Source organism: Anas platyrhynchos, chromosome 13 (assembly GCF_047663525.1).
Source record: "Anas platyrhynchos isolate ZD024472 breed Pekin duck chromosome 13, IASCAAS_PekinDuck_T2T, whole genome shotgun sequence".
Classification (NCBI taxonomy): Eukaryota; Metazoa; Chordata; class Aves; order Anseriformes; family Anatidae; genus Anas; species Anas platyrhynchos.
This window is the reverse complement of record NC_092599.1, coordinates 17516035-17569874: the sequence shown is the minus strand read 5'-3', so window position 1 is coordinate 17569874 and position 53840 is coordinate 17516035. Positions and strand designations below refer to the sequence as shown.

General features: G+C 37.7%; 1 protein-coding gene and 2 long non-coding RNA genes across 6 annotated transcripts; 1 reads left to right on the top strand and 2 right to left on the bottom strand.

The window, feature by feature from the left end:
- Nucleotides 1–5446: 5446 nt before the first annotated feature.
- Nucleotides 5447–20051, bottom strand: LOC106015210 (uncharacterized). 4 transcript variants are annotated; one of them, XR_011812543.1, is made up of 5 exons: nucleotides 19919–20051; nucleotides 18628–18753; nucleotides 10056–10194; nucleotides 8500–8563; nucleotides 5447–7798 (listed from the first exon to the last, which is right to left on the bottom strand). It is a non-coding gene; the product is annotated as an uncharacterized lncRNA (long non-coding RNA). The 4 variants fall into 4 exon arrangements; XR_011812542.1 differs by lacking the exon at nucleotides 19919–20051 and adding an exon at nucleotides 19698–19876; XR_011812541.1 differs by lacking the exon at nucleotides 19919–20051 and having other exon boundaries at nucleotides 18628–19876.
- Nucleotides 14002–17563, bottom strand: LOC140003607 (uncharacterized). The gene is made up of 3 exons (XR_011812544.1): nucleotides 15758–17563; nucleotides 15384–15593; nucleotides 14002–14078 (listed from the first exon to the last, which is right to left on the bottom strand). It is a non-coding gene; the product is annotated as an uncharacterized lncRNA (long non-coding RNA).
- Nucleotides 20052–20055: 4 nt separating the features above from the next.
- TAMM41 (TAM41 mitochondrial translocator assembly and maintenance homolog) lies at nucleotides 20056–45145 on the top strand. Its single transcript, XM_027467765.3, has 8 exons — nucleotides 20056–20467; nucleotides 21577–21756; nucleotides 23985–24077; nucleotides 29296–29446; nucleotides 31464–31609; nucleotides 33849–34014; nucleotides 35925–35987; nucleotides 43857–45145. The coding sequence occupies exons 1-8, from the start codon at nucleotides 20195–20197 to the stop codon at nucleotides 43931–43933; spliced, it is 1149 nt and encodes a 382-aa protein (XP_027323566.2). The 5' UTR covers nucleotides 20056–20194; the 3' UTR covers nucleotides 43934–45145.
- Nucleotides 45146–53840: the final 8695 nt, after the last annotated feature.

Below are 53840 nucleotides of genomic sequence, written 5' to 3'. Positions count from 1 at the left end.
CAATGTCTTCCAACAGTTAAAACTCAATCTGAGTAATAGCAAGCAGCTACAAGAGAACAGATGCAACTAGGAAAAATCACTGCCACGTATGTAAGATTACATATGTACATATGTATTGATGCATCCAGAGAATTTACTGCTTCTATTCTGTGTTAGACCTAAAACAGACTTTCTGTTCCTTTCATCAGCACTTCACTTTCTGTATTAATTTAAGAACTGTTTGGGGAGCTTAAAATTTTAATTCATTTTTCTTCAAAAACTACAGTTACAAGTCTTTCATTTCAACCATTTTGCTCATCCTGTGCATTTCCTATTTTATTCGTACAATCTAAGCCACACCAGTAGGTACACAAGACCCAAAGCAAGCGAAAGATAAGGACACACACCTCAGGAGAGCACAAAGCTCTCTGGAACACATTACTAAGTTAAAGCAGAAAGCTCCTGAGTAATACAGTTGTTCAGGATGCAAAGAAATAGCTGGGCTACTTACACAAGTATTAACAATTAGTATTAACAAAAGGTAAATTTAAATATTCTCACACTCCTTTTATTTACTCAGGGAAGATGCAGTCATTGGAGAAAAGCTAAGTAAAATTTTCTAGAGTTCTTTAAAGAAATTGATTATCGCCTTTCTTAAAGAAAATTAACAAAGCCCTTATATTACAAAGTGATATGTAGAGAGTTTCTTTGAGGAATATTTTACTTTAAAATGTTTTTACTTACATACAGAAATCAACAGGATTTTTCAAACCTCTCATGCCTCACCTAGGTGCATTAAGAAAAAAATCAACACAAAGAAGTCTTCTAACAAAATAGCATAATAAATAAATAAAAAAGTAAAGGGTTGACAGACATTTTTCGTAAAGAAAGAATACTAATAATGAGGTCACCAAGCATGCTTTGTGGAACTAGTACTGTTCAGTGCTTGCAGAAATATTCTTGGATAGGATTGAAATCACTGCAAGTTTTTCAGTGTTTATAAGGTCTCAAGCAGACCTCAAGAATCTCCTTGTGTGGCTGGAGAATGAAATGGAAGACAATGTCAACAAGTGCAAAGCAATACATGCCCAGGAAAAAATGACTTTCCTGATCTAATTGCATCTTTAAAAATAGGTGTTACCTCTAAGGTAACACATGGAAGATATTCTGATAGTTCTCTAAGAATGCAAGGTCAACATGAAAAGGAAATACAAATGTATGGAAGTATTACAGAAAGAACAGGGAAGAAACTGTGAAGATGTTATAGCACAGCACATCATGAGGTCTTTGTGGAACTGCAGCTTTCCACTGTCTCACCACAAACTGGACTGGAAATGATAAAGGGAAGGGCAAAAAAGGGGAATACAGAAAACTTGTGTGGGTCATACTGAGAAGCCAGAGATTCTTCTGAAACAGAGCAGTTTTGAAAAGGGTGTTCTCATGTGTTTTTTTTTAACTGGAGGGCTTGGGGAGGGGTTTAATAATAATGAAATTAAAATCTATCTACCTTTCATCAAATTAAGTTTGGTTTGAAATTCTTTGTGTCAGTCCCTTTCTCTAGGGAGAAGGTTGAGATCCGCCACACTGCTTTTAGTTCTGGTACTATATTTTATTTAATGCTAGTTTAGGGATCTGTACACTCTGCTGTACCTAAGGTTTTTGTATTTACTTAAAGTTCATATAAAAAAAACACCACTTAGAATGGAGGCTGCAGACATTTAAACTGTAATCACAATTACAGTTATTAGATAGCAAAAGCATTACAATGGAAACACCAAGAGATCACTTCCACTCTGAGATGCTGTGACTATGATAAACTGAAGATATATATGGATATATATATATCCATATATATTCAAGATATATATGGATATATAAAGAAACTCTTTGGGGAGTATTTTGCTTTAAAATATTTTACTTACATACAGAAATCTTTAACAAAACTGGACAGTTAACTTTATTTCAATTAGAATGACCACCCAGGTGTCAAATGAGCCCCATGTGAGAAAAATTCTGGTTTTTGCTCCTCCAAAATGTCACCATTACTAGGGAATGTACGAGATCTGTCATTGTTTGCCCTGCCTTAGGATAAGAAGTAAACTGTGATGTTTTTCTGTCAAGATTTTCTCATGTAAAGATTCCTACCCCTACCAGATAGTTATGAAATAGATTCTGTTCTCTGAGGTCTTGTGCAGGGGAAGTGGGAGAAGGCTCCAACTCACAAACCATCACAAACTTCATCATCCCTCCTTCTGGAAAACAGTCAGATAAGTGGGTTTCTTCTCCTTTAATTAGAAGGTAAAGGGCAGAATTGAGAAACTGTGGCACATTTATCACTCCATATGCCACTGTAAAGGCATGCCAAAAAGACTCAGGCATTTTTCAAGATAAACATGTCATCTACGTGTTTAGATTAAGCTAAACAAATATTTTCATCTCATTTTAAATCAAAACACCTATGATATTAAAAAGGTGCTTTTCTCCCTGTCACTGTTCACTTCAGTCACTACATTTTAAACTAATTTTAGCCTGACTTGTTTTTTCTATCCAAAGACAATTGTGTCTTAGTATTCTCATCTTTCTTATTTTTTTTTTTAATTAATTGCCTGTATGACTCACCATTTTACTAATGTTTTTAATCAGGCTCTCCGGGCAGTCATTTTTTTAAGCTCTCAGTGTTTTCCAGTAACTGGTCTAATATAACAGACTAAAGATCCTTTTGAAAACCATTTTCACAAATTCCAAAAGGTGTCCGCTTAGACACAGGTGCTACCATTTTTATTTATTTATTTATTTATTTTTAAGCATAGGAAGGGGGAATTGAATAGTCTGTGTTTGTTTACTGAATAGCTCTGACTCATCCTGCCCAAGCTGTCTGTGCTGCCAGCGAGGTGGAGGCATCCTGGAGAAAGCAGGAGGAGGAGGAAAGGGGAAAAGCACGAGCGCAAGGGAAGGCAAACATGATCACTGCAGACTGCATTCCCGAGTATACACAACAGGGAGCTGAATTAAGATCTTAAATCCCCAGTGTTAAGTGCTGCTTTCTGTGTTCAAAGATCAGAACTGTGTGCTGACATTCTAATTGGGAAAGGAAATACACAAAGGAAAAAAAAAATGTAGCGCTTTGCAAGCAAAATACTCCTCCTGCATTTTCTCACAGCCCCGTCTCCAAGCACATTTCAAAACATGGCATACAGAGTCATAGCTGCTTATGCCACACTAGTTTGTTTTGCTTGAAATTTTGACATCATTTAATTTGATTATATCCAGCGGGTGAAAAGTTAATTGTTTGCTTGATTCTAGTGTCTTAAATAGTTAGAATCCAAATACATGATTTCTCTGTATGCCTACAAACTTTGCAGAAAGCACATCTACATCAGAACTTGGCAAAAATAAATTGTAATACTTCTTTCAGGAACACGGATGATTCCTTCAAATCAAAACCAACAGGGATTTGTCTTCTAAGGTTTAACAGTTGTGAACAATTCTGCAAAACTCATGCAAACATCTCAGCCCCACATGTAGTATTGGCTTGGTCTTCAGAGTCAGCTTTTGGAACTGTCCATGATGCGCCTTGTCAGATGAAGGTGAGAATATTGTCTCCAGTCCATTGCAAAAGGCTGCCATTTAGCTTTCCATCATATTCCTTAATGGAGTAGTTTGGGAAAAAAATATTCTAGAGTTACTTCTTGAGCCTGTAAACTGGAACTAAACTGTGCAAGTACTGCAGATGATTGATGGATAGAAGATTATTCAAATCACAGAACAGATGAGTGCTGAATATATACTATGAACAGAATCTTCCATATATTTCAGACAAATCATTACCTTGGTGAGGTCAGGCTAGTGACTCAGATTCCAAGTGAGAATCTTCCTAATTTCAGAAATAAATCATCAAGAAGTAGGGTTACAATTTACAAACCCAAGGTTTTTTGTTCGTTTGTTTTTTTAAGTGGAGTAACAGAAAAAAAGAAAAAAAAAAAAAAAAAAGAAAAAAAAAGTTATGCCTTATGAATTAGTGTTAGCACTTCCATTATAGAATTTTAATATTTAAAAGGATTTTTTAAATTTAACTGCTCTGATTTTAACTGCTGTGATAAGGATTTCTGGAAAATGTCATGCAGCCTTGTGATTCACTGTATTTATCCAGCACTTTCCAGAAGCACCCTATGGGAACATTTCAGATTTTTTCACTGTTACAGATTTGGAGAAGAGCTGTGACTTAACACACCACTTTGTCATTCCTGCGCTACTCATGGGCATTGTGGAGTAGGAAAGCCTACCTTTCTGACTCCAGTTTAATCTTTTGCCCAAATACCTTACCATTATGGCTAAGTGGTGACCTCTGCCTGCACTCAAGTTGGCAGAAGCTGTGAAATTGGGCTTTGCATCAGGCTAAGCCCAAGACAGCAAGCTTTTCTAAACTCAGGTGAGCAACAGCCCTGCCTTCTGCCAGTCCAGAGGGGGAAACACAGCTACTGGGGGAATATTTCTTAGGCTTTGTGTGGGAAGGTTGGGCCAGTGAGAGTTAGCTCAATGAAATATTTTCCTTAAAGCCTCTAATTACCATCTGGCCAGGCAATAGAGCTCCTCAATCATTCTAACATTTTAGGAATTGCCTTTTTTAAAAAGAATCCCTCTTGTAAAGCATGCTTGTTTTCCTTATTCTTGGTTAGAAAACATCAGTTTGTGGACTAAGGGCTTATGAAAAATGCTGCATTAATTCATCACAGAGTGGGTCAAATTATTTTTCGTCTAAAGGGCCCATACACTTTTGGTGAAAAGGAGTATATGTCCTCTGGTTCAGCATGCGAGTGTGCACCTTTCACTGTTCCTGCTCCAGGTGCTAGCAGCTGATAAGCACATCCTTAAAAGTCAGGTCCAGAAGAATAAAAAGGCTGGTAGCAAGTTCACATAACAAGCAGACTCAATGGAACCAGTTACAAGCATGTTTGGAAGCATTTTTTACATTTTTTTTTTTTTTTTTAAGTTTTGTCAGCTTTCTTGCTCCTCTTCATTACCCTGCTCCCTGAGGTGACTGGACTAGTTGCCCCCAGGCAGGATACCCGCAGGATGCAAAGAACTTCCCGGGAAGCAGCCATGGGAATGCTGGCTTAGCACTGCACATCGCCTCTTTTCACCACCCGTGGTATTACTACCTTCAACAGAGCTTTAGCAAGTTATCCACTTCACCACTTCACACAGCTGCATTTTCTTTCTTAGAATCTACAATATGGTTTCAAAATCCTTTTATCTTATCAGAGCTAATACATGATTGATCCATGAATATCAGAAGATCATTTTCAATCAGAATGAAATTTCTGTTGTGGCATCTTAGTGGAAAGAAACCCCTTCAGAAGTAACAATGAAACAGTAAAAACTGCTTTGTTATAAACCCTGCTATGTTAGCTGCACTAAATCCTTTATTCTTCCCCCCTTACACACACATCCTCTTCTCTCTAAAATATCTTTAGTTGTAGGAAAAGCAAGCAATACTGTAGGACTGCTGGAAATAAAAGTGATGTTCAGCTATCAAACAACAAAAGCTCTCCATATATTTTGATATGTTATCATTAATTATTTTCAAATCTAATGCCAGAATGAAGCAGCATGTTTTTAAAGTAGCCTCCAAATGTGACCAAGTGTAAAATCAAAGATTCAACACCATTAGACCCATTTACTTTTTCACAGAGCACTAGAAAGACACAGAGTTCTGTATTTTACTCCTTCTGATGAGTCACTGCTTATGACACAAAGATATTGTGCAGACTTAGTGTCTTCATGAAGATTAAGTAGTCTCATGAAATGCAATTAGAATGAATGCGTACTTGTCAATTTGTAATTACATTCAGAACAAACTTTACATTAACAGCAAAATTAGAATAGGGAATTCGTCTGCCATATTATATCTGTCCAGCTCATTTCCGCACAGCAGTGGGCAGAGATTCAGAAGAGAACACTCCTTTCTGATTTCAGCAGTAATCAATTTATGTCCTGAAGAAAAAAAAAAATGTAGTAGCACACAGCCAAGTATTAGGGCTGTCTCTGAAAACACAGGGATATTTGGGTCATATCTACTGAATCAGATGCTTCTCACTGGCACAATGTTAACGGTGTCCCTGAATAGCCCAGTAAGTAAGCAAAAGGAAGGGATAAAAAAAAAAAGTACAGGAAGGGATCTACTAAGAGCAAATGAAGCTCATGTTTACTGTTCATTGAATGAGCACTGAGGTTTGGGTACTAACCTACGGAATATGCTGGTCAGGCAAAGATAGACAAGCAGTCCAGCCAGCCCTCCACCACTACTTTTCTGATAAATTGATCTTAAATATCTAGACCAAGATTTATTTATTTATTTTGCTATTTAGTACTTCTATTTGTACCCCAGACAACTAACTCATAGCATTACTCCTACTTCATTTTCTTTGGAAAGTGTAGCAAAAAAGCATAACTTTTTATGGTCTTATTGATTGCCTCTTCCTCTGCTTCTTGACCCGGTTACATCCACCACTTGCGCATAAAGATACACTGATTTCTTTCAAATCTCCTTTAATGAAAAGCTGTTAGAAGAAACTGCTAGTTTGGCTGTTCTGCAGCATGCTGTGTGTTGCTACAGGACATAGCTACAGGGCTGCAAATGTTTAAAGCCATGTCTCTAGCACAGATCAGTCATACAGGCAAAAGCCAATACTTCTTCAGTTCTCCAAATCAGTTGATTCAATACTAAAAGAAGCATTCCAAATACTTGGCTTTGTCTTATATTGTCTTATATTGTGTGTTTTTAAACACACAGAAATAATGAGTGCTGGTTACTATGCCCAGCACACTGTGTTTTAAAATTAAACTGTTTAATTACAAGTTTTCTTCAGAAGTTCTACAACATGCTTTAATTCCTCAACACTGAAATACACGCGCATGCAGTCAAGTACAAGACATTTTGCACATAAAAAAAGTGCAGCTATTTCACATAGAAATATTCAATCTCTCTGCATAGGTAAGCAAGATGCACAGGGTAACAGAAAATTTGAGACAAGAATAAGAGGTACTATAACAAATAGGATTTTGTACTTCTGTTGTACTAATGCACTTTACCTCAACACTCATAAATGGTAAGGAGAGTAAAAATAAAGTCAATTTTAGCATTAACCTGTTATTCAGCTACTGCAGGCAGTCTTAAATTATGGCCCTTATAAAACCATATATTACAAGCAAAGATTTTAACTGTCAAGACCATGTCAAAAGCAGTCAGGAACATGTATCAGAAATTCTGAGTTTCTATATGGCAAGTTAAAGACTTAAGACTATTATACAACTACGCAAGAGCTCAACAAAAAAAAGCACATTTTTATCTAGTTATACTAATTTATACATTTCCTTGTCAAAGCTATAAATAAGTTATCTATACATTTATTTATAAACCACCCATCAGCATCTTGTTAAAATCAAGATTGTTACAGACATAAATGAAATGCCAGACTGAGCTGAAATTCTCTTCTAGAGCAAGCCAAAAAACTACTTGCTGCTGTGAAAGAGGAGGACCTTGATTTTCTTTTTGATCTCTGTTGCTTCTCTAACTCCCAAACACGTTCAACCGTTGCTTGCCTGAGGCCCATCTGGTGCTTGTCTGCTGATGGGAGCCTTGACAGCTGAATTCAGATCACAGCGTTTTCCAGGTGATTGAACTGCCTCAGCCTACCTTGCCTGCAGGCAATGGCCAGAGCCTTTTGTCCAGAAAGGGCGAAGGGAGGCTCGGGATCATGGCAAGGAATGAACAGGAATGAGCAAAGTGCGAGACCTTTCTCCTTCGGTACCAGAAGAACTGTCAATACAGTGCAAGTCCATGAAGTTACAACCCTGTTTAATATTGAAGTTCTACTTTTTCCACTTACAAACTGTTGAACCTCACATCATTTAAATATGGCCTGATATTTGCCTATAAGGCTTATATGCAAAAATACATCATATGTATCAAAATGGAGATTAAAAAATTCTAAAAGCCTTGTCTGTTCCCAGTTGTTGAAGAGTTAGCCACACATTATGTTTCCCATCTTACATGTTCTGTACTTCTGAAGTTCTTAATATAGACTTTTAACAGAAGCTAATGATTCTAGTAACTCTCAACTGTACTACATTAAAATTTGGAAACAGTATAAATGAAGAAAGATTTCATTTGTTTTAATCTGAAATGTCTGCATTTCTAATTTTCTTATTTGTATTTGAAGTTCTGACTTGGTGCTCTTTTCAAATAAGCCTTTTGACTTCATCAGGTTCATTCTCCATTGATGCTGTTCTACCATATCACACATGAGAAAGAACCAAGATTTTCCTTCCATGGCTTGTTTTACAACACTGGCAGACACAAAACTTTTTTTTCTGTTTGCCAGAAAAGTCTACTACTTACTACTCTAGTAAGCATGCTAGAGTTCATCTTTCAACAAAGACTAGTTTTCTCTCTCATTAAAAAAAAAAAAAAAAAAAAAAAAAAAGCATGAGTATAAACAGAAATCAAAAAACAACCACCTTGGTCTTCCTTTGGACTTCAAGGCTCAGTCTCCAGCAAATAAATGGAAAGGACAAGTCTGACCTATTGGAAGAAAAGCAGTCTTTTTCTAATTCTCTATAACAAGGTGCTGGCAGGAGGACGTATTTAGGTACATGGTGCACCCCGCAGCCTTGCTGAGTCAGACACACTGCCATAACCTCGGCTGCTTGGCAAACTCTGCAGCGAGGTGAGGCAGGTTCTGCGATTCCGGACTTTTGCCAAGAAAATCAAGCAAGGGCACCTAACAGGAGATGCATCCTCTTATCACTTATACATGAGCTGTCTGTCTTCACATCACTTTCAAAAAAAAACAACAAACAAAGAGGTAAGCTTTGGGGGGGGGGAAGAGAGAGAGAGAGGTCCTTGTTTTCAATTTGTTCTGTTTGATTTTAAGGATACAACAATCTGTACACCATGGAAACTCTTCTAGACTGTACATGTTGCTATAGGAACAGCTTATTTCACTTACACAGCTCTCTCAAACAGAGAAATTGAGTAAATGCACAAATCAACAACTGCAAAACTGATTACTCTTTTCAAGTTCATTTTTGAGCAGACCAAGTTTTAAGAGAAATGAATCAGCCAGACATTTGGCAGCAGTCTGAATACAAATTCAATGGGCATCTGAAATAATATCTTTAAATAAACCATGTAATACACTCACTGGCTATTGAAATCTCCTTGTTACTCAGTATACGACCATTTCTGAAGTGATTTCTCACTAGTAAAGAGCCTTACAGAACAAGGGTCTATTTTGCACTTACTGAAATATTGTGACTTTTTCTTCAATATACAATACATAAGCAGAAGAAACAGCCCGTTTTCCTGTCAGCCAAGATACAGTGAAACAAATGTATGTATTTAAGTCATGAAGGTGTCTTGCAGTGTAGGCACAGCACCACAGATCCCATCATTAACTCACACTGAACCCATAAAGCCACTTCAATACGGGTTACACATATCAATGGAGAATATATTCAGAGGCAGGGAAAGAAAATTTTAATGAAGTTATACAATTAGTTTCTGAATAAATAATAATAATTTAAAAAAAATAAGATTGAGAAAAACATCAGATTCTGAATTTGAACTTTGTTTTTAAAGGCTAGGACTTGTATAAATGTAGGCCAATCGAATGTTCATTTCTTACAGTTTTTTAATGCTCAGTATGTTTGATCACTAGAAATTTTCTGTTACTGTTCAAATATAATAAAAAACACTCATTATTCCATGGCCAGAAAATTACAGCAATTTGGAATTTGATGGAAGACTTCACAGTCCATGAGCAAATCACTTTCTGAAGTTTTGTGACACTAAATATTATAGACATTGTTTCATGAACAAGACCTACAAAATCAAGACTAAAGCCTGTTACTGAAATAAAAACAGCACCCACAAATAAGAAAGCTATGTTTCCGTAATATAACACAGGCCTTCCCTTCTGCATTAACAAACTGCTGAGTGGGGACAGGACCAAGAAAGCATGGGGCTGACAGACAGAGCAGTGATGCTTCTTCCTGGGGAAAGCCAGACTTACCTGTCCACATTCTCCATGGAATCTCTGGGTCACCTGTTGTGCACAAGACCTCCGGGCAACTGGAGCAGCTCAAGGTGAACATTGCCAAAATCTACAGTGCAAGATGTGGGAGCTGGAGGTCAGGCTGGATTTATCAGAGCTTGGAGAAAATGGAAAATAATAATAATAATAATAATAATAATAATAATAATAATAATAATAATAATAATAAGGGCTGTTTTATTCTGAAGGGGAAAACAGAAGCATGCAGTAAGTTGGAGAAATGAAGGGGGGTGGGTGAGGGTACACTGAAGGAAGTGGATGAAAAAGAAAGGGGGAAAAATGTAAAGTAAAGTGATGAAATAATTGCTGGCACACTTACAGTATGAAAAGTACCCCCAAGAAAGATATATACATGAACAATTTTGGACATTTGATTGAATTAAAGATGGACATTCCTCTGTGGGTAAATTTTAGATGGGAGCGGTGTTTATGTCTGTCTGAATCTCAAAGCAGTTTTTGCTACCTGCAGAATACACAAGACCTGAATTTTTGATGCCTGAATAGAAAGTGAATCTGTGACTGCATTTTAAATTATGGCTATGCTGCAGAAAGTCAGGATCTTCTCTGGCATTTTCGCTAGCTCACCTTCCCTTCAGGATAGCACAATTATTCTTTCTTACACTTTATTTTAATATTCTTCGTCCTTGAGCTGTATTAAGGATATGACTACATTGAGAAAGAGCCTTTGCTCACAGTATTACTGTAGCTAGCAGGAAAAAAAAAGATTTTTTTGCATAGCCAGAGGCCAGATAAACACCAACTCTTACACTCTGCTCCACAGCAGGCGTTACTACAGGCAAAACAAACTCACGGAACTGATGGCATGCATCCGCTCGGATCAGACCTCAGAAGAAGCTGTGCTGTAGGCCGGCAGAAAGTTTCATAACACAGTAAGAGTCTTCTGCTGAAGATGACTCCAATATATTTTCCTCTGTTTGTTCTGTGGAAAACATCTTTTGGTATTTTGTAGCTCTGTTTTTTCCCCCAGTGCTCTTTGTAAATGAAAAACAACGTTTGCTTCATGATTCATTTTTGTCTGAGATCTTTGCACATGTCACCATGTAAAAAAAAAGTGCTCGGTGCCAAGCTGTGGAGTATCCCACATTGCCACTGACTTTCGTTATTTGATTACTTAAACTACATATCTGGTTTTTAAACCTGAGAACTAGATGTCTGCAAGTCATAGAGGGCTTTAAAGTCCAACCCTAAGATATTCATAAATATTGTGCTATGCTATTAATGAAGGAAGTTTCTTTTCTTTTCTTTTTTAATTTTAAATATAGTTCCCAGGATGTCAATAGAAACACTTGACATTCATTCTAGCTCTGGAATGGAGCAGTCCTAAAGAAGCGAGATCTAAGCTAGCTTAATTGGCTTGAATTCTTCACAAATTTGGCTTAAAGTGGGTGAACTACTCAGTCAATACAGTATTTTGGGAGACTGTGCATTTTGTTCTGAAAACATGAATTTTGAGTGCTGGCATTTCAATTCTCTTGGAAGACAGCAGAAAGATAGATCTGAGAAGTGATCCTCCTACATGGCCAGAGACCAGCAGCAGAATGCACGAAGGAGCTGTGCTAACTGCTTCTGCACTTCTGCCAGGGAACATTTTACCTTGAAAAACTCACAAGATGCTTTGTTATCAGACAGCTAACTATTCAGATTGCCTTTAACAGTAAAAATGTACACATTTTATAGGGATGTCATTTCTGTGGAGAGATATATATACACACACACATACACACACACAAGCGCGCACTAAAACCTAAGATGGACAGATTTCACATAGCCAAGCTTGGTCCAAACACAGATGGACTTTAATCTTGTCCCCAAGCAATAATGATCCAGTATATATATCTATATGTACAGGATTCTACATTTAAATGCAGGATACCTCTAAAGAGATTAAAGCCATCTTTCACCTGATACAGGAATATTTTTCTCCTTTGTCATACATAAATAAGTCTGCCTGTAGGTAGTCACTTTTGACCTCTTAGCAGCATATTGAAATGGAAATCTTAGAGTACTTACCACGTAAAAAAACTAAAATATATAAATATATACAAATGAATATAGTGCTGCCCAAATCTTTAAAAAAATACTCTCCAATATTCAGGACTATCAGAGTAACACATCAAATTTGGGCTTTCATGACCTATATCATCACTTACACTGAAAAAAGGTTAACAGCAACTTACTGTAGGAAGATCGCAAAATAACATATCAAAGATTTCTGACCCATGTATGCAGAGAATAATTAGTTCACACAGCGTTAATGAAGCCCCATACAATCGATTTCTTTGGTAAAGAGTTAGCAGAGCTGTACAACCCTGCCTAAGCCTCGGTTTCCTCAACAAATACACGTCTAAATCCTGACATTATTACTGCACAGAGAGACCCTTTCTAGAGCTGCCTCCACAAACCTTTTTAGCTTTACAAAAGTCTAATATAGAAGTGAAATGCTTGATTTTTTCTACTTAGAAACATTTGTTATTCTCATTTACTATGAAGACATAAGATAAACAACTAGTCCAGGAATCATCTGAATTTTAACTGTGTTTTAAGACACTGCTAATTAGAACCTAAGAAAGGCACTAAAAATACCCAGACATGCAGCTGACATCTTCCTGATCCAACTTCAGAACCTTCTGTGCTAACTTAGAAGCAGTGACTAACACAAGTGCTTTCAGTGTATGCTTTGCCATGAACAGTCACGTACAAGAACTATTTTTTCCAAAATAAGATGGATAACGGAGTTAAAAAATTTTCTTCTCCTGAAAACAAATAATTGCTGAGGTCATTCAAGAATTCAGTGAACAGAACAAGTGTCCAGAAGTTAATATACCCAGAAATCAGTAATTTTTAGTAGCTGGGAAACAGCTATTCTGATCTGTATTCAATGTTTATCAATGCAAATGATTTTTATTTATTTAATCAAAAGCTTTCCTGTTTTTTTTTTTCTTTCTTTTTTCTTTCTTTTTTTTTTTTTTTTTCGTTTAGGCTTCTGGTAAAAGACTTTCCTTTGGCTTTGACAAAACAGAAAATGAAAAACAATCGTTCAAGAAGTAAATCTAAAAGGTACAGAAATTTTCAGGAACACTACTAAGTCAGAAAGAACAGAACTTTTTGGTCTGTGCATCATACAACACTTCAATATTGTTGTTATTTCAGGTTAAAGTGAAATACAACCTCAATATTTACAAGGTATTTCCTGGACACAAGATTCATATGCTACTAGTAAGTTACTCTTCTGATTTCTCTTGTTTTACATCTACCTACACTCTTAGGCAACAGCTAAAAATCTCCAACAAGAAGAAAATTTTGGAGGAATCTAAATATACTACAACTAAGCTAACCTTTCTCATTGCCGAAAACAAGTGAGTTTGGTAGAAGGGTATCATACTTTTTGTACATTTTTTATTAGTGAATAAAAGAAGGGAATGAGAAGAAAATACCAACTTGCTGAATAGTTTTCAGATACTCAGATAGTCAGTTAAAACAGAGATCCATTAGAAGTAGAGAATTAAATATTTTTTCCCAGTAACTTGTGAAGTGAAGCAAAGTACCTCTTCAGTAGGAAAAAGTGCCTAATAGTCTTTTGCTTCTAAATTATTATTTGTTAGCTAACAATAGTCATCATAATCAGAAGAAAAACAGAGTACAAACAAAGTATAACCCAATATTTTTAGGACATTAAACTAAGCCGAAGTAATCCACTCTATTCTTTTTTAAAAAAAATGTAAGTTTTTCTGTAATACTTACTTATACACAGGATTATTAAAAATGTTAGAAAGTGGTTTTATGTAGATCCAAATAGAGCTGAGTGATATGCATCCTGACCCTTCACACATAGTTTTCAATTTTTGATCTTTTGATGACAAGTAGAAATATAGTTCTCCTGCTAATCCTAAGCACCAGGGCAAGTAGGTCAGCATGTCCAAATGCAAACGGTTCTCAAATTCAAATGATCAAGCTCAAAAGCTAAGAAAAAAAAAAAAAAAAAAAAAAAAAAAGAATAACCTTTTATTTAGCATTTGAAATGAATCGCTCATCCACAATTCACTGCTTTTTTACTACATTTCATCATGCAGTTGTCAGCCCTTGGAGCACAGTACTATAGTAATACAAAATGAAGGTTTAAGAACTAAAAGTAAACTAAATTTCACCTTAGGGGCAACTGCATGGGCTTTAGGTCCTGTCCAACCCAAGCCATGCTATATAATCTATAATACAAGTGAGTGTTCTCAGAAACCATAAATTAAAATCTAGAGCCTCATTTGGATTAGAACCCAGAAAGGAAAAAGTGCTGTAATCAAGATTATGAAGGACAAAAGAATCTTCCTGATTAAGGCAAAGCTATTTGTAAAAAACGAAATAAGTTGCTTTAAAATGACATTTTGAAAATCATTAACTGTGTGGCAGTTATTGTCTAGGTCTACACCTTCACCCATTTTTATCCCATTTTGCACATCTGGCATTTTGCTTTCTTCCCTCATTGCTCAACTTGCCTGGCCAGGTAAAGGAAAGCAGCAGTAAACTCCTTGTTTAGTGACAGAATTGCAAAAAGGATTGTGGGAGATGAGCTCGTTGTGCTTTCACGCAGCCCACACAAGCATTAGCTTAAAATATCACTGTAATGTATTTTTCAGTGTCACTTGCTGTTTATTCAGCTTAATGATCCTTTCAACTTTTTCTAGTGCACAGAATTTCAATGCTGCTTTAGCAATAGATGATAATGAGAACGTGCAACTTGGACTGGCTACGGTTATTAGGCTAATAAATAATCTCCTGTATTGAAACTACAACGGCCTTACTTATGAACAGATCCAAAATATTAGTATAGTAGTAATAATAAGTTAGTTAAACACGCTTGAATTCAAATTGGTACAAAGTGTGTTAGAAGAACTTTACTGCACTATAGCAAACTACAAAATCTTACTCTCACAAACTGTTATGTAAGGAAATGCATCTATGCTAGTCAACTCTTGATCAACTCAAATTCAGAGAAATATTAAAGAACCATTGCAGAATACACAGTAGGCATTCAAAACTTCAACTTGTTACCCCCTCAGACTAATACACTTGCCATCTACACACGTCATAGGAAAAGCATGTCCTTAATAAGTGTTATGGTTAATTACACAACGTACTGTTTCACTTAGAATTACTGATGAAAGATTAAAAATGAGGATGTAGGGAGACATCCTATTACAGCCAATGTCCCTGGAAGCAATACCACTTTTATTTGTTACTGCTGTCACCTTCAGGAGGTGTTTCATCACTTACCTTACTACTTCTGTGAGTACAAGTCAGCATCTGGTATTGCTCTAGGTTATTGTCACTACAAATACAGTTAGAGTTCCATTATCTTTCTAGAGCCGGGGTTGTTAATAATTCAAGAGTTTTAAGATTGGTAGCAGTGAACACAGGATAATGTATGGCTCCTGTTTGTTCCATCTACTAGAGGCACGAGGGAACACCTTCACTTGCCGCTGTCTGATATCACCACAGAAGAGGAAAAAATATAAAAAGTGAAATGTGCTTGTTGACATTTTCCTTGTCATTGTTACCCAAATACAGCAAATAAAGTGCAACTTCCCTAAAAGCTCTCAGGTGGGACACTGGTTTAAAGCATTTGGCAAGGAAAGTGACAGTCCTACCGATCATTTTGGAATAACAGGGGCTCCCAGCTCCCCCAGGGTTTCAGCTGGCAACATGTGATGCGTGGGTTTATGTGGAGGTCAGTTCCTCACAGCTTAAATATTGCTGGAATTAACTAATGAATTGGCCTGGGGTAAAATAGCAATACAGCACCTGCAAGAAAACAGCAGTTTGTCTCTCAGTGTTTCAGTGCATCCCACAAGTGTTAGTGTTCACCTGGAAAATTGAGTTTTCCATACAATACCAGCCTGTCACAGAAATCCCTTCCTGCCTAGAACCAGGAGGCAGACAGAACCAAAGCCAGGGGGAGAGCCAGATTTTCAATACTAAACTGGTTTTGGTACTAACCACATTTTTATTTTTATTTATTTGTTTACTATAATCATTGTTAGGTAATAATCAACTTGTTTATTGCAATGGGTAACGATCTCAGCAAAAGAAGAGTAATTCTTATGGTGATAACGGAGCTGGTTTCAGCAACAGGTCTGGAAGAGGCACCTGGAAGTACCCAGCTGTTTCTCTGTTCTTGTCAGAAGGTAGCCCCTTGGATACTGAGTCATAATGTCACAAATAAGCTTGTGGGGGGTAAAGGGAAAGGTTTACTAACAAAATGGAACAAGCCATGAGAGTTCCCTAAACACTTCTAAGTGGCCTTGTACCTTAAGCTCTTCAAACCTAAGAAAAAAGATTTTGAACTCCCCCACTCTCTTGTTTAAAATTGATATTTTCAGTTAAAATCCCCAGGAGGTAAATTACCAGGAGGTAACTCAGGTGTGAGACAGAAAAAGAGGACATCTGGTGGCATTTGATGTCACCGTATACAAACAGCAAGCCAATTCACACCTACGTGCAGCTGCACCAGCAAGAGTTAATAAATATAATGCATGCTTTTAGACAAAATATGTAGTTTTAACTGAGGGGAAAAAAAAGTAATAGAGAAACAGATTTAAAACAAACAATATGATACTAGTTTCTGGTTCCAGATGCTGCCACTACTACAAAAAATTACTCTTTATACATTATAATGGTTACAGACACAAGTACTAACTGTCCCCATAGGAGGCTGCCATCTCCAGCAGACATGTGCTATGGAAAGGTAGGACAGATTTCCCATTACTATAAAGAACACAAAGTTGTCGGTTTCATTGGAGGGATATCCATGGAGACGAAACCAGAAGGGAAAAGAGAAAGAGATTTTTCTTAGGAAGCAGCACCACCACAGCTGAGGTACTTACACCACCTAAAATGCAGCACTGCTTACACTATGGAGACCAAATGCTGACCAGGTATCTCAGAAATCTGAGCCCAGTTCCAAACTATCAGATCAACTCGTGTATTGACAGACTGTATGTATTAAGAACTCTGTATTGAGTTCATGAGAACAGTTATTTCTGAACTAGAAATGAAGATTTTGGTATTAAGATAACTGTGAAGATTTGACACTGAAACCTTCTACAGCATGGAGCTTAGCATATGTGCTGAGCAGCACCTACCAACCACTTGGAATTCAGACACTGAACAGTCAATATCTGGGAGATTCCTTGACTCCGAGGAACTAGAGAACACCATGGCAGGGTAGAAACAGAAATTACACTTACAAATAAGCTTTCTAGTTATGTGGCAGGCTACATGCATTTTACTGCCTGTGGCAAAGAATGAGAAAAAAAGGCTGAAGTTTAGACTTCTGTCATGCTCTCTCATGAGAAATATGCTACAGTATTAGAATTTCCTTGTCTGAAAGAGAAAGAATAAAAGCAAAAGAAGACTGTGACATACAGAATATTGTACTTTTACTACACAGCTTTAATACATGGAATCAATCACAGACAAGATTTAAAGGGAGATTTTTTTTTTTTGGGGGGGGGGGGGGGAAAGTACTTGTATCTTTCAAAGTAGCACTGTCAATAAATGAAGAAATCTTACCGTCTCTCTTGCTTCCACCAGCACAAACATGTGTGGTAAAGCACATTGGTGACCTGGTTAAAACTAGACTGTTTTAAAAAAAAAAAAAAAAGTTGGCTTTAACCCACATCAATTCTCCAATCTGTTGCGATATGCAGCCACGCAAACACCTACACTGGTAAAAACGGATAGAAGAAAACTGCTCCCTGCAACAGCAGTGCTGGCTGACAGTGTAAATGAGACTTAAGACCTTCTGGTGTTTGCAGATTTTCTTACCAAAGTTAGCAAAGTAAAAGTTAAACTGAAGAACAGATTAGAGGCCAAGTTCAAAGTTGGTATAAGACATAAAATAACTTCATAAACTTCATATAGACTCTTTATAGGTTACAAGTCACAAACTATTAGTCTCAAAGCTACTTGTGCTAATGGAAACAAAATGAATTTAAAAGTCAGTAATGTACGTAAGAAACATATCTCAGATTTAATCTAAAATACATAAAAGCCAGTTAAGGAAATACACAGAAGAACACAGTGGTAGGAAAGCTATAAATCAAGATCTGAAGTTATATATAAAAATAAAAAAATAAATAAAAATCCACCTTGGGTGCCTCAAATAGAAGTTCTGAGCTGGTAAGATCTAGATTTGTGTAGAAAATTCTAGAATACTTTGACAACATCATTACCCACGTTTTCTTTAAAAACACAACCACTCAAACAAAAATATTCCAGAGGTATTTTTCGCTCCAGAGACTGCTTTGCTAACTTAGTTTTAAATACTAGTAAACACCATAATAATTGCCCTTTGGAATGCTATTAGTTTGTTCACTTGCAAACCAGTTTTTCATTTATTATTACTTATTAGAATAAGGTCATTCTGGGTCAATACTATCCATCCACCCACACCCTACATAAAATATATATTTCAAGATCTTCTACTTTTGTTTTGATTTCATAAAGTTATACTTACCCAAGGGAGATCTAGGAGACCTGTTGGATAGCAGCTTAGGGGAAAGGGACCTGGGGGTCCTGGGTGGACATCGGGATGACCACGAGGCAGCACTGTGCTCCTGTGACCAAGAAGGCCGATGGCATCCTGGGGTGTATCAGAAAGGATGTGGTTAGTAGGTCAACAGAGGTTCTCCTTCCCCTCTACTCTGCCCTGGTGAAACCACATCTAGAATATTGCATCCAGTTCTGGGTCCCTCAGTTCAAGAAGGACAGGGAACTGTTTGAGACAGTCTAGCACAGAGCCACGAGGATGATTAAGGGAGAGGAGCATCTCCCTTGTGAGGAGAGGCTGAGAGAGCTGGGCCTCCATAGCTTGGAGAAGAGGAGATTGAGGGGTGACCTCATTAATGTTTATAAATGGGTAAAGGGCAAGCATCAGGAGGACGCAGCCGGGTGCTTCTTGGTGACATCTAATGATACAAGGGACAATGGCTGCAGGCTGGAACATAGGAGGTTCCACTTAAACATAAGAAGCTTCTTCATGGTGAGGGTGACAGAACACTGGAACAGGCTGCCCAGAGGGGTTGTGGAGTCGTCTTCTCTGCAGACGTTCAAAACCCGCCTGGACGTGTTCCTGTGTGACCTGATCTAGGTGTTCCTGCTCCAGCAGGGGGATTGGACCAGATGATCTTTCAAGGTCCCTTCCAATCCGTAACATTGTGTGGTTCTGTGATAGTGTATTTTCTGTAATAATTACAGATGGTCTCATATATAACATTGCTTTTTAGCAGATGTATAATTCCAGTAATGTATAAAGATCGAATCACATGTTTAAAGCCTCAGACTGGATGTTTAATGCCCCCCTTTTCTCATAACAGCATACAGCCTAAATGGGATGATTTGAAAGCCATAAAAACATGAAAGATAACATGTGATCCTAAAGAAGACAGATGGAAGAAAGAATAAAATGTTGAGGAAACAAGATAGGCTTCCATCTCATAAACAATTTTTATGTATTTAATACTGAGCTACATTTATTATATAGGACTTGAAAATTAAAGCCGACATGCTCAGCAGAGTACTTCATACACAAGGAGAGTGTGAGACAGTCGTGAGCACAAATGTGATGATTAAACGTCGTGGGCTTTCTGTTTTCACAGCATGGGAGAAGTGTGAAGGAGCATAGAGCTGACAAGAATTCCTGAGGGAAGCCTCGAATCAGCGGGACACATGAAAAAATGGACAAGGGGAAAAGGAAAACAACCAAAGAACGGGCACAGAATTGCGATTACTGAACAAAACCAACCAACCATAAATAAATAAATAGATAGATAGATAAAAAATAACAGCAGTTGAAACAAAATGGGGGGGAAAAAACTACAAGCCCATCGTGTGGGGGCTGCGACACCCTGCCAGCGGCGGGGCAGGCACCCAGGGGCCGCTCGCTCCCTTCCCGCCCGCAGGCAGGGCCGGGGCGGCGCTGAGGGGGGCTCAGCCCCAAAGCACCGGAGGCCGCCGCGGGGACCCCTGGCACCTCGGTGGGTGCCGTCCCGGGGCTGCGGGGCACTACAGCGGGTTTGAGCGGGATGGCGGCGGCGCCAGGCGGCAGAGGGCGCTGTGTGACGGTGCCGCTGCCCCTTCCCGGCGCGGCCTCTCCTCCCTGCGCCGCCACTGCCGCCGCCTCAGCCGGCGGGCGGGGAAAGGCGACAGAGGTGGCCGCCATGGCGCTGCCGGTGCTGTCGAGCTCGGGGGTGAAATTCCGGCGGGTCCTGGCGCACTTCCCCCAGGAGCTCAGCCTGGCCTTCGCCTACGGCTCCGGCGTCTTTCGGCAGGCGGGGCCCTCGGCCGGGCACAGCGAGGTGAGCGCGGCTGCCCCCCCCCGCCTCCACGCCCCTCGTAACCTCCCCGGGGTGGCCGGGGGCTGCTGGGGCCGCTGCGGCTCGGGCACGGGGAGGGGCGGGGGAGCGGAGCCGGCCCGCAGCCACCGGGAGGGGCCGGGCAGGGGGCGCCGGGGGCCGCAGGGAGCCGTGGGCCTGTGGCTGACAGTCCTCGAGGGCAGTTAGGGGTTCAGCTGCCCTTTTGTCGCGTACCTGGGAACCCTGCTTCACAACACAGCTTTGCATTTTTTTAGCTTTTACGTTTTGGTTATAAGGAAGTGCCCGGGCTCGTTCGTGCTGTCCGCAGGATGCGGGTACCTGAGGCAAAGCGTGTTGTTACCCAGGGCTTCTGGGTGCCCACGTTTGGGGTCAAACCACCGGGGAACAGCTTGGGATCTCCCCGTGCCTGCATCTGACTTCTTAAAGCAGCTCATGGGCTGCGTTGTGCATTCACACTGGCCTGTTAGGCATGCTCCACAATTGGGGCTTTAAGTGTTGCTTACTTCCAGAGCAGGAAGTCTAAGGAATTTGAAGCACTATTACTCAAAATATTGGTTTACGGTAGGGATGAGTGGTGATTTTGCAGCTCCTCTGTGCAAAGGGATGTGTGGACAGTATTCTTTGGGAGAGCAGCACAGTGCTGAATGTTACAAGTTAATGTGTGTGGATCGCTTTGTTAATAAAAGCAAGTACAGTAGAAGTACAGTTTCTTGATTTCTGTGTGCCCTCATCTCCCAGTTTGTGGCCGTGTGTATTAGCAAAAGTTCTCTTCATTAGCAGTCCTAGCTGGGAAGTGGTGCTACTGAGACCTTGTCGTGTGTTCCCGGTGTTATGGAAGGCTGAAGGTTGGCGGTGTAACAGGGAGGGCAAGGAAAATTTTGGACCATCACTGGTGGAGTGACCTGAAAAACATACAGCTCCATTGTAACCTTCAAGTTGTGTCCAATGTTAAGCCTTGTGCGTTCGATCTTGTTTTTAATTAAGTGACCATTATTAGCTGGTAGCTAGCTTATTATGCAGGTATTGGATTAATGTGATTAACATTGTTTCCTTCCTGATATGAAAACCAGTACTTTTCTCTGTATCCACAGAACAATATGCTGGACTTTGTGTTTGCAGTTGATGATTCGGTGACCTGGCATATGATGAACTTATTAAAGAACAAGAGTCATTATTCCTTCCTAAAAGTTTTTGGGCCAAAACAGATAAGTAACATACAGAGCTATGGAGCAGGGATTTACTACAACACTTTAGTGCCATGTAATGGTAGGGTAAGTATGAGTTTTAATAAGTTAAATGTTTGTGCATGAAATATTGAAATGATTAGCTTAAAGCAGATTTCTGTGCAGGAAGCACATCTGATAGACTGCAATTGATGCTTAATTGGTGATATTTTCAATATTTAGGTCTCAAACTGTTTCACAAATATCATACTAATTAAAAAGCAGCTGTTCTAGCACTTTACAAACATGGGTAATGTTTGAAATTCACAACTAAAGCACTTCAGAACCTGAATTTACATTCCTTATCACTTCCAGTTTTGCCAGTGGCCATACAGTAGTATATCACTGCTTTGTGTTGGGGGGGGGAGATGACGACACAGCCTTCAATTCAGCAGTTGACCACATAGTAATAGCAAACTAGATCCTTTCTGTTTGTTTGACATAAAACAAACAAATAAACAAAAACCACAGGTGTTTAACATAGCAAGCTGTAATTGACATCTGTGTTGTTTAATGGCAAACATCTTTACCTGTGATGTTTGGGTACAGTTAATCATTCCAGGCAAGTAGTACTTGTCCAGCAAGGCCTACACCACAATTATGTGTAGACTGTATTTGGAAAGAGGAGTGCAGGAAGGAGGCAGGGGAAGGAAGTGTGTATTTCTGTTTATTGGTGCTGATTTAGACTAATTTTTGCCATGTGGTAACAAACTGGATGTAACAGAAGCAAGTTCTGTTAAGAAAATTGGAAGTTACATGAAGGACAGTTGTGGGAAAAATGCCGTTTGTACAAACTGAAGTTTCTCAGAGCACGAAATTGCAGTAACGTTGGCTACGTGTCAGAACTCTTCATATGATGCTGGAGAGCTAGTTTAAAAAAATTACTATATACTTGCAATTTTGTTTAGGTATCTGGATGAGGCAAGAATTTGGAGTTTAAACTTTGTTCTCTTTACATCAAAATTTATTTTAGGGATCAGTTACCTTTGTGATGCAATTTGGTTCTTTCTGGCTCTTTATACGCCTATCTAATAACTAGTTATATCACAGTCTGTGGTCCTTTGTTATCCAGAATTTCTGAACTTGGCTGCCTTGCTTTGGTGATAATCTTTGGAAACTCAGGATGTGCAAACTGGTAACTGTTAAGAGGTCATCTTACTTCTTCCATAACATCAACTAAAAAATCACAAATTGTTTTCTAGCATCAAAGAGTTTCTAAAAATAATAATAAAAGCTTCCTGATACTTCTTCCCTTCCCCCAGTTACAGTATCCATAAATGTCTTTATAATTTATTTCAAATTGCTGACAAATTCTTCATTATTTTTCATATCTTCATAGGAAATCCTTCAATTCTTCATATCTTCTTTTTTTTTTTTTTTCCATTATATCTCTTGAGAGATACTGTGGAGTATTCTAACTACTGCATAGTTTTGCTGGTGTAAAACTAAGTGTAACTTAAATCTTTTAAAGAACAGATTCATTTTAATGTTCAAATTTCTTCAGGTCAGTCTCTATCTAGACTAGGTTACTTTAGGATTTGAAGAACATTTTCCTTCAGGAATTGATCCGGGAATAGTTTTATTGGAACTTCCTTTCCAGAAAGGATTTTAGAGGGTCCTTTGTGTCTTCCATTACACTTTTTTTTTTTTTTTTTCCAGAACACTGCATGCAAGTGTGACTTTTTTTTTTTTTTTTTTTTACTGCCTGTGTTTTGGTAGATGCCCATGCATTGGTTTTCTTTAAAACTTACTTTACTTAAAAATTCTAGTTTGATTTTGGAACTCCTTTATCTTGTTTTAGGCTATCAGTGTTGCTATTTGACTTCTTTTTTTTCTAGTAAGTAGTTGCATTGCTCCTTCTTCTTGTATTGTGTTCTTGCTTTCTTCCAATTATCCTGTCTTTTTTTTTTTTTTTTTTTTTAACTAAAGAAATACAAAAAGCCCCAAACCAAGCTTACTATGGAGCTACGTCACTTAAGTGGCTCTTCTTTGTATGATGCAATTATCTAAGAGCAGTTCTCTAAGTGTTATCAAAGAGATGCTTTTATGGTAAAGGTATATTAGAGAATAATTTTCAAATACTTGGGAGCAAAAACTGATTAAGAAAGAAGATGTAGACAGTAAAATGTTTTTAATTTTATGTGTGCAATATTGTATTGGAGGTGTATGTTCCTTAGAATTAAAGGCAGTTACAGAAAATAGTAAATTTCCTGTAATGAAAACAGTGCAGCGATACGATTGTTCAAAAACATTTATTTTCCTTTTTTTTTCTCCAGATGATAAAATATGGTGTAATTAGCACTGATGCCCTGATTGATGATTTACTTCACTGGAAAACCCTCTATGTTGCTGGACGCCTACAAAAGCCGGTAACTATTAGTTATCTCTTGAAATGCAGGAAATTACAGGGATGCAAAATTACCAGTTGTAGTTCTAACTTCAACTGTTCGTGATCTATGAGTCAGTACTGAAGGGATTGTCTGCCCTGATTTAGGGGTCTAGTCCTACTAGATGGATAATCTCTCAGAAAGAGAGTGAAATATAGACCTTACTAATATTCTGTGTTACATGGAAAAAAATAAAGTTAGTTATATTAACAATAGTTTTCTGCCCGTAGTAAATCTTAAGGAACTGGATTATGCTAACTCAGAGTGCCTTAAAAATTTAAATATTACATTTAACATTAATTTACACTTAAATAAAAAATAACAGGAGTCACCAATATTTAATGCAGTTCATAGAATATCCTGATTTGGAAAGGGACCATGAGGATCATTGGGTCCGACTCCTGGCTCTGCACAGGACCACCCCAAAATTAGACCCTGTGTCTGAGAGCGTTGTCCAAACACTGCTTGAACTCTAGTAGGCTTGGGGCTGTGACTGCTGCCCTGCAGAGCCTATGCCAGTGCCTGACCACCCTCTGGGTGCAAAACCTTTCCCTGTCCCAGCTCCACGCTGTTCCCTGGGGCCCTGTCGCTGTCCCCAGAGAGCAGAGCTCAGCGCCTGCCCCTCTGCTCCCCTCGTGAGGGAGCTGCAGCCATGAGGCCCCCCCTCAGCCTGCTCTGCTCCTGTCATGAGAAGACTCCCTCTAGAGCCTTCACCATCTTTGCTGCCCTCCTTTGGACACCGAATAATACTTCCTTTTACTGCCGTTTCTTTTACTGTGGTGCCCCAAGAGTGATTGCCCAGCTCTCTTAATTTGTCAGGATCTCTCTGCAAGGTATCACTATCCTCAGTGTAGTCAGGAGCTCCTCCCAAGTTAGTGTCATCTGGAAACTTAAAGTTGATTTAAATAATAGAAGCCTTTAAAGGTGAAAGCTGCTTTGCTCTGCAGCTACTGTCTAGATCATTCTCTTGTTAAATATCTACAGTTAACTGAAACATGTAAAGAGCATTGTTGTCTTTGCCAAAGGTGTCTGATTCAGTGTGCTTTCAGCAGATGGCAGCAGTGCCAAGTTAAATTTTCTTGGGGGGGGGGGGGGGGGGAGGAATGGGAAATAGGAGGTGACACCACTCTCTGCAAGTCATAGAGCAGAAGTTAATTATGCTCTTAATGAATAACTTAGGATGCAACTTTAAATAGGTTGTCAGAGCGCAACTGACTTTTCCTCATCTCCAGTGACTTATTGTGGCATTGTGCAGATTAGAACAGCTGCTGTCTTTATATGGAATAAAACTAAACACATTGAACAGCTGTTACATTTATAAAGAATAAAATTAAACGCATTGAGGAAAATTAACTGAAGGAGTTTCACTTCAACTATGAATACTGATTGTTTATTTTCAGCGTAACTACACTTGCTGCTGCTTTGATTTATTTTGGGGTTTCTCAGTACATATAAAATGGGCTTTATGTCTTCTGATTAAATTCAGTAGGAGTACATACTCGCACAATAAGTATAATTTGGTATTTCTCTTGGTTGCTAACAAGAGACAGATATATCTTCATGCATATGTGTTTAATAGATAAAATAAGGAATTGGTACAAGTTATTTTCATAAAGCTCATAGGAATTTGCACTGGATAAAGGCTGTAGGATTTAAAATAGAAATTGACTGAAAGATTATGTGGTGGGTGTTTAAACTGTCTCTTCCTGTAGGGTCTGTAATATCACTATCTAGGATTTTACAATGTTACAGTGTGTTTGCAGACATTCCCCAAAATGTATTTAAATTTGTTTTTACAGGTTTCAAACATCTGCTCTTCCTGTTTTTGCATCTGATTTGATTGTTTTGATAAACATGCTGTAAGTGATAGTGGTAGAAAGATTTTCTTCCTCCTTAAAAATGTACAATAAGCCTCTTTTGGAGAGATCGGGTTGGGTTTGTTTTTGTATTTCCTATAATCTCTTACATGCCATTTGTGCCTAGTTCTGGACACAGTCGACTGAGGCCAGAGTAATTTTGTTTTACAGTTTGGGAATTTTCTTCTCAGTCATGTAGACGAGAAAGAGCTCGGTGCCTTTCTGGTGTTCCGTTACAAATCTGTCGCTCTGTGAGTAAAAGCTAGCCAAGTTATTCTAACACATAAGATGAAACATTCTCTGCCTTAGGAATCTTGGTGTCATTTTTACTGGAGGTTTTGTTTCTGTTGTAGGCTGATTGCCTTGACCAAGTAATCTTTGCAGGATGTTTGGCTGAATAGATGGAGTTGTCATTTAGAAATGCTACTTTTTTTTCACAGGCTTCTTTGTTTGTGTTAAAAGTTTGTTGGCTTTTCATGCTAAATTAAATTTAAAACTCTGGTATACTAAATTACTGTTTAACTGTATTGAAAATTTGAATAAACTTAGTTGTAATTTCTTCATAACTGACAGGTTCCCTGAAAAAAATGCTGTTGTAACTAAAAAGTAGAACAAACAAGGACAAGTGAAACATAACTGTGTTTTCAGAGGAAGATTTTTAAAAGCACCTGAAGTGCTACTGAATTTTTGTTAAACATAGTGTTAGTGATAAAGGAGTTGTATTTTACTGTTATCCTTCCAAAGCCATTAAGAGAAGTGTTTAATAAATTGAAGTGAGGTGAGGGCGGAGTATGACTAGTATATAGAAGTGCTTTGTACTACTTAAAGGGTGTTGGGAAATTTAGGTTTTTTGTGTTGCAGAAATTCCCACAAAGGAGTAACAGAGCAGTAGTTTGCAGAATTTCCCCATTGTCCAAATACTTTAAAACATTCTTCGAAAAACAATGGAAAAATCCTCTTCCTGTGATGTTTAGCAGAGTGTAGGTGTAGCTAACTGGCAAACTGGAATAGTACTCTTGAAACCTCTCATTCTATGATGAGATTTTCTTCTTGTATTTTGTTTGTGTGTATCTTTCCGTGCAAATGCTCACAGTTTCTTAGGTATGAATTTCCTAGCAGTGAAAATAGAACACTTCTTTCTTAAAGCTGTTGTGTTGGTGAAGTGGGAATAATGCTTATTTATAAAACTGAATATATTCTCACTGAAAACATTTAATAATTTAAAAGTCTTAATTGTAGTGTTAGATAAATTAATTTCATGTATAGTGTAAAACCAGAATAAATGGGACTCTCTTCCTCTCATGTGGTGTGAATAGTTCTGATCTTAATTTCTCTGTATTGTGAAACAGTTTTCCTTAACTGTGGGCTTTTTACAAATTTACCCCCCAATAATTGCACTCTATTTTCCTGTGTTTTCTAGCTCTCTGGTCTGTTTGAATTTTGTTCCTAAAGAGTATCGCTGTGGCAGTCCTTTATGCTTTTAAATATTGAAGCCTTGCATAGTGCTTCCCATAGAGGGGAAAAAAAAAAAAAATCTGATGTATGTTAAGGAGTATTTTGAGTGAAGGAGATTACTCTTTTCACTGAAACCAGCCTGTGGCCTTCCACAAGGAGGACTAGCACCACAGGCTTTGCTTTTCTGCCTGTCTTTATTGCTTTGTTGTAGCAACGATCTATGAAAGTGGATATAAGTGAATTAAATGGAGATTTTAAATATTAGTTTGTCCTCATGACCAGATCCAATTGTTTATTGGATCGTATTTGAAAAAGTCAGTATGCATTCAGTAAACTTCCCTGTTTCTCAAGGAAATCAAATTTATTCAAGGCTTCCCAGGAGATGAATTTACAGTAGTTTAGTGTGTTTTGTCATTGTCCTTCATTTTAATGCTACGAAATACAAAGCAATTAAAAAAAAAAACACCCTGGACCAATTCCAGACTGCTGTATAGACTTAATGTTAGGCAAAACCATGCGTTAGTTCAGAAAGCTTGAGATGAGCAACCTCTATACTGTTGAATTTACCACCACAGCAAAGTGAGATACTGTTCTAGTTTTACACTTTCAAAGACTTTGCCACAGGGAGAAATAAAGTTCTGAACATACTATCAGCCATCCCAGGCATTGCCTTGTTGATGTCCATTCAATAAGAAGAATTTTGTGTGGCAGCTAAATCAGATTCTTAATTTTTCTTTTTTTCGTATTTAATCTGGATTCATTTTCTTAATCTGTTAATATTTATACCAAACGAAAATATTTACTTGAAATGATACCTTAGCCTTTCCAGGTTATATTTTGTGGGCAGAACTTCAAGTTTTATTGCGAATCATTTGCATGTGGGCTTCTGGGGGAGAAAAAAAAAATTGGGTACGTTTGTTCATAACTGCTGGTGGATTTGCATTTTCATATATTCTAGAGTAAACAAATATTAATAAGCTGCCCTTTATAAGAAAGACAGTATTGCCCAACCTGAACCCTTAAAAATGAAAGAAACTTACAACAGGAAGATACTCTTGGGGGAGTCAGTTTTGAAAGGGCACAGTCAGTCACCTTATAAATTGGGCTGACTTTATCTGTCTAATGTTCTATAGTAATATTTTTCTATGCTGACTTCTGACTGAAGATCTGCTTTTTATTACAGTATATTTCCATATCCTAGATTACTGGATTCTGTAGTTGGTCTTGAACAGTTTGAATGTTTCCTGAAGATAAACTTGTCTTTGTGGCATTTGGAATCATCCAACTTCAGTGATCCATTCACATGTATGTGAAGTTCCCTTTGCAGTGACGTTCTCCTCATACAAAGTGCAAAATAAAACCCTACTTCTCCTAGGAGGAGAGCTAATGTCTAAGAAGCTGCTTCAACCATATGGTAGAGCACCAGCAAGGAGTCCTCTATTGGAAAAAAAGGTATAGGGAAGGTGAATAGGAAAACTGCTGTTTTTCTGGTATACCATTCTCTTTCAGTGTGACAGTGGTCTTTTTTCCTATTGCATAATACCATGTGAAATATTTTTGATTCGTTTAAACTTACTGTTTTGATTAATCCTAAATTCATGAGCATGAAAAAGGTGAATAGCTCTTCAGAGAATAGTTGATGGCTGTTGCTTACAACAGTTCTGAATATGTTTGTAAAAACAGCCTTTTGTAGCAGACTATTAGATCTTAGAAAGAGTTCCCCTATCCCACTGTGTAAACAGAAGATGACACTTAGGTCTTTTCTGTACAATAATAATAGGATCTAATTCAAATTTATTATTTTTCATGTTGGGTTGAGTAAAGTTTCTAGCTCCGTCTTCAGTAGCACTTTCCTGAAGTCTTGCTTCCAATTACTCTGATTTTTTCAGGTGAAAATACTGACACAGAATGAGAATGGCAAGCTGCAAGCTGCGCTTGTTAGCAATCTGAAGAGTGCAGTCACAGCAGCCTTTCTCATGTTACCAGAAAGTTTCTCTGAAGAAGACCTCTATATGCAGATTGCAGGACTCTCCTATTCTGGTTAGTATATGGTGTCTAAAGTCTCTGAGGAGAAAAGCTGTAGTTAGAGCTATTGTACCACATGTATGGTGTGCAAGTAGTAGTGAGTCTGATACGTAGTAAATCAGATGTTCTTTTGATTTGGACCTACGCTTTCACATGCTCCACTAGCTATATTTTACTGCTGGGTACATAACACTTTGGAAAGGCTGTGTGTATTCGTCGAGGGATAGGTAGAGGTACGTAAGCAAAACTGTTCTTGATTTACAAGCACCTAGGTATGGATGATTGGTTGTGGTGAAATGAAGTGATATATAAAAACAAACCAAACCCCTTGTTCCAAATGAGCCTTTAAATCCACAATTAATTGTATGAAAATTATCATTAAAATAAAACTATGAAAATTAAGTATTACTCTTAAAACATTGACGTCTTTATTGAAATAATTAGGAACAAGTTTGCTTGGAATTGCATTTTACACACCACTTCCTTTGCTCATATAGAAATGCAAGCTTGGCCTTGCATTCCTTTTTTAACAACCAACCAACCCAAAACATACACTGCATTTATAAACTGCAGGTTAGTTCCACTGAGGAGTGTTACTATTCTGTACATAGTATTTCCCTGGTTGGTTTAGATTGCAATTTGCTCAGATTTTCCATAGCATTTTTTTTCTGAACCATTATCTCTTTGAGTGATGATGAAGGGTTGCACACCCCATGTGTTTGCTACCTGCCTCACCTGAAACCTGTTCAGGAATGTCATTAGATTCTTAGTGGGCACCAGTGACTAAGATATTTTATGGGTATCCTTTGAAACAATGCTATTAACCAGAAAATTGGCAGATCGGTTAGCATGCTATGAGATGTTGAAATTGATTCTGCTGGGTGAATACAGCTAAAGCAATAACACTCCCAGGCAGGCATGCTCAAGGAAAAAGCTGTCAATGACATGTTTGTAGATATTTTATTCTGCTGCCTTCTTGCTAAGTCTTAAACTTTTCAGGCGGGATTCTAGTAGACAACACTGATTTCTGAGTTACTCTAATCAGTCTCCTTGCAGTACATAACTGCTGAAAAGAGTTGTTCATGCTTTAATTTGGGAAATAATTTTTTGTTGCATTTTGAAAGCGGTGAGACAGTGTCTGGAAGTACTCTGGGAAGTTTTTATTAGTTTTGCTGGTTGGCATAAATTGAAATTAAGTAATGCTAGCAAGTTGCCACCTTGCAACAACATTTATCTCCTAACGGTGGAAAGTATGACAATGAATTGATTCATGATTTTGGACAGCACTGAGCTTCTAACTCCTAGTTTGTAATTTTAGATGCTACCAGGGTGTAATACCTAGCAGAGGTAGGTAAACACTAATATAGGTTGTCTTTTCACTGACATTGGAACTTCTTATTAGAACATGTCACAAAGTATATCTTAAAAGGAAGTGTAAAGGTGAGTAGAGTAGCAGTGGTGTTGAAAGGAGTTGCTTTTCCAATCTAACAAAGCAGTTGTCTAAGAGAAAAAGGGACGTTGTAATCTGACCATGGCTGCTACTAGCTGTATTTCAAGTGTTGTCCTTGAAGTGCAGAGATAATGCAGATTATTTTCTTTCAGAATTGGAAAAATGAAGGTTATTTGGTTTTGGATACCAGGTGTTGGGGCTGGTTACACTAATACTGTTTAGTAACCCATTGAAATTGAATGATTGGAAAGGATGTAATTGTGTTTCTGCTGCTTTGGAGACTACACTTGGAAGTTGGAATTTTTTGTTATGTAAGTGCAAATGCGGATGCATGGGTTGATGTTACAGCATATCAGAGGCCACATCACCGTTCTGAAGTTTCTTTTCTGTGCTTGAAGTTATTTGGATGGTATTTTTTGACTGTGAGAAGACAAATCTTATTGATTAGGTAGGCACTGATAGAATTGAAGAATAAAGAGTTTCAGATGACAGTTTTGTACTGTGTTCATTTCTGTTGTATTTTCCTTATTTGGGTTTTCAGTTTTGCCCTAATGAATTAACTGTTTTTCTTTTCTTGACTAGGTGACTTCAGAATGATCATAGGAGAAGACAGATCGAAAGTGCAGAACATTGTGAAACCTAATGTTCCCTATTTTCAGAAGCTGTACAGTAACATATTGCAGGACTGCCCTCAAGTGGTGTATAAGCACCATCTGGGAAGGCTAGAGGCAAGTGGTTTTCTTAAAAACACTTAAAAAAAAAAAAAAAAACGAACAAACAAAAAAAACAACAAGGGGAAATGCTTTATCACATTGACAGAAGGCGAGAATTATGCCACAGTAAGGCACGCAGTTGTAGTCACTATACCTGCTATTATGTTTCTATTGTTGAGTTAATTCTGCAATTGGGGAACTTGTGAATACCAGTCTCTGCATATGTAGTAACTACTGTTCATTTTCTTTGAGCATAGCCACAGGACTAGAGCACTAGCAAGGGAACAAGAGAAGAGCAGTTGAAAATGTGTGGTCTAATGATTACCATATGGAGACAGCAGTCTAGGAAGTGATGAATAAACACATGGTTTGTGTTAAAAAGATGAGGCCGTAACTTAGAGGTACAACTTTCTGCAGTCAAAAAGTGTATTTAAAAAAAAAAAGAAAACCCTCTTGTGCTGGTTATGAATATCAGTTGAATAAAACCAACTGAAATTCTGGCATTATCTTTAAATACCCATACTCAAAAAAAAATCTCTTCCTAATAGTCAGAAAACAGGTGTCCAGAATGACCACTGTCTTGAATTCCATCCTTGTGGCTTAAGGTATAAGTGAAACATGGCAATTAGGGGTAGGATGTCACAGTTGGGGGGGGCTTTTAGCAATTTTTCTCTTGTAGTATGCGCATCTTTGTGCTAATATTCAGCTGTGATATACATTTCAACATTAAGTTACAAATAGCATGACTTGTCTCATGGACATGAGTTCTCTGTACTCAGGGTCACCTTGGTAAGCATCTCACTAATGCCTCCTTTTAGGATGTGTCTGTTAGAAACTGAAGGAAGCTGTTAGAGATACAAGCAAGTTTGAGTATAGTAAACATTTCTACTGCAGTTCTTTGGAGTACTGCAAAGGCAAATCTATATTATGCTGCAGCTGTCTCCATGTTTTCTTAACAATGTACTTTCAAATGCTTTAACAGAAATATTTAAATGAATTTTGAAAAGAACTAATGCTGCTTCCTCCAAGAAAATGACTAGTTAGAATACTATTCCCTGTTACATTACCTTGGAACAAAATCTGGTATCATACTAGAAATATATTGTTAGATAATACATCTGTTTGGAATTCCGTACTAGTCATTGAGGCTGTGGATGAAATGCCATCCTTTTACTGTTGTATTGAGTATATACTGTTGTATAGTTTATTCTTCATGTTTTGTGGTGGTTATTTGCCATTATTCCCCAGACTGAAATGGATAACTTCTATCTGGAATGCTGCTTAACAGAGAATAGAAACCACCCTCTCCAAGGACACATCTTCAGAATTACAGAGAAAAATCTTTTTTAGAAGATTCCTTAGAAACAATTGAAGTCAGACACTAGTTCTTATAGTTCTGTTTCAGGCATGGATTCCTCCCACATAATGTTAAAAGCCTGTGCATTGTTGACTCCCTCTGTAGTCAGTGGGTGATTCATCTGGATATCATTTTCTTCCCATTGACTAGAGGGAGTACAGGACAACTAAACTCCTGACCGATGCCTCCAAGAAATGTGTAAAAAGATGTGTGGGAGTACTCAGACTCTTAATGTTTTCCCCCCATTTTGGAGAGCCCTTTCCCGTTAAACATTTTTCAATATTTGTGCTTACGTTTTGTATCAACATGTACAGGCCTGCATGTTGGTATCATTGTATTCAAAACAGGGTCACTGAATTTCTGATTTAGATTGGAAAATGTGAAATGAATGTTTCCTTCAAATTATTCAAACCAGATGTGGTTTGTGTTTAAAGAAGAGAAAATGTTTTTCAAAGTAAACTCTGTGTGTGTGTTTGGTTTGATTATATTCAGCAGAAGAAACAGAGCTAAGTGGTCTTTTGGGAACATTTTCTCTCATTTTCATCTTCTTATGTTCCAGAGGAAATTGGATAGAGCAGAAATGGTACAGTTTCAATGAGAAGTTTCTTGCAGGGGCAGTAAGGTTCTGTTTATACGTTAGGCTTCCCTTGGATGGAAGTTAACGTCTTTCCATTGAGTTATTCTTCCAGTTTAGAACTGGGACACTGCGTTTGCCAGCACATGGAGAGTTTTCATTAGCATTGTCAATAACTTTTACATGTGAAATTGATAGAGTTCTCTGAGGTATTTATCACAGGCCAAAGATAGCCAGAAGACTTTCTTGATTTCTTTGAATAGAAATTGCTTTGTTAATGCTGAATTTTTGTTTTTACTGTCTTATTTTTTAATAACGTTCAGATTGATAAAAGCCCAGAAGGTCAATTCACACAACTCATGGCTTTGCCAAAGAATCTGCAACAAAAGATAACTTCTCTGGTAGACCCTCCTGGAAAAAACAGAGATGTGGAAGAAATTTTACTGCAAGTTGCGCATGACCCTGATTGTGGATTAGTGGTGCATCAAGGTAGGCCTGTCTGTAATCCCCTTTAAGACATGATAGATATAAAGATTTATGGTATATGTTCTTCTAATTCAGAAGGATGATTTAGCCAGAATGAATAAGACAATAAGAAGTTAATCTTGTAATAAGTTTTTAAAAGCGTATTCTACTGTTTGATTGCAAACAAGGTCCCTGAAATAATGGAAAATACCTTTCTATATCAATAGAAGTGCCAAGAGTTTTATTTTGTATCTTGAAAGAAATAGTCTCTGACCTACTTAGATTATCTAACTGCGGGATGCTTCAGGATTTCATTGGCTGGTATAACTTCATTTAAATATTAAGCTGTATATTCTCCCAGTCATACAATGTGGTGCTGTATTTTCTAGCTTGCTGGCATTACCCTTTGCAATTAATAGTTCGTCCAGATATCTGGTGCTCTGGCAGAGAACTGAAGCTTTGAGGAAAAAGATTGAGGTGCTTCTCATCATCACAGGTAGCTTCTCTGAGATAAGGTTGTTGTACAAGCAAGTTAAAGCTTATTCTGCAGAATAACTATTCTGTTATTCTGCAGATAAATGAAAACGTTTAGTACTCGAACAGTCCTTCGTACTTTGATACATCTTAGATCCAGGCAGCGATTTTGCAAGCTCTTTGAGCATCGATGTGTGGATGCCTGAGAGCCGCAAGACAGGAGCCAACTGCAGAGGGAGCTCTTGCACTGATTTCTCTTTTGGGGTGTGGGTGTGGGAGGAGAAAGAGTCTCAGCTCTCTTCTGCATAGACAGTCTAGGACGCATTGCACCTGGCCATCTAGGATGTCCAGCTTCTTTTATGTCAGTCTGTCAGCTCTTGTGCTACTGGGGATGTACTGCAACAGTAGTGTGATAATAGCTGTATCTGGGAGCAGGCTGTGAGTTTTACAACTCTGTTGTCCACCCTGAGCTACTTATTCTGCTAGTTGTACTTATGTGGATATTACAGGCATGGCTGATATTATGGTTTGTGGACAGGAATGCAACACTTAAATGTCAAAACGTTTGATAGATCCAGTCTTCTCCAGCCAAGCAGTTTATACTCTCAGAAGGACAAATCAAAACCTCTCTTTCAGTTTTGTTGCCAAAGGAATTTTCTCATTCAAGCATTTGGATAAAGAGCAGAGAAAACCATTTGGTAATCTTACCAGGCTAAGCTGAGTGCTCAAGTTGAATTACATTTTCCCTAGATGTTTTACTAGCTCAGCATGACTTGTTCCCCCATCCCAAAAATAAATAAATAAAATTTATGCATGTGGAATATTGTATTCCTCTTACTTGTTCCTGGGTATCCTTAGGTTTTGCTCTTTACAGAAGTGCCTTTGAAAGAAGGTTTTAGAAATAATACTGTACTCTATGTTCTGGTTAATGCAGAAAAATAACTTTCAGTTTGGAAGGCTAACTCTGGGACTGCTACCTTCCTTCATTTTTAAGTATTTGATAATGTACAGTACTTTTGTTCTGCACATATCAGTAGGCTTTTATGCATTAGCGCAAATATAAATTCTTAAAGCTTTTATTTTCTTGTATGTATCATTTTATACGCTATTCCATTTACACCTAAAGACCTCTGGAGAATGGAAACTGAATGTGCTGCAGTGTGAAGTGGCAAACGAGTGTTGTCTCCAAAAGTCAATTGTTTAAAAAGCTAGTCAGAGGCTGTACAATATAAACATATCTACTTGACAAGAGAAGTGCAAAATCCCAATTTCATACTGACGTAAACAATGAGTATAATTTGTTCTGATCTAGGCAGTGCTTAGATGGAACATAACTCTGGAACATAATTATGAATCCTTTGACTGATCATTTTAGAGAAATAGTGTGAATGCTAGATGAATGAATTGCATCATACACAACTTCTGAGATGGATAACATCTGTATGCTTTTCTATCTGCAGGCATTTCAGGAATTGTGAGATCTTCTAGTATAGTGCAAAGTGCTAAAACCATACTAACAGCTGGTAAGTATGTGTGTGACTTCTATCCATGTAGGCTTTCTGATTTTACAAAGTAAAATTTTTAGGGCCCCAAGATTGCCTTGCTTGAGAGTTTAAAGAAAAAACTTTTTGGGTGCCTAATGACAATATTGGAAGTTTATGGAAATAAGAAATAGATATTTCTGCTTTCAATAACTATTGAGGAATTGTAAAACGTCAAAAGGAATTGGAGTCTACGTGACTTCAATAACAATAAAAAATAATAAAAAAGGACAAACCAAAACAACAAAAATCTTCGACTTCACTTTCCTTTTATATTTATCTGATGTGCACTGCTTTTGCTCTTCTTTTATTTAAAAAAAAAAATAATCATAATTCCCTCTGACCTTCTACATGTGGTTGGATCCCTAAATGATCAATACATTGTACTGATGTTATGTAGACTGTCAGGTTAGCTCATTATAAAATAGGGGTTGAGTGTACAGTGAGAAGAGTTTGACAGGATCTGAAGTTTCTGTCCGAGTTCAGAAGACATGTGTGTTCAGATACCTTCTGTACTCCAAACTAAACTTATATACTTTGTGAGTATTGGATATTACTGTAACTCTCATAGTTCAGAAGGAATTACTTTAGAAGGAGAGTCGAGTGTTAAAAGTCAGTGTGAGAGAAGATGTAGAAGGCAAAAAAGGGCTTTGTAGAAGCATGGGAAAATGAGGGATGTTTTTCAGCTACCAAAATCCTCCTAACTGAACAAAAGTTACTGCCAATTACCTAGCTGAAGCTTCATCCTGTCTTTCTGAGTTCCGGAACAAATCTAGTTTTAAGATGCTCTGTTTTTTACATTTAAGAAGCTGAATGAACTGCACCTCAATTCAAAAGAAAGGCTTAGAACCTGAGTCTTCATTACCTTAAAAACAGACGAACTCATAATCTTATTTTAATTCCTGTAAAATAAAAAAATCTTGTTGCTTGCATGAAGTTGCTCATATTCTAGTCTGACCTCATTCATACCTATGCTATATTTTCCACAAAGCAATTATATACAAGCAATGTCATTACTAGTTTTAAAAGCAGCTTTTATACATTCTTACTAAGTGATCTTTATCCAGATTTCTACACCTGCTGTTCAATTCCAAAGTTGGTTGCACTGATATCTCCTTGTAAGAAGCACAAGTTGCAGTGTTCAGGACCATTAGTGGTTTGCTGCGTAAAGTAAGCAGGAACAGTTGTACTTCTTATGCATCTGTTAATAGTCCAGTTCTATTATGGGAAAGAAGTATAACAAAATTATTGCCCAGCTTTGTACTTGGAGGAGCAGAAGGACATATCTCAATTTGTAAAAGCAAACTTTTGTTGTATGAGCTAGACGTACCACATATGATTTCCTAATGCAAGTTTTCCAACTAAATAAGTGAAGCATTATTTTTAGGATTTGTTGTCAAAATTACCTGCTAATGGTTAAGACTTGCGTTGCAACATGAGGCTTTTAGAAAGATCAGCTTGTAACCAGTCTGTTTCTGAATCCATAGAGAATAGATTTTGTAGAGCAAAATAATTGGAGGGGAGGGGTGTGAAGAGGTGTCACCATGTGTGAATTCAGTGCTTGTGAAAGCCAGCAGCGTGGCTGAGCCATGGAGCAGAGCTGCTTATATGTAACTGAAGGAATGTGAATAAAAGTGGTTAAGATTTGTCAAATTGTTTATGCTCTCCATCTGTCTAAATCGTGATAGACAGAAAATCACCTCTGGGAACTGTTAGCTCCTTTTATGTGTCATTCAGTAAATCGCTTGCAGCCTGTATTGTTACTAGGACTTCTGGGGGGTCCTAATGCATGTTTTTAACAGGATTTGTCATTTTTTACCATATTTTCTGTTTTGTGCACCTGAAATGCCTCCTCTTCACTTTCGTCTTAACTGCTTTTTGCTTTATGTACTGGCTTTTTTTTTTTTGCTTCAGAATAAAATTTAGTTGTCTTCTAACCAGCTAGTTACATAGAATAAATGTAAATAACAAACGTGTGTTTTCTGCCAGTGCTTTTATTGCTGAAAATGCAGCTTTGCAGTTTGATTCAGATCAAGCAAAGCTTGATCCTTTGCTTTGAACACAAGACAAATTTGAGAGAGGTTTGGTGGAGCTTTATTTTTTTACTCTTAGCATGATTTTGTTTGTTTTAACTGTATTAATGCAGTTCTGCCAGAACCTGGCTGAATCTGTTAGGAACTGAATTCAGGATTGATCTCTTCAGGTTACGCAATGACTACGTGCTGAGGGAGATGAGTTAGATTTGAAAAAAGGCCCAGTTCTGGCATTTCCTAGCTCCTGAACGTTGTTTAAGGAATGTAGAGGTAGCCTTCCTGAGCGCTGCTGTGCAGACCAGCCTGGCTGGAGTTGGGGTGTCCTGATCCCCTGGTTAGCATCAATCAGAAGCGTCTGTAACGCGTGCAGGGTGGCCTTACCAGAACCTTGTCAGTTGCATATACTGAAGATGGACAGAAGCAGTAGCTGTGTAAATAAAGCTCTAAATTCTAGTGCATGTTAACGAAGAAATGAAATGTAACTTTTTCATGTTGTGGGTTTTTATGATCTTCGGTGATTTTTTTTTTTTTTTTCCCAGGAATTCAGGTTTCCATTTGTTTGGGCTTAGTTAGCCTAGAGGTAGAAGCTTTTTGGGTGTTGTTTTTTTTTTTTTTTTTTTTTAAATATTTCTCTTCAGACTTTCCTGATTGAGCTTATCTGAAGTCTTGCTGTATCTTCAAATGAAGATCTCTCAGTCGCGGTTTCTTAATTTGAAACACGTGTCGCTAGGGGGCAGGCGGTAATGCTCTTCACGTTGCTTTGCCCTGTGTTGGGGCTTTTATCAGCTACCACTCATGTAGGTAGGTGCACGCTACACACAGACAAAACAGTGTGGATTCTATGTAGAAAGTACTTCTTTGACTCATGGAAGAAGTGTGTATCATAGGAAGGTGTTCAGCTATTAAATTTGATCTCTAGGGGTGCTGCATTTCTTCATTCTTTGACCAAATCTCCTCTAATGTTCTGTGCCCCTGAGAACTATTTGTTTTGTGAAAATTGTGAAAAATTGATTGTGAAATCAGTTTTTCCATTAAATAAGTTCTGCCTATTTTCTTCTTTCTGTTCCTGGTAACTATATAAGTACTTTTGTCCTATGTGTGTACATGTGAACGAATTAATTTTCAATTTGTGGCCATCTTTTTTTTTTTTTTTTTTTAATGTTTAGAGGGACACAATTGTCTCCTTAACTGATGCTTTTATCTTAAAAACATAAGAAAAATGTAAAATGCTTGATTTCTGGTCTGTAACATAGTAGTCCAATGTAAAGCATGTGCCTAAATTAAATGTTAAATTGGGAATAGTTGTTACTGAGATGGCACGCTGTGTATTAATGTTGTTGGCAAAGAGCACAGGCAAAATAAAGAATTTCAACCCATTTAGGAGAACTTTTTTCATCTTTCTCTGCCCATTTGGTTTTAGAGTCGAGCTCAAGCTCTATGTTTTTGTTTGTTGTTAAATGCCCTATTTAGTTTTTGAAAGTGTGCCTGTACATTTCTTTTTTTGAGTCTGTGGTAAGCATGCCTCTCTGTTTCCCATTAGAGATGGCACAATCGTTTGATTTATTTTCCCACATACCCAGAGTCTGCACGGTCTTTGGGAACTGACTCTGAAGTTCTTCTGTTTTGCTGTGAAGGAGATGTTGATACTTTAGCTTAAATTTCGTTATATCTTACTAAAGGAATACTGTAAGCCTTGAAAGTGTCTAAAAACCAAAATATTAGGAATGTATCATCACTTGAAGTGATTGCTCATCTTTTAAATTAACACAAACGCTTTTAGCTGCTCTGAATAACATTTGTTTCCTTACAGTTGGGATGTTAGGATACTGTGTCTTCATGGAAATATTTTCTTTAAATTATAAGGAGCAGCATTATATAAAATACTCTGTAGATTTGTAGTAACTTCTCTCTTCTTCAGCTGCCCGAACAAAACAAATACTGCATTAAACTGTAATTCACTGTAAATGTGTAAAACATTTGCACGTCTGTGCATGATATACTAACAATATATAAATATTTGCATCCACTGACATGACAGCTCTTCAGCAGTGAAGAAAATAAAGAATACTGCATCCAGATATATCTAGAGGGAAACTTTGGGGGACCTGTAAGATAGTGCTATATTATAGCCAAATTACTAACACTTCTAATGAAAGGAACATGGGACTTTTAAGCAAAAACAGATACAACTGATGTTTACACTGAAGTTTTGTGGTCTTGATTCCATGTGCATTGGGTCTTTGTTCTCTATCATATAGTGGAAAAATCTAAAGGGGAGTTGGAACCACCAAGCCATAGATTCATAGCTAAAGTAGAAAGACATTTTCATGTGGTCCAACTGCTTCGGATTCTGAGACTGAGCCATAATTACAACCATTAACTTTTACTACAGATGTGACTCATCACCCTGAGGGCTGCTTTAAGAAACCAGCTGTATGTATAAACCTGTATTTTGCTTTGTAGCATGATGTGCTGGGGCAGAAATGTAAGCATCTTATTACATAAGATGCTAGGTTCAAGGCTGTAGTGGGTGGAGTTCGACAGAGTTCTCCCTGCAGGGGGAAAATATGGAGAAAAATCTCTTAATGTCGAGCTGCTGCAAGAGGCAGAGTAGGTTGGCAAGCTGATGGAACAAGCTGACTCGCAGGCTGCAGTGCCAGCGCAGTTAATTACAGTCGTGCAGGGCTGTAGCAGCTGTGTTACTGTTGCTTTGCCACATGCTATATATATTGTGCTTCCACAAGTACACTGACTTCATTGGAATGGCAGAACCTCGATTCTGGCACTGCAACTGCAGTGTTCGAGGGGCTGTATCCTGGAAGTACAGTACCTAGGAGATTGGACAGTAACTGTCAAAGCTATGCAGTTACATAGTTTTAACTTTTGAGATGGGAACCATTTACTTCATTTATGTGCTGTGCCTAAGCTCGGTCTGGCCTTGTTCTGGGGCTGGAATTTGTATACTGCATGTAATTTGAATGCAGATGTGAGAGGTGCTCTGGAACTTACACGATTATTTACTTGTTATTTGAGATGCTGCAAAAGGATAACATCGTGACTTCATTAGTGTGCTTGCTTTTAGTTTAAAAAAAAAAAAAAAAAAAAATATAGGAAAGTTTAACCTTACAGAATCATGTGCATCCCATATGTAAGTTGAAAATATATCTATGAAGGATGCCTTGCAAAAGCTAAAGTTGAGTTTATTTAAGTTGCAACTAGATAAACTAGATACACAGGTACAAATGATTAAATACAACATATATGTTATGATTTGTTATGAAAGGTTTTTTAAACAGTTGTTCATAAGTATAGCATGTGCTTTTCCACATTACTGTATGCTTATTTGATTTTTGTGACTCTAGACTACTAATAATGAAAGCATCTTTCACTTAAGACTGTTTATCTTTATTTGGTTTATTTTCTAAGGTCTCTTTAAATTCAAACATTGTCATATCCATTTTCCCCTCAAAAGTGCAATGCGATAGCTAAACCTGAGTCTAATTTGTTCCAGAAGATCTTTCCTTGTGTTCTGGTGTGTCATACTGTGGGATTTTTGCTACACTGCTTCTGTGGGCTTTAGTCAATCTTTTGAGGTAACCTGTGTGCTGCTTAATAAACATAAGAAAAACTAGTAAGTAGAGTGTACTGGGAATGGGCTTTCCATCTGTGCGTATAAGCATCAAGACCAAAGAGCAGCATGAAAAACTTCATTTTCAGTTTTGAATTTTTAAGTGTTTACACTTGGTAGTAATCCGGAAAGTCACTGTGTGGTGGTGGGGATTTTTGGAGGGTATTTTTAATTTAAAAAAAATGGCAAAAGCTGGAAGGAGGAAAGCTCCACTGGCTAGGAGCTCAGAACCCTGCTGAAATGCCAAGATGAACAACATCTTAATTTTTCAAATACCAGATGACTAAACCCAGTAAAATGTTGTCTTTTTTTTTTTTTTTTTTTTTTGCTGTTGTTGTTTACAGTAGGTCTGTAGGAGAAGGCTCATGTCTGATAGAAATTCAGGATCTGTCTAACTAAGGATGTGCTTTACAAATTATGTGGGAGCCATCCTCAATCCTGTCTGTCTAAAACTTGTAAAAGCGTGGAGGCGATGGCTGCTGCAAAATCCTTCTGTATCCCTGTGAAAACAGAGAAATGCCTGCCTGCATTGTAGGCCTGGTGTAATGGCAGGGTATTTACCACAGTGCTCTACTTGTGGGTTGCTGTGGGATGATGCCAGAATATCACAGCTACTCCAGCTTAACACGAGGTTTATTATAAGCCAGCACTAGGCAAGTAACTCCGAAGCAAAATTATTCTAGATAACATCCCCGTGAGAAGGTATTCATACCGGTGTCCATAGTGTACTTCTGACACTGGCGGTGTTGCCAAATCGTGGCATCTGTCATCATCTCAGTGTTATTTTTGCTTCTTTGATTTTACCAGGCTTCACCTGGGTACGGTACATGCCTTATTAACCTGGTTCTCCATACCCATCATCATTTCAGTGTTACTTCTTTTTACCTAAGGACACAGATGTCATTTCGTTGTGCAAGTTGAGGAGTTTTGATCTCTTGCAGACGCACTTGTTCCATCAGTTATGAAATGGTAGCTGCCATTAGTTCAGATGAGGCAATAACAAAATACGCAAGGAGGTTATAATGTACTTCACAACCTGTTGAAACCAGAATAGATTTCTACCCTAAGAGTCAGCGGCATGTTTCCTATGAAAAAATGATACTCTTTTTTGCTTCTAATTTGCAAGCTTTTTAATAGCAACACTGTGGGTCTATTTCTCCTTAGGGGTTGAAACTGCCTTGGGGAAACTTCTGGTGGTGTGCAGTGTTAGATTATGTTAAATCAAAATGGGCATCAGTGTGATGCTTTGAAATTGCTGCGGTGCGGTTACACTTCACAACTTTACAACAAGGCAACCAGGTGCCTCTTAAGCTTGGAGCACGGCATCAGGCAAGGCTAACCAAAATCTGCTTAGAAGAAGTTGGGATTTGGAAGCATAAAACTTGTTGTCTACAAGTTGTGTGTAGTTTGCTTGTCTTGCTTGAGCAAACTCTTCTTTTGTCCTGGCTATGTTCTGGTCTCTCTCGCTCTCTTTCTTCCCCATTGTCCCTCCAGTAAAACTTTACCCAAACGTGCGCAGCCAATCTGCACGACTTGGTGGGCTTCAGCCTCTGGAGCAGACTTGCTTCAGTGACTAAATTCCTCATACAGATGTGGCCTGCTCATTAACGTGAATGCATAACAGCCTGGAGTCCTCTAAATAGTTCTGGCTGTGCGTCCTGCTGTATAATACAGGCTACCAGGTTGCTGGGGTCCATTGCCAGGCCAGAATGTGTTCCTACAGAGCTGGGCATGCCAGTAATGTACTAGGAAGGGCTTGAAAAGGGCAGTGTGTTGGTTTGGGGAGCATCTGCAGCAGGCACAAATGGTGTAAAAGCCTTTGTATATGTAGCATTTTAAGAACAGTGATAGATGTTACAAGTTTCCATCGCTACTAGTTAGGAGTTACATCATGCATTCCTACAGATGCTATGCCTTTGCTGCTCTCTGTACGTGTTTGTGTGCAGTGTTGTCAGGTCTTCAGAATGATTCTGTTCTCTTGCTTGCTTTGATACCATTTAAAGTGGCTTTGTGTCATTATTTACTGTGTTATGACTGTGACAAGGTTATTGCATGTCTACATGACATATTAGGTTATTGTCATTCTTCCAGGAAAACATTTTACTGCATGTAGAAGCAATCTATTATTTGAGTTGGTCTTCCAAAATTTTGATGATTTCTGGTAATTGTTTTGTTTTTTTTTTCTTCTAGGGGCAAAAAAATCTGTGACTTACAGTGTAAAGAAATTGTATAAAATGGCAAAGGGATGGTTAAAGAAGACATCTTGAGTCTTGACACACTGTGTGTGGGTAAATAAATGGTACTTTTTCTCCAAATATTTTTTCTGGTGTTGCTTTGCCTACTTAAGAAGGTGAAAGTGCATTTAAGAAGTCAGTTCTAATAATTCCGTGTCCATTTTTACTACTGCCATAGAAATTTTTGTTACTGGGGAAGGTGTGATGGAAGTAGGGCAAAAGAATTATTATGTAAATACTGAAACTAGTTTTTCTGTACATGTAAATCAGATTTTCAAAGAATTTTCAGGAACCTTGAATTTAAACAATCTATTGTACGTATGAATTAAAGACCAAAGTCACTTATTTTCTATGTAATGATAGCTTTATTTTTGAAAATACCCCCAAGGCTCTTTCAAAATATTCTCTTCCCCAATTTTAGTTTTCTCAGAGACTTGCAGAACTGGAGAGTCCATAGAATTTTAATTAGGTATTAAACTATTCTCTTGAAATATGTTATTTATTTCTCCACTTGCAAGTTCATTGTTAGAATTCTTCTGAAGATGCTAAGTGGATGCATCTGCAGGTTAGACTTCATGACAAGTAAATTTTTCTCAAATCTGGCACATTCTGAATAAAAAATAAGTAAAAAAAAAAAAAAAAAAAAAAAAAAAAACACAATGATTTTCAGTCTGGGAAAGTGTGTTTGAAATCAGTTCATTTTGTAAAATTTTTATGTTCCTTTCGTGAGACTCAAATGACAGCTGCCTAAGTCTTAGCTAAGTGTTGTCCAAGGTGTCGTAGTTGTAAGGAAAGTCATACTGTCATTGGCATTCAGCATCTACTTGTACAGATTTATGAAATGGATTGTTAGGCAGAAGATTTTATCCAAGTGCTTTAAGAACTAGAATTTTAGAAACAAAAGTGTTTGACACATTGATATTTTTTTTCTGAATATAATGTCTATGAAGATAAAACTTGTTCACCCTTGCTTAATTAAACAAACTATGCTAAAGAAGTTGGACTATCCCATAATATGTTACATGATGCCATTAAAGAATGGAAATTTATGACGGTATTCATGTGTGATGAAATAAATCAGAGCATCTGTTGTAAGTAGAATGCTTTTGGCACTGGCTCAGGTGGATTTGCTAATTTTAGATGTTTTGCTTAATGGAACTTGAGAGAACATTTCATTTCACTTGTGAAAGTACCAACAATTTAACAAAACCAAAACAAACACAAAAAAAAAAGTGGGGTTAAAAATGGAAATATCTTTCCTGACTAGCATGTGCTTTTTCTTGTGTATCATGTGGTCCATAGGGCCATTTCTCAAGCTACACTTTGATTTAATGATCTCACTTTAAAAAACGTTATTGGAATGAAATTGGCTGCAGTTTCCAGGGATCAGTTCAAAGCATAAATTTAAGGAAGAAGATAGGAAAAAAAAATACAATATTTTATTTAATGTGACTCACTAAGGCTTACTTCAATCACAGGGGAACTTTTAAATATCGATTATTTTAAAATGGCAAAAGTTGAATATAGTCAGGAAATAAATTTGTCTGACTTTAATATCAGTATTCTTTTCCAAGAAAATAAATAGTAATTTTCTAAAGTCATAGACCGATCTGTAACATTTCACTGCCTGTTAGTGGATCTAGAATTTGTTAGACAAATCCCCTCACATGTCCATTTTCTGATATTAGGAGTCTGACTGTCCTGATGGTGCTCCGTTCTGCAGAAGTGACTTAAACTAGAAAATGTATACATGGTACTAGAATTCTATGTTCTTGTTAGTAAGAAACCAAAGTGCTAGATTTGAGAAAAAAAAAAAAAAAAAAAAATTACATGAAATGGATCTTTGGAATTTAAGCCACTGCTTATATTAAATTAACCTTGGGTTTTGGCTAGATTTTTTTTGTTTGCACGATGAGGTTTCTTTTTGGACCATCTAGAAATGTTTTATTCAAAATATACCATAGCCACCTTAAAATTAAATTCACATGCAGGGGCAATGTGAAATAGTCATATGTTTTCATACATTTCAGCTCTAGTAAAAGGAAACCTGAAATCAGATATTGACTGACTTAGGTGTATGTTCAGTGGAAAATTCCTAAGAACAGAGGGTACTGATCCCAGTGTTAGAAACACACCCTGACAGATACAACGCTTTTGGACAGAGGAACAGCATGAGAGAATTCAGGAGGGAGTCAAGGCTTTTTTGAATGAAGTAGCTACCAAGTAAGAAGTGCAATGCTGTCAGAACTTCTGGATAGAGGCATCTAATGAGGTAATGACTTTTATTTTTTGTCCCAAATGAAGTACTCTGTGGAGTAAGTTGCATATGGACAGGAGCATGGACAAAAGACCAATTCTATTTATTTATTTTGAGGAGGAGCTGGGCAGGGAAACATAATCTACTGGAAGTCTTAGGATACAAAAAATAAATAAATTGAAAACTGAAATTGACAGCATGTAATATGTCAGCTCCTGCTTAGCCTCTAAAAAGGATTTGTTTTAGACAAACTCCATGAGAACTTTTTAGTGAAATGTATGGTTTTCTGTGTGTGTGAATTCTGTTATTGTTGTCAACTTTTGGAAAATAAATATTGAAAGTAAAAAAAAAAAAAAAAAGTTTGTTTTTAAAAAATGCTTGTTGCTGCATGCTGGATTGTTAGAAAATTATTCCATGTACTGGATACCTGACCAGATAATTAAGGCTAAAAACTAAAACGGCGTTCAAAATTTTGTCTCATTTATCTCTTCTTTGTCTGTAACTGCAAATGTAACTATTGCATTTTTGTAATTCTCGTTCCATCAAGGACCCAAGCTTTCCTAGCTGCAGTACAGAAATGTACAAAGTGAAAGAAAAAACAAAGGAGCATCTGTAGCACACAAGTAAAGCAGAAGCTGGACCACAGAAAGAATAAGCAATATGACCAAATTCAAAAGCTGTCAGTGACAAAACTAGATGCTTTTACCTTTAACGTGCTCATTCCTTCCTTCTGTAATGGTACAATTTCATCAAGTTTTACATCACCGGCCAAATTGGGAAGTATTATCATTGGACAAAACATTCCTGACTGTTTTTTTTCTTTTTCTCCATGAGAATGCAAGGATGGGGCTTTTTAAAACCTGGTTAAAAAACAGTACCACAGGATGTGAAACCACTTGCTCATAAATTATAATTGCTTCAAGCACTGGTTGAGAGAGATCATGTGTCATAAGATTGCCCAACATCTGGTCGAGAATTCTTACTAGCAGAGCATTTAGTCACATGCTTGACTTAAAATGCATACATACCTACCATTGCTAAATAGGTATTTAATTTCCTTTTTGAGACTTTACAGAAACATACTTGAATATACAGAAGGAAAAAAAAATAAAAATAAAAATCTGTGTGATGTATCAATACAGTTGGATGTTCCCGAACCCTTTGGGATATGGCTGCAGTGTGAAGGCTGAGTTTTAACAGCTTGTTCACTTCCATGGATTTTGAGGTTGTGGCTGTTTCTCCTTTATCAAGATAGGATACCTTAGAGAGGTATGTACCTGAGATTTAAATAGAAAATCCTATGAGGGTATCTTGCATCCTAAGAGGCTCAGTACTTCTAAAACACTGTTAATTTTCTCATTACTGCTAAGCTTGGGGATAAACAGCAGCTAAATGTAGAGTTGTAACAGCATTTCATCGTTTAAAAAATTCTATGGAAGCATGTCAGAGAACAGCTTTCCTTTAAAACCATCCACAACACAATTAAATATTATGCTTTGAATATCAGATGAATTTAAAAGTTGTTATGGTGTTTCAGAAGGCGCCTGCTACTGAAATGGTGGTTCGGACATTCCAAGTCAATTACAGGTCAGTCTGATAGGTGAGAGTGAGTTGACCTCAGCGGCTGTAGTGCAACAGAGCTATCTTGATTCGGAACCTTGCTAGCTAAGCAAGGGCATTTAAACAAGAAATAATATTCTCTTAGAAAAAACGAATGTGCTGCTTGCCATTCAGCAGTTAATTAAACGTTATGTGCAACAGATGCTGTACAGCATCAGACCCTCACAACCTTTACACTGCTTGTTGCAGTGCCGGCGGATTGGTGTTACTGTACAGGTGTTACTTTACTGCAGAGCTTGCCTGTAATCTGAGCTGGCTGTGTTTGTCTTACGGGGATGAAATACCCACTGCCTATCTTGATTTGGCTTTGTGAACCTTCTTTGTGTGCAGCAATATAATTGGTCATTTCATGCTCTTTGGAGAGAGTTTTGCAAATCCCAGTTTAATAGTTGCTAGTTTACTCCATCTGTTGATACACTGCCAGTATTCAAGTCTCTGCAGTAAATCTTTGCGAGACTTAAAGTTCTTCCTCATCATCCATATAGGCTGAAATCTTAAACTGTATTCTGTTCTGTAAATCATTTATCTCTGTGCTTTTTAAAAAGTGGCCTACCTTTCCCCTTGAGGCCATTGGTCTTGAATGTATTTATTTTTTTGGCAGAGAGCCATGAATGAATCATAGCCTAGAGCAGTTTACAGTCTGAACTCCTCTCTATTGTTAATATAAAATACTTTATGCAGTTGTTACAACGTTTTGCTATGTAAAACTTTTAAGAGAAGAGATTGATTTCAGACATGCTAGTTGCTTTTGAAGTTCCCCAACAGTATGTGGAAATGATTTCTTATGGTCGTACAGCTGTAATCCACTAAAATAACTAGTGATTGTTGCATGGGAAGTTCGTACATGAGAATGGTACTGACTCTTTGTTGCAGTGAAGTGTGTTTGTTCTTCCACAAAAAATAGTCACATTAGCTTTTCATTCCATTTGTAACTTTCCTGCTTATACCTTCCTGCTCAATTTTCAAACTGCTTTGTTTTATTGTTTCTCTTGATTTAATTCACAAATCTTTTACTCAGTTGTTCAGACATCCCTTTTCTCTGGTTTGGCCATTCCACTGTGGATATTGTTTCATCTCCATCCCCTTTCTTTCTATGTACCAGTACTTTAATGAAAGGTAACCAAGGATGTCTTGATTTTTAAAAGGATTCTTTGCAATGAAGAGCCTGGACCCAATCAAAGTACGAAGGATTTCCAAAGATGAGTTGGCACCGCTGGCCTAGCTGGCACTGAGGTTGACAGTGCCAGTGAGGTATAACTGTCTCATGCTTCAGAAAGAATAAACTACACGACACAGGATAAATCAAAGTTTATCTGGTTACATAATCCAGAGATTTTGGTTTCTACTTCTGCTTACAGTCTTTAATCTTGATATTGAGTTCATTTATTAACTTGCCTGTAGTTGTAAGCAACCCATTTGACTAGGCATTAAGAGGTTTGGCAGCTTATACAGTTAAAATCTGGGGAGTGCATAAAACTGGCTGTGCCACACAAGATAACTTCTTCCATCAATGCATGCAAGGTGTGTTCTTTATCACGTGCTTATATCCCCATTCCAAGTATTTGACTAGTGAGTTCCTCCAGGTGGCTGGCTGTATGACCCGTCAAATACCAGCTATACTGAATGCACCCGACTTTGTTTTAAGCGTGGAGATGGTGTTTCTCACCTGTGCTTCAGTGTGATTTCTCTCTAGCTTTGGTTCACCTTGTGTGTGAGTGAATGTGACTAGCAGATGGAGTGCAACAGCTGCAACCTTATCATAAACAAGGTGCCTCTAGGTAGCATGCAGTGAACAGGTGTGACTTGTTTCTGTTACAGAGCTGGACTCTTACAGTATCCCACTGCTTTCATCAGAACAAACATCTCTGCCAGGCTGGGGAGATATGCCTGTGTAGTACTCCACACGGTATTCCGGTGTAGGGAAATGAACTGTGAGGTCCATGTTTGTTTTTTTTTTGTTTTTTTGTTTTTTTTTTAAGTGATTGAAGAGGTAATGCTAGAGCCCGTTCTGCCTTGGGAGACTTTAGAACAAACATAGCACTTGGTGAGTATCCAGTAGGGGGGGATCCAACCAGGGTTGTGACTCATGCCTTTTCCCAGCAATTAATTTAAAAATAGAATTGAAATATGCTTTGAAGGTCAGAATGTCAGGTCAGTGTGTGTGTCTGACGGTTTTTAATGGGTAAGGTGTTCACAGAGGACAAAACATTCTTCATTTCCAAGGTCACTTCTGCTGGGCATAAATTCTGAATGCGTAGACAATTAATTGCCTTTGTATTATGTACTGAAGGAGGGAGAGACGTTACCTTTGTGTAGCTATTTTCTAGTATGTGTTTTGGTTTGAGTAAACAGCTGCTCTCTACAAAATTTTATGAAAGCAGAGTGTTGAATGACCTTACTTACCTGTGTGCTTTAGATTTTCATCTAGAGACTGTTGTTAACTGATCCTGAACTTAATAGCTTCTTTAGGAAAGAGGCTCTAAGCATTTTACTCCTGCATCTTTTAACATCTTAGTTAGACTTGATCAGTTTTTTAATGTCTAATTTCACAAGTTTTAGTATATGACCGTGAAGCTTCAGACTATACATTCTGAAATTATTCGTATGAAAACAGGTACTTATTACATCTCTAGGTTTAGTCTGAGAACTTAGGTGTCATTTGTACCTTCAGAATCCAGCATTCCACCAAAACCTTTTCATCCGTGGTGGGTAACTATTTTGGCAACCAAGCATGTTCTGAGAAAATGGAGGTCATGCAGCTGCAAAGACCGATATTCTGATTTTGAAACTTTGTGTAAATGCAATGGTTTTAGAGGGTTCTTCCTGCTTTTAAATTTGAATAGAATCTGATTGTTAGCAGTTGCAATCATAAGGGATTGTCTTAAAATATATATAAATAAATAATTTGGATATAACGCTATCTTCTGGTAGTTTCATATACCTTTGCTGTATCATGAGCCCTTCTTTGAAAGACTTGAGCCTGATGTTTAAGATACCTATTCTATTAAACAAGTTAAGTAAGCAGTTTAATTGAATGTCTTATTTTAGCTGTATTGAATTCATTTGTATTACTTCTCTCACATGGAGTCTATCTGGCTCTATGGTATACTTGGTAAATTTGAAAGCTTGTGTTCCCACAGAGTGGATTTTTTTAATCTTTGCCTCCTGCCAAAGTTTCTCCAAAATCTCCTATTTTAAAATTAGTAGTGAAACATGAGAAGAAGGCATTCAGTGTGTGTGTGTGGTTTTTTTCCTTAATGTTGCCATCCTCAAATTATCTTACTTCTATGCAGTGATGAAGTGCCTGGCTCACTCCCTGTAAAGACAAGAGTGAGAGCCAAGAAGTCAGTAGCTTCTTTGAATGCCTTGAGAAGTGGTGCAGGATTGGGGGAAGAGCTAAGTAAAGCAGCCTACCAGTGTCTGTCTCATGACCCTGTTGCAGTGCTTTGGCATTACAGGCTGAGGCAAGGCCTTTTAAAACCGAACTATTTTTGTACTGAAGTCTTGACTATCTCTTTCCTTTCATTGCCTCTCAAGTCTGGCCTTGAAGTATGCATCTTAAATGAGGAGACATCGCATGTTCTGCACACTCATGGCTAACTCTGACCATGCATTCTTAGTTTAATTGTTTAAAGAATTCATCTGTGTTCCTTGCCTAGCTTTTTTGTAAGTAATTTCAGCAGGAATCTTTTGAATTTGAAAATGAGTGTAAACCATTATAAAACAATTTAAAACAAAAACCAGGATCCCAAATCCTTCTATTTTCCTGAGTTTATGGGTCAAATAAAAACAATGTCTGACGTTCCACTTGTATTAGCACAGCTGCCCAAGTAGTACCTGCCAGCCTTCTCCTTGGTAAGCCCAGAGAGCTGTGCTGAGGTCACCTGCAGCCTTCTGGAAGCCGCACTGAAATCACAGTGATAAGGGCACATATGTAAGGCTGAAAAGAAAGCCTAATGGCTGTGATGGGATAAGTGATCTTAGTCTAGAATTTGCTGGTCAGTAAGAATTTCAAGTCCTCAGTAATCCCCAGACGGTAAGCTATAAGGCTGGCACAGAGCAACGGTATGAAAGTTGGCGCTGGAAGTCTCATCCTGCAAATGTGACTAAACTTAACTCCTCAGGTATGATTCCATAAAGCATTTAAGAGTTGAGAGTTTTCAGAGTAGGTGGGGCCAAAAGAGCTTTAGGCCGACACGGTCTTTTGATGTTCCTTTAGGCAGGCATTTTACTTTTGTCCGTTGACTTACTACTGGTGGCTGGTTTAGAAACAATCCCCGTGACTAGAAAACTGTTTCTTACAGCTTTGAAACGTATGTGAATTATATAGTTTACAGTGAGTTAGTACATAAACTCTTAGAGTAATTTTGCATCTAATCATGAAATGCAACCTGTTCATTATTTTAATGATCCCAGTTACACTAGAATTTCTTCTTTCCTATGTGAAAGTTAGAGCAGAAACCTAGTAGGAAGGTAAATCTATTACATGAATGTGTTCTCTGCACAAGAAGAGGAATAGAATCAGGGGAAAAGTATGCAACGGATTATTCTGAATATTTAACTACATCTGTACATCACTCATTACACTGAACTTTCTTTTACGCTCATTTTGTCATTCAAAGTTTTGCAGTTGTGGTCATTTTATTGGTGTTAATGAACTTTAACAATAAACTTTTACAAATTAAAACCAGTAGGTTAATTCTGAAGGGTGCTTTAATTTGTTAATCTGACACTCCTATTTCTGCCTAGGTATCTCATCTTCCTTCACCTTATGGGAATCATTTTAGGGTAGAATCTTCCTCGTTAGAACAAAGCACACAAAAGTACCTGTGGTTAAATGCTCTGAGAGTTAGTGGTGCTCATATTTCTGTTCAGCTCTGAAAGTATCTTACTGTTTGCTTGAAGATTTTGCTGCTGTTATGACCCTGCTCCAGCTGAAATTATACTGTCTCTTTTAATCTTCCCTCGGATGACGGGGCAGACAATTATGAAGAGGGCAAGCTTTGTCTTGAAGCAGGTAATAAATAACCAACTCCATCAACTTACAGTTTGGATCAACTTGTCTGTCTGGAATTACCGCTATTGAATACATTATGGTCTAATGAAATAATAAACTATCTTCAAAAAAATGTAAAGTGACTTGCATGGTACATTGTTTTGGATCTGGGTGTGTTTTTTTATATAACGTAGCTTTGAGGTGCAGTGCAAACAAATCCAGACTTTTACAGGGAAGAGTTTTAGATTCAGTTTAGCAGTATTAGCATTGAAGAAAAAAAAAGTTTGCTTGTGAGGCTATGTAATTTGGTTTTGATAAATGTATTTTGAGATGATTTTAAAAGCTATTTTCATTTGTAAAATTAGCATTTTATTAAAAGAGGTGAATAGATGGAGCTATGCATTGTAACTGTACTGGCAGATGTTTTGAAGTAATGACATACTTGATTAAGCCTGCAATATGTCTCTCTCTGTATAGTGTTTTGTTACAGCTTTACAAGAGGTGTGTGCTTTGTGGCACAAACTTAATCATCTTTGTACATAGTTTCTATTAATGTATCTTACATTTCTCTTCAGGCTTAAGATAACTTTGTGTCTTTCCATTTTGTTACAAAAGTATCTGTATTGCTGCTGTTTGAAGGAGAAAAAAAGGCAACAACAGAAAAGTGAAACTGCAGCAAGAAACTGGAAGAATGAAGGTAATTCCTCTTTCACGTGCAGTGAATGCCAGCTGGAAAATTAGTGCATTCTGTGGACATCAACAGAAAAAAAGCACCATCTCTTTGTACCTTTAGAGTTGTAGTGGTAATTGATGCAACGCAACATGTACCCCCTGCTGCTAGTCTTAAAAGCTGAAATCACTTGAAAATAGAGTAGCAAAACAGGTCTGAGCCTCGTTCCACGTTGAGTGTCCCTATCTAGTTGACACTGATGTTGTTCACAATAGTAGGGCATATTGCTGCTGTGGTCCATGTGTAGGGAGATGCTTGCCCAAGGCATTTTTGACCAACTGTTATTATAGTGGAAATATTTTCTTAGATGGTCATGGAACAGATGTCAGGCTTAATC

Coding starts and splice junctions, on each gene's coding strand:
- TAMM41 (XM_027467765.3), top strand. CDS start 20,195: ATGGCGGCGGCGCCAGGCGGCAGAGGGCGCTGTGTGACGGTGCCGCTG. Junction 21,757..23,984: donor TAGTGCCATGTAATGGTAGG/GTAAGTATGAGT, acceptor TTTTTTCTCCAG/ATGATAAAATATGGTGTAAT. Junction 29,447..31,463: donor TGCAGGACTCTCCTATTCTG/GTTAGTATATGG, acceptor TTTCTTGACTAG/GTGACTTCAGAATGATCATA.